Raw genomic sequence first — 70,349 nt, forward strand, 5'->3', positions numbered from 1 at the left:
GGCCAGTGGTGGGACTAGTTGGACCACTGAGGGGGAGGAGGAAGGGTTTGGGTGGAGATGAGTGTGGTTCCCATGCCCTGGAGGCCTCTGGGGAGTTGTGGTGGCAGATGTGACGTCTGGGCTGGGCCTCCCTATGTCCCTTCATCTTTGCTCCACTTCCCTTCCTCCCTAGTCTCATGTTGTCCTCTCTGTGTCCTGGCCTGTCTACTGACTCTTTTCCATCACTCTGCTTTCCTCTCTCCTAGAATACAAACATGACAGTTCCTCAACTGACTCTCATTGGACAGAAAAAAGAAGCTGTTTCTCTCTGAGTCCAATCACAAGAATGTTATCTCCTTGTATCTAAGGAAATTTGATGCAAGTGTCAGACAGTATTTGACATTTTGGGATAAATTAAAAGAAGTCTACACTCTGACAACTCTAATGTGTTACTAATATGTTGATTGAAGCCTTTGGATTTTAGGTTTTGGTCCTGCTTCATACAAAAAAACCCTCTTTAGGCCATTAACAGTTTAAAATTAGGTGATTTAGTAAAACTTACTCAGAATATTTTTTGTTTATGAATGAAATATTCATTAACAAAAAATATTCTGTCTGCACTATCAAATATTAAAGTAAAGTTTGGCATGTTTGACATGTTTTGAAAGGGTCAGGCTGCAAAGTGTTTAGTAAGTCTCATATCTTAGAAAAACCTGAAAACTGTCTGAGGCTTTACCGTGAGGTACACAGTGTGATGAACCATGAGGAGACCTTATCATTACAATGCGAAGAGAGATTTGTGGGTAAAAAGAAGGCCAAGCTCAAGGGTTTGAAGGAGGGTGTGAGGCTCTGAAGACAGAAACCTGTGGAGGAGATACAGGAAAGGATCCTCCCAGATCCACCCCGAGCCAGTTTTTTCAAGAGTCTGTCAGCGTGAGGCAGCTGTGAGGAGAGGCCTTTATCTCTCTAATGCTCTGTTTTACAGCAGGCCTCTCAGAGAAAAAGCCCCATCTCTGTGCGGTGGGATGAAAAAGATCCGGATTGGATCCCTCCTCCACTGAACAGATTAGGACCCTGTGAGCAGTCACACATCTTCAGCTGCTGCTTTACTCTTTGAAGCCCTGCAAGTGGCTGTCGACGCCATCTAACTTGGTTACATGAGCGCAGCCTTTGACGCCGCACCGAGGGACCGAATCTGGGGGTTTGAAGAGCAGCAGGCGGCTCTTTTCTAGGCCTCTTCTCAAGCTCCCTGATGATCTGTAATAAACATGCTAAAAGGCCCCGACTGATAAGTGCCTGTTCGCTTTTCTGTGGGAATTAAGCACAAGAAGAGAGGAGGTGATGGAGGCATAACAAATTAAGAAAGGGTTTCCTGGATGGTTGGACACAGCTGCTTAGGCATGCAGGACGATAGCATCGGGGATAACAAACAGGAAGTGACCTCAGATCCTCTTCGAAAAAAGCCAGACAAGTTTCTACACAACAGACACGTCCTGAGAAAAAATCCTCCTTGGATAGCGTATGGATGTATTTTAGGGCATTTTTTTCTATTCCTAGTTCAATAACAGGATATATAGGACACTTTAGACACCCCTTTTTCCCCCCTGATAATTACATTGTTATTGTTGTTATAAAAGGCTGAGACTTCAACAAAAGAACAAGGACTTTAGTGTTTCAAAAAAGTAGGGATAATAGATTCAATTACAACTATTATCAGAGCATTGAAAGAGACTGAGGAGTGTCAGTAGTAATTGATTGCTTTTGCATTGACTGTTCATGATATTTAAAAAAAATGTGACCTTAAATCGTAAAGTGACAAAGAACAGATTAAAAAAAAGTAACTCAAGTGGACTCAAGGTTTTAAAATGTCACATGCTAATATCATTGATTAATCTGTTGGTTGTTATATTTATGTTCATTTACAGTTTCCAGAACCAAATGTGTTTTCTTAAAAGTCCTTTTTTCATCAAAGCAGTGGTAGACACCCTAAAGGTATTCATTTTATTATAACGGCAAAACAGGTGCATTTGATGGCCAGGGTTGGGATTGCTTTTTTTTATAACCAAGTTTCTGATCCTGTCAGCTGTCAATACATTTTTATTACAAGAACTTTAAGAAAATCGGCACCTGCTCAATAAACTCAATAACTACCGGTACTTTGAAAATGTTGGCAACTCATTTCCTGCGCAGTGACCTATCCATTGATTTAACAGTTTGTAAAGATTAACACGCACACTTGACATTACTGTGCGTGTTTACAGAAAAAGTTTTCACACATTAGAAACGGATACAGACTACCCACAGTGCGTCTCTACTTGCAACACACCCGGGAGCCATTCACAGACAATAATTCTTTTTTTGTCCCTATACCACCTGACTGCTCACCTTGTGGTTTCACAAAGCCGGTTTTCACAAGGGTGTAAACTGTTCATCAAATAGAACTCGTCCATATTGATCCTTGGGGAAGCCCCTTTCCTGGCAGCACCTGTTTCACTTTACTTCACCCACCATCCCAATGACCTGGACATAACAATACAGAAAACCTACACTTCTCTCTCACACAAAACACATAGTCTTAAATATAGATCTCTGAACACTTGTCCCTGTGGAGTGCTCATCTGATACCATTGTCCTTTTGTACATTATCACCCGAACTCACACAAAGCTGAAACTTTAAATGGTGTGAGGAAGAGTATCTGCCTACAAGGCAGGGCTTCCCTGTCACTGAAACTCTGATATTAGAGCGGAGTGAAAGAAAGTGGTCTCTCTGATCATTTTGGAGACAAAGGGTCGGAGTTTGACTTCCTTCAGGATTTGTTTCACATGTTGGGTTTTGTGCATAAGTGCTGGAGAGTAGAGATGGAGAATCACTTTTTTTTGGATCAACGACCATTGGGATACAAGGGGAAATTGTAGCATCACTGCCCCCTTCTGGCATTGACAGATATTGACTTAACCAGGATTGAAACAGCTCCTTCTCCTTCTTGAAAACTTGAATGCATTAAATTATATAACCTGCTGCAATAGAAGATTTTGGGTTTTTTTACAAAAGAAATGCTAAAATGTAAAATAGACGAAAAGAAATAAGTCTCATGAATTTAAAAATATAAGTACCTATGTGTCCAATTTCTAGGAATGTTAATTTCACTCTGACATGATATGAATATATGTATGCAAAATTCTCAGAACACACCGCTTAAAACAGAGCTTGTTTACTTTAATTTACTTTTGTAAGATACACATTTAAGAATTCTCTCATCCTGCTTTTTACAGTATTTCTATATGTTACCCTTTGAGACCCCCCATTTCACTTCTCTGGTAGAAGAACAAGTCTCAGTCTGCTTTTACACACTAGTGAGAGATAGAGAGTCTTTCCAATCTTTGTGTGTTTTTGTGAAGCTGCTGGGCTGGGAGACAGCAGCGAGGAACATCCTGAACCTGTTAGCTTAGAGCCAGGCTGCAGCTGTGTCAACAAGTTGAACCACGCCACAGGACCTGGGTACTGATAATCTGTTAGTGTGTTACTGATGGCAAAGACAGATAACACGGTGGCCACAAACATTTACCAAAAACTGTTTATCGTCAGCAGAGGATAAACAGGATAAACTAACTGTTCTGCTGAGGTCATTAATGATATAGGTTCAAAACTAAGGTCAGAGGTTTTTGCATGTTTTCTACAGTGATTTGTTCTTTTATGATATAAAGCTAGCTTTAGGATTACTTTTTTGACTGTCTTTTGTTCATTCCTTAAAAACTTGACTTCAATCAAAGGACGACTTTGTCTATACTACTGTGTTAACACATTCTATTGAAAGTATCAAATTGAATATGTTTTCATATGTCAATGATCCAACAGTTACTTTATCAATGTAATAGCCAAACCTGACTTGCCATTACAATGTCAACATCAGACCCTCTATTGTTGACCTGAGAAAGTTCATGGACATGTGTGACTGCACACAGCGGAGCACAATAGACCTGACTTGATCTGATTACAACCACTTCCACTCTTTTTTACAACTTCCTGGGTATCTGATTTTATAAGTTGTATTAAATCTAATCTTTGTTTCTTTCCTAGGGCTTCCAACTGCAACAAACATGAGGAAGAAGTCAGTGAAAACAACTACACAGAGCCGGAGCTCAACATTCCTCTCAAAGAGCTGGTTATTATTAAAAAGGGCTGGAAACGGACAAAGAGATTATTCAGTGAAAGACAGGTAGTAGCAGGAAGGATATGACTTTACTGTTTTTGAAGTTCTGAGTCTGGGTTTAAGTGGTGTGGTACAAGTGGTATGAAATTTTAGAAGATATATTTATTTCTATAATTATTTCAAAGTACATTAGTCAAGCACTGTGCTTGCAAAGTTTAAGTCGAAGCTATATAGGTGAAAGAGCACAAAACGAATATTGACACTAGTGGCAAATATGATCATATGATCATTACAGATATTAGAAAATGACTTTGAACAAATGCACTAATGATGCAATACGGTCCGGTTAAGGAAAGTTGAACAAATTAACCTAGAGTGAAAGTTGATTCTCACATTACAGGTCTTTAGGTTGCGTTAGCTTTTTACTTAACGACTCCATGGGAGAATAATCTGTAAGAAGACTGTTTTTCTATCAAACACACTCCTGTGGTTTAAATAATATTATTAAGGAATCTCCAATTGAACTTCATTAAAGCAAGTTTAACATGTTCCTGAAGTGTTCATAATTTTGCTTTACAGATAATTTACTTGTGAATGAGGGCCATATTGCATGATGAACATAAAGCGTGATTAAAAAACTTTTGATAAAAAAACTATCAGAAAGAAATTTGTAGTGACGTATTTTTAAATCAATGAATGCTAAACTTTCAAGCAATCTTAAGTTAAGTCTGATTTTTTTATTTTTTAAATAAATATAGTACTACATTTTCCTTAAGAGGCTCTTTATTCTCAACAGCAAACACATTCTTCTAACTTTAAACCATTATGGAAAATTTGTTTATTCTATTTGTATATTTTATGAACATTCAGTTATTTAAATATGTGATCATAAGAATTGGATCCAACTTCATCTAAACAGGTGTGGACAGATGTACGTCTACCATTTGTGTTTACATTCTCTCTTTAACTGTTCTGTTTGTATTTTTACTGATGTCATGGTCGACTTCAGCCATTCAGTCAGTCTGCTGATGGAGCGCCTCAGGCTTGTAACGTGTGTCTGCTGTCTGTTGCTGCAGATGCAATGAGATTAGTGCAGCATGTTTGTTAGCACATACCTCTCTCTTTCTGTCTGCAGTTACACTTCTCACAGCTGCGAGCAGCCCCGAGGAGAGAACTCACCTGCACCTGCCTCTGTTTCTGCCTAATGTAAACACAGCAGAAAAAAAATCTGCATCTGTGTTTGAGCAGGAGAAAAGAGTGGGATGTTAATGGAGTAATTGGCATGGGTGAGATCAAGTTGTCAAGAAGCGTTAGGGACGTCAAAACTGAGGAGAAAATTATTCTGCTCTTATTAGACATGTAGGATCAGGGGGTGATGCGGATGGGACCCTGAGGATCTCTGATGCAAATGTGTGTGAAATGAGGCAGGACATTGTTGGGGATTACACACAGCATGTCCAAGCAAAATGTCTCCTCTGGGGAGGATTCAGCACCTGTGACTCACTGCTTTGCTCATTCAACTGATAAACTGTTGGCAAACATTTGTGCAGGTGTAAATGATTTGGTCAGCAGCACTGGAGCATTTTACATTGTTGTTAAATTAAATCGCTGGTTCTCTATCTTTGTTGTGTTTTTCACCTTGCCTATGTCTACATAAACTAAAATGTCTCAAAACAATAGCCTACTTAAGGTTTCATAATTAGGCTTTATGTATATGAATTTAGCTAATTGCTAGCTCTCTAAGGCTTTACTTAGGCACAGTGCATTGATGAAGATGCTAACGATAATGATTATTTTTAGCAGATGAAGGTGTTAAGTTTACTCTGCCTTACTCTTGAAATCTCCCTCAAATCTTGATCTCTACATCCTTATACAGCTTCAAAAAGTTCCTTCAAATTTTACAGGAGGATTCAGCAAACTTCTTTCACAAAAGTAACCTTACCTGTTTTGGTCAAGCAAACACTAATTCACTTTTTAAAACAAGAACATGCCATGGGGGCTCCATTTGGGAGATCATTAAAAAAAATTTCATCTTGAGATTTGCTCTTGGTATGTGATTTTCTAGGTCTCCCCTTGCCGAGATCAGGGAGGAAAAATGGAAACCTGCCAAAAAGGGAGCTCTGATTTTCAGAATCCTGCCTCAGGTTAAAAGACAATGAACTACAGCTGGCTTTGATCTGTGTTCATATCCAGGCAGAATAACGATAGCTTCTTTGACTGCAGCTAATGATGTCTGTGGAGTGTTAGCATATTGCAAGGGGGGGGATTTGTAACCACATGGGTACCTTTAATGAGTTTTATTTGTATCGTTTTATCCCCTCCACCTCCTGCTCACCTCGGTACACAGAGCAATGAAAAGGGGGTATAGTGGGTCAGCATCAGCCTCTTCCAAACCTACATGAAGCTAATTATCCGACCCTCATAAGGATGATCAGGAGTCAGCGTTAACGAGAAGAGATTCCCCCCTCTAAGAAAACACCTCTTTCTACCCGAGGTTTGGTAGTGATGGGGTTAATTGGACTTAAGATTTTTTTTTCTTACTTTCCAGAGGCTGAATATCAACTGCATGATGCAAAATAAACACCTGACAGAGTAGGTACACTTAGGCTGGTTTCAAAACAGATTTGCCAGGTTTACCCTTGTTACATCTTACTATGTCCAAACTATCACCTGTAGTCTTCAGCTCACCCAAACTTCTCACAGACATTTTCCAAAGAGCTTGTCTGAAAAAAATCTGCATAAAAAGTCTGCATGAACATATTTAGCCTTTTTCTTCCAAACATTGTCCAACACCCAGACAACCTTAAGCTCTCTACAGGAGTGCATTGCATGTGGGACTTGAGCTGCTGGTTTTTTACTGGGAACGACAACAAGAAGAGAAAAATGTCTCTGTTTCAAGGAGAATCAAAAACGCTCTTAAGCTGTTAAGTCATGCAGTTTGAAAATAATATCATGTATGTGCCTTTAAAGGAGCCCTGTGCATGTATCTTGTGGTATGTATTTTAATTATAGCCAAAGGGCACCCAAAGTAAAGAGAAAAAAAGTTACAAAAAAGTATTTCACACCCTTAAGAAGTATTCTGGGACAGTTTGAGACTGACAGGTCATCTTTTGTAGCCATGTCTCAAAACATATAGTAATATGACAAGTATATTGTGGAGTTATCTCTGGAAAAAAACAAGGATAAAATGTGTGAAACCTGAATCCTTTTTTTTTTAACTTGGGTAAAACTTTCTGAACTTTTATGTTAATGCTGCACTAAACTCAACCGCAGACTCTCCAGGGTTCAGAATTAAACTTTAATCCATCTGTCCCACTTCAGAGTAATTTTCACTCTCTCAGAAGTCATAATCACCGACACAGACGTTGACTGAGAAGCGTGTCCTTTAACAGTATCGGTCACAGGACTCCCAATACACCCCCTATCTCTGTGTTGGACACCAGGTCCCAGTTCTTCTCTGCCTCATTAGGCATATGTCTCATTTTCCATTTAAGACAGGAGATAGCATAAAAGTGCACACAAAAGCACTATTTTTCCGGCCCTTCCACTGAGCTCGTCTGAAAGTCTAATGAGAGCGGATCAAATATAACTGACACAGAGGGGAGACAAAGGGAGATGTAGCTCAGGGTGAGAGATGAGGCGAAGCAGAACAATGGACCTGAATGTGCCGTCAATGCGGCGGTATGGAGCAGGACCAGTGAATGCAGATGATTCTGTAATGAGGGATTAAGTGGTGGATTAAGGGTCTTTATTAAGATGTTTCTGATCCTCATTAGGCTGAATCTCGTATCAGGGCATCGATTCCCCACTCACTCACTGGATTGGACTATCTCTTGAGGAAGAGGAAAAAAGAAGAAAGAAAGAAAGAGTGAAAAAGAAGATAGACAGACATGTGCCTACATAATCCCCCTTTGGAGATATAACAAAAATAAACTAGGCTATATGAATAATTACAGTATATATCTTGTTTGAAACAGCAGTGATTTCACAGTAAAATATCATGTCAATGTGTCTAGTTTTTTATGGGTTTTATTTCCCTTTACACTTATACACAAATGTTACTGTTTTAATAACAGTAAACTACTGGCAGAGTTGCCAGCTTGGAACTATTCTACAGTGTACCTACTGTAATCTACAACTACAGTTTATTACTGTATAACTATAACAGTACTGTGCTGTTTGGGGAAAAAAACATTACAGGATTATACTGTCAGCTTTTTGGTTGCCATTATAGTGTTATTTTACAGCTCCGACAGTGCATAAACAATTTGTTACTGTAAAATAATGTTAAATACTGTAGAATGTGATCTTGATATGAAGTTTTACATTTAAAAATGAAAACCCCTAAAAATTGCTAGCACAAAAGTTGCTCCGACAAAAGATGATCTTCAACAGGAGGCATTTATCATAGCTAAAACATTTTCGGTAAAAAAGCAAGATTGGCCAATTGAGGATTCAGCGTTGTTGCCTTTTTGTGGACCAGCTTCCCTGTCTTCTTTGAAACCCCCTTCCCCTGGCTAGTCTTCCTTCCCCTCCCAGGATTAATGCCAATGAAGCATCTTAAATGTAAGAACAGAGCAAGTATATAAGATAGCAGGTGTGGTAAGTAAAGATCATTTGCATTGAAAATGGACCCTATCACATTAATCCAAAAAGAAATAACAAAGTAATGTTTTTTTGTCATGGTAATTACCACTGTCTCATAATTATGAGAGAATGATCTCCTTATGAGAAGTAAAACATTCATGATTCAGGTTTGCAACAGATCTGTTGTTGCTGTTATTACAGTGGTATACTCATGTTCATGATATACTGTAGATACCAGTACATGCTAATTGCTCATGTGGAAAAAAATCAAACCAATGTTTTACCAACAGTCATATTTTGTGCAACTTGATATACAGTATTTGTGTGGCATTAGATTTTTTTGTTTAAGTGGTGTTGTAGCTTACAGTCTATGGTTTACACGCATTGAACGAAGAGTGCTAAGAGGACACCTGGACAGAATGAAGTATTCATTTCTGTGAATTTTGCAGAATAACACAGTTAAGAAATAACATTACGTCATCTATTTATTATGTTGAAAATTATTACTTTCCACAACTTGAGATGGCAAAAACAATGATGAGAGAACTACATCCATGAGAGACCACAGATACAGAAAGAGAAATTAGACAGACAAGAGACACAGAAGGACAGATTGACTTTGTTCTTTACTCTATGCCATGCTTTATTTGAGAGGACAAGAATGCCACTTAAAAGTTGAAAGTTTGTAAAACTCCAAAAGCAATCTGGCAAAACATAGTTGAAATTTAAATGTAAGTGTATTTGTTTACATTCTCCTCTGCCACTATTGTGACAGTTATTAAAAAAGGAAAATTGTAATTGTTTGATTTAAAAAAAATAAATGAACCATGTATATTTGTCTCCCGACACAAGTCGCCATGATCTCATGTGAGTCCTGACTTTGTCCCCCATGTCTGTCGGACAGCAGGGAGGGATGACGCGAGAGGATGTTATTATCATTGCTATAACAAGTAAAAAAGTACAGTAGCTTAGAGTGTCAGCACCTTATGCGATTGGACTTAAAGCTGTTCGTTTGCACTTACTGACATTGTTTTCTCTTCTAGATCCTTGCTTGTTTTGTCCTTACTCTCTGACGCACGTCGCTTTGGACAAAAGCGCCTGCTAAATGAATTTTAGGGTCAGGCAGCAAAGTTTTGGGATACATGACCAATGCAAACTCCTGCACCACATGATATTGCAATCAATCCAAATGGTCAAATTTTGTGCAATTAATATTGTTACAGCACTTGTGGAATAAATGATTTCAGAAAGAAATATCAGAAGACTGCTTGTGTACTTGTGACTTCTCTGCTAATGTGATGCTGGTAAAATCCTTAACCTGCAGAAAACATGAGTGAAAGAAAAAACATCCTGACAAGCAGAAATAAACCTAGATATTCAAAAACCAATATTTTTCTGACAACTTTAAAAGAGGCCAAGGCAAATCTGTCAATTGAAGAACCTCTGTTATTCCAGTATTTGTGTGACTATATCTGCATTTATTATGCTAGACTCTCGATACAACTGTAAGCATTTCTTACTGAATTTGACTAAACGTCCTGCCTTTCTAACGCATAGCAACAGTTGGAAATCAGTTTTTTTCATGTTTAAGCACTTGAAAGTACTTGATTAAAAAAAAAAAATACACTTGTTTTTTTCGGTTTACTTGTCGTAAGTACTTGAATACAATGTTAATTAGTTGGTCCAAATTTAGAGCTTGACAGTAATGTTTGCTGAAGTTGTGTTTGGTATAAAACTGTGCAACAAGTTTTAAGAAAAACTTTCTGTTTTACCAGTTCTGTTCAGGATGGACAAACTGTTTGTCAGTAGGCAGGAATGTATTCTGGTTTACCCAACTTTTTTAATTTAACTTTAAGTACTATTTGAGCTTGATTCTGTGTTCCAGTGGGAGCTCAGTCAACAGCTGATTAGCCTAGCATAGCTCAAGAGCTAAAACAAAATATTTAGTATTTAGTCATTTAGGAAGCAAGTTGATCTAAAGATGTGTATGGAAAATACAAATAAGAATCAAAGATGCAAATGAACACAGGGAATGTTATCCTCTTTGTCTTCAACCCAAGCAAGAACTCATTTGACAGACCAGTAGTTCAGATTTTGACAGTTTTATTCAGTGTAAAGTTTAATAGCAGGAGTCGCTGATGCGCCTGATGCTCATGAACCTCATGCTGTTGCTGCCCATCTGTGAGAAGTTCCTGTACTCGCCAGGCCTCATGTAGATCATTCTGCCTCTGTAGTGGGCCTGCTCGTACATCAGCCAGTGGCCCTCCATCACGTTGCAGGACATGCAGTAGGGCATGCGGTAACGGTCCATGACGTTGTCGCAGTCATCCATCACATCGTGCATCTGACCGCCGAAGTTCTCCCTCTCATAGATCTTCATCCTGAAGGATCCCCTGTGCTGTTTTTACAGAGAAGAAGTGTGTTTAAATCATTGTATTTAACATTGTCATCAATGGTTTTGTGTGAAATTAGTATGTGTTTTGCTTTTGTAAATACAATCAGCCACATGTGAGATCTCACCATCGGGATCATACGGCAGGACCTGATGCAGTCGCTCATGCCCATCATGCTCATGTAGTCAGCATACTCGCCCCTCCTCATGAAGTACTGGTTGCCCATGTAGTTGGTGCGGTCGTACACAACGAAGCAGCCTCTCTCCACCCTGCAGGAATGGCACCTGTTCAGGTAGGAGGACATGTCAGGGCAGTCGCTCATGCACTCATAGGAGCGACCCTGGAAGTTCCTCTCCTCGTAGAAGGTGATCTGAGGGAGAGAGAGGAAAGGTCTCGATTAGCATGTTGTTTCTTGAAGATGCATGGGATTATGTTTTATCAGAGTAAAATAGAACAACAAACAACCAACAGTTTCACAGCTTGTGTAATAGGGGAACAGCTTGTTGGTCAACACTAAGTTGACCAACAAGCGGCTTTAAACCTACAACAAGAGGTTGTTTGGCTTTTAAATATTTAAACATGGAAAGAAAGAGCTTACCCTGCTCATCATGTTCATTCCAGTGGAAGTCATCTTTTTGGTCAGTGAGCTGTTGCTGCTGTTGCTGCTGCTGCTGGTCTTTCACAAAACTGTGCCGTTCCTGGTTTAACCCTTTCCTTTTATACCTGCCCCAAAGACTGGCTCTTTTGTCTAAACCTCCTGAGCCAGCAACAGCGTCATAGAAACGCACCAGAATATGGAAGGATTGTCCACTTTTCCAGGGGCCAGCAGAGCTTCTTTCACTCACACATGGAGGTCACATAGTTGTTGAAAGGGTTAACATATAGAGTTCACACTTTTTTCAGTGTTGTGTACACAAACAAAAAACTGTTGTTTTGTTGTACGTATCCCAGGTTATGTTATTTGAAAAGCCACTTTAGCATATATCAGCATCTAACATTATGACTTAAGAACACATTTTTCAGTTTATTGTCTCTTTGTGTGAATGAGTTTTCCTGATTTATGATAAGCGTCCTTTGTTATAAGCCCTTAAGCATCACACATTCCAAGTATTTGATTGTATTGTGAGATATTTAAAAATCTTTTTTTAGGATTCATTTTTATAAAATGACAACATATTTGTAACCGTTGTGTAGAGATATAAATCTTATTTTATAATAGTAATTTTAAACTATAGCTAATTTCTGTTTCAGATAGTAGCCTATAGTATAAACAGTATATGGGTAAGTTACATAGGTGTTTGCCTGTTGAAAGAATAAAAAACATTTAAGATGTCATGTTTTTATTGTCTCTTTATGTCTTTTTAGTTTGAAGAATTGAATGTACATTTTTACAACCTTTACATTTTCACTTCACTGTTGTTAACATTATTAACCTCTTTGTTACCAAATGTTTTAGAACAGTGACATATACAATAAAAAAACAGTTAGACATTGTGAATGGCTTGTGTGGAATACCGTTTATCTTATATACTATATTTTACTGAAGAGTCCTGTATATAAAAAAGTAAAATAAATCAATTTGGCTGTTTGGTTTTTTTGGGAGGGTTTTTTCCCCATGATTTTATTGAACACAGCCTTTTACTGCAAATCCGAATTTACATTGTGGTGAAACAAATTAATCAATACATCAATTAATTCATCAGTCGATTCATTCGTCTATCATTTTGACTTGTATGAATTGAATGCTATTAAATATATATTTTCTATAAATGAAATGATGTATCTATTTCAAAAACCCTTTAAAAGTCATTTAAAATCAAAGTAGCTTTTAAGTCAGATAAGTGTAACACACATTAAAAAGGCATATTAAACAAAAGAGTAGACAAATACCAACATTAACATAATAACAAAATGTTTTACAGAGGAAACACAAGACAGTTCAAAGCATAGGTACAGAATAATGTGTTTAAGACTTGACATCCTATGGTAGGCTGCATTAACGCAGATACAGTGTAAAGGTGTGAACAGATGGGGGCGCTGTGACGCACGCCCTGCGCTCTGCGGTGACTCTCTTGTCTTAGTAACAGAGAGTGTTGTCAAACGTTGCTAAGGAAGTAGTCGAGCTAACGGTGCTTGTAAATTAGCCGGTCAGACATCAAAACAACAGTAAACGAGAGGTAACATTACAAGTAAAAATCAGTGCGACATTCTCATAAATCGGACACTATCAATATCAACAGTTTATTAATTACATCCTCTAAACGATTGCTTTCGTCGTTAGCTCAGCTAGCTTGTGTATCGCTAACTGTTTGGTAATGTAATATGAATGGTAGATCGTCTGTTAATGTTAGGAACGTGTTCAAATAGTTAACAGAAATCAAAGCTCCGTTAGTAAGCGACTTTTAAAACAAAACTACTGAGATTAAGAAGATTTCAACTTCACCATTAATTAGCCTCTGCTGCTCGGGTTATCATGCTTTCCGAGTAAGTTTAAAATCACTATGTCATTATGCACGTCTAAATATTGTGCCTTTGACTAACCCGTTTAAATGACCAGTGTTTCAATCATTCGTCTGTCATGTATGTTTAGGTAAATGTTTGACAATAATGACAAAGTCCCATCCACCTGACCACAGCTGCTCACATGGCTGGACATGAGAGGATGGATGACAATGGAGGGGACACTGAGGCTCCTGGTCAAGGAGACTCAGTTGACGTTGACAGCCGAGCCCTCAAGACCCCCTTAGTAACCGCCAAGTTCAGCAGGGAACACAAGGATGCCCTTAAACTCAGTGCCAAAAACACAGAGGGAGCCATCAGTCCGTACCAGCCTCGACCACCCTCACAACCCCGGCTGTCTCGCAAAAGCTGCTCTGTGGAGGAGAACCTTATCACCAGGAGGCTGAAAAATAGCCAGGAGAGTCTGAGCGACCCGACTGAAACTGGCTCCTCGACAGACTCGCTCAAAGAGGACCAAACAGTTCCTGGTACATTGGTTCCCAGAGTTGCTGCCACCATCAGGAATAACAAAGACTCCAATGTGAGACCTGTCTCTGCTATAACGAGAGGATCACCGGTCTTCCGAGACAGAGGAAGAAGTCTCTCTGAGTGTGAAAGGAGGCCCACCAGCCAGCAGAGCAACCCTGCAGACCATCTAGCGAGGTCCGCCAAGGTGCGTCTAACGCCTGTGCAGCCCACGGGGACGCTGCCTGCTCTCGAGAAGAGCTTTGCCACTTTAAGGGCGGCTAATAGGATTGACAGGGATTGTTTGGATTATGCCGTGTTGGCCAGAGAGAAGCATGGGGAGAGACTCCACAGGAACCTGAGCGACAGTCGGCTCCTGGAGAACATGGGCTCGGATAGCACCTCTGTCAACTCAATGAGGTCCACTTACAGCGTGCTGAGCCCCATCAGACCCCAGGATGTGAGGAACAGGTACAGCAGGAAAAGCAGACAAATACACAAACATAGCAGCACATAAATAACGAGTCTTAACTGTACATATCCTTCGACTCCTTTGTGAGGTGTAACATCTATTACTGGTGTCAGAAGTCTATTAATGGACCTGAGCTCTTAATGTGGATGTGGTCGTCAAATTAAACAATCTAAATGAATGTAAATATGTGTTTGCTGTGCAGCAATGTGACAGTCTTTTTAGTAAAGTTCTAGCTTTTGTGTGACATCAGTATGAACCGTTGAGTTCATTTATTCTCATACTAAAAGAAAATGGCTCAACAGAATGTTACTTTGCGGTGACATCGCACAAGAATGAGGTAAAGTATGTAATAGCCACTACAAGGTATTTTCAAATAATTGTCCGTCTGCTTGGAGCTGATTAGATGAACCCATCTGGAGTAGAGATTAGTGTTTTAGAAGCACCAACAGATGAAATCAGTATTGACACATTATCAGAGGGATGTTTGTGTAAAACAGCTTTTGGCAGAAGGAATTCCAAAAAAAAAAAAAGGTTTCTCATTGTGTTCGTACACAGTTGAAGCCCAGCAGGAAAACACGATATGATATACAATATTTATCCTTCAATTTGTCTGTTCTTATTTATACAGCAACCAATCAGAAGAGATGTTGCCTCGTCAAAAGCAGGATCTACTATTAGCTCTGTGTTTGAGCTCATGTGAGGTCTTTGAGATATGAATGGGTTTGACAGTTAAGGGTTATGTAGATGGAAAAAAAAGAAAGAAAAGAAACATAATGACGTAACTTTTTAGACAACAGCCCTGCTTGTTCCTACACTGAACTTAGATTCCAAGGCAAGCTGGGTGCCAGAAGGGATGCTAATTTCCCGTGCGTTTGTGTGATATGTTTTTTTTTTTCTTCAGGAGCTTCCTGGAGGGAAGTGTGCTGGGAAGTGGAGCTCTGCTGGGGGCCGAGGAGCTGGACCGCTACTTTCCAGACAGGAGACTGGGCATCTTCATTGCAACATGGAACATGCAGGGGGAGAAGGTAGGAGGAAACCCCTGTCGTGTCTCATAGGCCAAAGAAGACTTACAAGCCATTTTCCTATATGCACCTCTAGGAAATTCTAAAGAAGCAAAGCATCTGAGGCCACTATATAAAACTGTAATGAGAATATTTGCCTTCACATTTATGCTATGTGTAGTTTGACAGAAGAACATCATGACGAACAGAAGGTGTGATGCAGCAGTTTAGTCACACGCACCGAGGTCCCCATGCTCACCTGCAGGCAGTCCACGGTCATGCACTGACAGGAGAAAGTCTTTTAGCGTTCACACATGCAGCTCACCCTGAAAGACCCTTCAGGATGTTTGTGTGAACAAGGCTTACTCAAGGTATATTACACAATACTGCCTGCATAAGTCAGGGTCATACTAAGTCAAAGTCTCTGTCTTTTTCAGGGGCTTCCATCCAACTTAGACGACCTCCTCCTTCCAACTGACTCCGAATTTGCACAAGACTTTTACATCATCGGCGTCCAGGAGGGATGTCCTGACAGGTACGTATGTGTGGTTCTAGTGTGGCTCATTAAATACAAGGTAGAAATGATGGCTGCCTAACACTGCTGCACGTGTGACACCTGTGTGCAGGAGGGAGTGGGAGACCCGTCTTCAGGAGACTCTGGGACCTTACTATGTCATGCTGTATGCAGCATCGCATGGTGTTTTGTATCTAAGCGTGTTTGTCAGAAGAGACCTCATCTGGTTCTGCTCAGGTCAGTGTCCAAATCACACAAGGCAGACATCGGTTTGAGAGGCGATCAACTCTTCCTATATCTCTGATTTCACTTTTGTAGTGAAGGTTTATCGAAGAATATGCAAATAATTGCGTGTGGCACATTGATCTTAAAAACAAACGTCACACCAGAAACTCCTTCGTTCCTTTTAGCCAAAGTCATTTTTTTCCCCTGTACTCTACAGATGCATATTTGATTGTTTTTCTTCATTATTTGAGTACAGTTGGTGAGTTACACTAATCTAATGGCGCTCACAGTAACCAAAACATCTGCTCTGTCGGCCCGCACAGAGGTAGAGCACGCCACGGTAACAACCAGGATCATCTCCCAGATCAAAACCAAAGGCGCTGTGGGACTGGCTTTTACGTTTTTCGGGACTTCTTTCCTTTTCATCACATCCCATTTTACCTGTGAGTAAGAGGTTTTTCCCAAAGTCTGGAACTGAAGCAGGGATTGATCATTGCGGAAGTGTGGATGTAGATGGGACTGATTAGGAATTTGTACTACAACTATGATGAGAAATTTACTGTACATCTTCATAGCCTAGAAAATAAAACATTAATTGAATAAGACACAAATGTTGTGAAATATACCAAACAGCTTTAAATCTGCTCTTAGTATTAGATACATACATTTACATTTATACATTTCCATTTTGAGTGCTAGTGTGTTTCTTTTGTGTTGTCCTGTTTTTCTTTCAGCTGGAGATGCCAAAGTTTACGAGAGAATACTGGACTACAACAAGATCGTCGAGGCTCTAGCTCTTCCAAAAGGCCTTCCAGACACTAACCCATACCGCTCCACCCCATGTGAGATGATTAAGTGATTTTAGAGTGGACAAATCAAACCCATTAGAACTGTGGCGTTTTTGTTCCAAAAAAAAAAAAGCGATGCACTCAAGCCTTCAGGATGAAACACCTGCAGTTAGCGTCATGTTCTGTGTCTTTTCCAGACACATAACAACATGTCAGTGGGGGGAAAGAAATCACATTTCTTGTGTTTAAAAACAAAAGATGAATCCATTGAAGATGTAAACTGAAGCTCCACCCTGTTAGCACATTTCCCACTATTTGTTCATAGATTAAAACTGCTCAAAGGAGAGTCATTTCGGCACATTAGGTTTAAACAAAACGCTTAATTCTAAAAAGATCTCTTGTGATTTAAATAAATGTAATTATAATCATTCTGGGATTAAAGCTTTAAAAAAAAAAATGTCTTCAATAACGAAAGGTTTTTTTCAATCGTAGCTGACGTCACAACAAGATTTGACCAGGTCTTCTGGTTTGGAGATTTCAACTTCCGAATCAGTAAAGCTCGCGTGGACGTGGAAAGCATCATAAACCGCACAGTAGGGGAGAATATGGGCCCTCTGTTGGAGCACGACCAGCTGTCCAAGGAAATTAAAGAGGGTATGCTTGATTGTAGGAGGATACTTCTTATAGAAAAAAATCTCAACATATAGAGAACTTCTCATAGGAGTAGACGGGTTTTATTCCATTGATTGTCAACCTGCAAACGCTTCCCCCCTCAAGGTTCAATCTTTAAAGGCTTCCAAGAGCCCCCGATACACTTTCGCCCTACATACAAGTTTGACGTGGGCTGCGATATCTACGACACTACTTCTAAACAGAGAACGCCTTCATACACAGTAAGAAGAAGACAAGATTTACATAGCTGTAGAAAAAAACATAAATAATATAAAAAAAAATAAAGTCAGTTCATAATGTTGTGTATCCCTTGGAGGGTAAAATATATGTTTTCATGTTCACAGGACAGGATCTTGTTCAGAAACAGGCAGGCAGATGATATAAAAGTGGTCAAGTACACCAGCTGCTCCAGCATCAAGACCTCAGACCATCGGCCCGTCATCGGTGTCTTCCAGGTCAAACTAAGACCAGGCAGAGACAAGTAAGTCCCTTCAAGTGACGGGCCGTGGGGTTTATCGGGATGCATTTACAGACATTTAATAACATACTCATAAACATGTTTTTATTTGTTTGTAACAACTGAGAAGAAAGCAACCATTGTGTTTTGGTTTCCTCGCTACACACAGGCAGAGATGAAAGATAAAAGAATAGCTCGAGTGAAGATCCTTCGCTTCTTTTTTGTCTTGACAGCCACAGCTTCTGCAGGTTCTCTGCGGTGCCTCAAACAGGAGGCTGAAAGGTGTGATTGTGAGTTGGTTGTAACTCACATGCACACCTCTAGATGTCGCTCAATCTTACACACTTTAAAATACGTGCAGCTTTAATGACGCGGTCAATTATTTGAGTTTAATCAATCAATGCATAATATTGTATTCTTACAAGACGACCATTATCCTTTTCTTATTTTAATTTATCCAAACAAAAGAAAAAATCTGCAAACATGTTGACTGTAGAAATCAAACCCTTTTCACTGGATTTTCTGTGCCTTTTATTTAAACTCTGAGTTATCTCTGCTTTCTTCATTAAGGCCCGTCTCACGTCTGATGGGCTGCATTTTTGTGTCTGTGTATTCTCAGTATTCCTCTCGGCGCAGGCCAGTTTGACCGAGGCTTGTACTTGGAGGGCATCAGGAGGAGGATCACCAGAGAGTTGAAGAGGAGGGAGGCCTTGAAGAACCAAGGTAGCAGCACGATCTGCACCATCTCCTGAAACTCTTCAGATTCTCTCAGCAGTCCAGACTGGATTGTATCCAAACGGTGTCAGAAACTGGAAAGTGAAACCAGTCGGGGAACCAATTGTCTTTGATGACAGTTGGCGTAACCTGATACAGGATGGCATTGGCTGAGCAGAGTGTGCCCTCTGTTGGGTGTAATTGGGAACATTGTATGAGCGTGATTGTCCTGTTGGAGGGAGCTGGCCGTACTTGAGGGCAGGGACCTTGAGGTCAGACGGACTAAAGCTTTGCAGACACAGCAGTCTGGTCTTTATTTATTCTGCCCCCCTAACTCAAACAGGAGTGGGAGGGGGGGGGGGGGCTGCCGCTGTGGCTTACTCTTCAGTTACATGCTCCAGTGTGAACTGGTCTTACCTTAAAGGTCTCTGAGTAGCTGCATTCATTCACTCATTCTTCACAAGTGTTTTAAGAGCATCATGAACTACAAGGTAACATTTTTTTAGAGCTGCATCAGTGTTCACACGCCTTGATATTTGTCATCAAGCAGCTGACTAAACATTCAGTTTCACTTTGTAAAGTCATTCAGGTTTCTGCCATTCGTTGTTTTGAACTTGAATTTCAGCCCCAAGCTAAATGTTTCTTTGGAGAGATAATGTATAACTAATGAAGGGAGCTTTCGATCAAACGTTAAATCAGGAGCACAGCAGTGAAAAACACTAGTCGGGAGATTTTACTACTCATGTTACTGTTGGATTTCAGGGGAAAATGTATAAAAGCACTAACTTTACTATTAAAAACAAGTTTTACTCTTAACACAATGTTTTTCTAATGAGGCAGTGATTCCTTACAACTGTAACACAGTGCCTTACCTCGCTCATTTCATAATAACTGTGCACCATGTACTGTATGTACCACATTCATTGTGGACTTACCAGCATGAACAGTCTGCTTCAGAAAAAGTGCCTGTTGGTCTTCATTTCTTCTTCAGGGCCTCTAATCTTTCACTTTTTTTATGTCCACTAAGATCCTGTAATAAATGTTTTTAAACACACTAGTATGTTTGTGAATTCTGTTCATAACACTCAAAGAACAAGAAGCAAGAAGCTTAAAATATATACTTTTATTGATGGAAGTCATTACATGTACCCGTTGCGTCAGGAGCCACATTCACTGCTGTACAAACACACACGGGCTCATTTGTAAGGAAGCCTTCAGCGGACATTCATACATACATTTGATTCCACTTCCCTGCGATAAGTGAATCACTTTTTTTTTTTTTCTTAACATTTTTCTCTTGGGACAACAAAGCTTTTTTTTTTTTTTCCTGTGATGAGTCATTTCTTGAGACAGTAAACTTCACACATTCGCTCATTATCACATTTAGACCGGCGGAGTTATCCCGAGATGACATGGTTATGAAGTCGAGACAGAAAGACAACAGAATCTACTCGTCATCATGGAAAAATTAAATGTATGGATCTATGTCCGCTTAAGGCTTCCATATATTTGGGTGTTGAACTAAAAGTGTTATTTATCTTATGGGGAAAGTACATGAACTTGAATTCAAAAAAAAAAAAAAAATTCAATTGTTTGAGGTTTAATTTATCCAGAGCTGTATTTTTTTATGTTGCCTTGTATAGTGTTGTGTTTTACTGCCTATGACTGAATTGTACAGAGGAGTATCAGGACCAGGCATATTACCTTCAACGACTTCAATTTATTCTTTTGATGAAGTTGGAATATAAAGAATTAAGTCAAACCATGCCTGCCAAGTGACCTTACCTTACTCTCAAGTTCTACATGTTCACCATGTAAACTGAACTGTCATTATTTCTCACGTTTGCATTTTAAACTAAAATCTTGACTATAAACTATACAACTCAAAATGACCCCAACAAACATAAGTCATCCACTCGTCGTTTCTTGGTGGCCCACACACTCTTCTGTTGAACTGAGCTAATGAAGAGCTTTTGAATAAATAGATTTTCATCTTCTTTTGATTCCATCCACTGTGCAGGAATGACCAGGTTGGAGGTGGGGATGTTAGCCTTGTCTTGACTATATGGTGAGGATGACTCTTCAATAAAATGCAGTACATGATTACACGTTAAACGAACAGGTCGGGGAAGGTGGTTTAATTTAGTTTCCTTTTCTGGGAGAATTGTCCATTTTACACCAAAACTCCTGCAAACCACCCAAGTAAATGATGACATATGGCTTTGTGCTCGCTCACAATAAATACAGAAGCTCTCACTGTATGAAGACTACGGTACTGAAGAGTAAAATGTAGCTTGTCTTTAAAATCCCCACTGTGGCAGGATCAGTGGAGAGCCTGGGTATTAGTCCCCACTCCCAGAGAGAGCTAGCTTGGGTTCTGTGTTCGTCGGAGGGAATGCTAGTATGATCTTTCATTCCAGCTTATTTACACTGACGTTTGCTTGTGATGACCAGCTCCATGGTCGTGTGGATCTATCGGAAGAGGCGATACATGCGGGGCAGACGTCCGTCCTTGCTGGACAAGGCGGCCTGGATGTGTTCATATGAGGGCAGCTCCGTCAAATCTCCCAGAGCAGCAACTGCAGGCTTGCTGCGCAGCATCTTGGTGGTCACTCTCTTAATGTCACTGGCTGACACGTTGCCTTGAAAATAATTGTGGAAAAAGAAAAAGAAAAAAAAAAAAAATCAGAAAAAAATAAAGATATAGTTGAACTCAATTAGCTTAAGCAAGTATTTTTTTTTTTTCTCTCCTAAGTTAGGATGACATTTTTCTCACAGTTTTTGTAGGACACTTTTAAAGTTCCCATGACTTATGATGAAATACTTCATGATGTTTTTGTTCAATACTCACTAATTAGATCACAGAGTTCGTGTGGCAGCTTTCTCTTTCCCGTGGAGAGAACCTGGCGACCCACATCTTCAAAAATGACCGGCCGTGACTCAAGGTTCATCATCAACATGGACTTCAGCTGAGTCTTTGCTCTCTCTAGCTCCATCTGGATAAACAAGATACGAACAACATGAGGTTTGGTTCCATACATCAAATCTTGCTTCAGTAGTGGTCGGCTGCCTCGGTTGAGCTTCAGTGAGTTACCTCTCCTGCATTGCCAGCCATCTGAATGAACTCTCTGGTTATTATTTCCACCATTTCTCGCACCTAGATATGAATTTAACAACAACATTCACATAGATTAATGGATTAAATGGTCCAATTAGACATCTGAACTTTGTTGTTTTTAACCTGCACCAACCTGTCTGGGGTCTGAACTGGCATGGATGCACAGCAGACCACTATCCTCGTAGCTGTGGTGGTATGAGGTGGCATTATACATCCAATGATGTCTTGAACAGACAAGGAAACCAATGTGAAAATTAATAAAGTGCTTGTAAACACAGCCGACTTCTGATCAGCTTTAAACACTGCGGTACAGAGACACTCACCTGTTGAGCACATTGAGATACAGACGGGTGAACATGCCTTTTCCCGGTCCGCCTGCAGAAAACGAGCCACCGCCGCCCATCATCATGTTGAGAACTGCGAATGGGATAAAATCGTCCTCCTGTGAAGAGACATCATACTTTTTATTATGCTGCTGGTTGTTAACATGCGTCAGCCTCATGACTGATGGGACTGAAACCCCTCACCAGGAAGGAGCAGCTCTCCAGGCCGATCATGATGTGGGTGAGCTCTGGGATCGGGGTGGGGCCAAGGCTCACGTCTGACATGTCCTTCTCCATCTGACGGATTAAGAGTAGACTTTATCATCATCATTTTGTAACTGACTGCAAAATCATTTAATCATGTCTCATTCTCTAATCTAAAAAAATATTCTAGTATCACTCCACAAGAGAATTAAAACACGTATTGCAAATTTTTTTTTACTAGTGTAAGTGTACAAGCTGCTGGAAATGTTTTCTTTAGAGGAATTTCACAAATGAAAAATCTGCCAGATAAGTTCTATTCCAAGAAGCTTCTGGGGCCCAAAAGTTGACTTGTAAAAAATAAAAACCATAAATCACCTTCACAATGCCTCCAGTGTACTGTGCAACAGAGAGGTCCACATTTGCCACTGAGCTACTCCCCCACACGGGTGTCACATCCAGCAGGTATTTCCTGGCACATTCAACCAGCTGCTCGTGCTCGATGCCCACTCCAGCTAGCACCATCCGCTCGGGGCTGTAGTAGTTACGCAGGTAGCCGTGGAGCACTTTCTTGTCAATCTTGTCCACGTTATAGATGGGACAAAAACGAGGCAATCCCACTGTGTTGTTCTGATATGCAGCCTGGAAACACACACAATCATGTCCATATTAGAGCTATGTTATACAGCAGACATGATTACAACAGATTTGTTTTCCCCCCCCCCATTATTTTGAACAAGCCTGTTTCCATAGTCAGGAATAAACCTGCAAGCTCCACACACCAGAACTGAGTGATCCACAGTTCTGCCCCGAGATAACAAACTAAACCGCTCGGACTACAGTGTTTAATGCATGAAGGATACATTCAGAATGTTTCCCTTCATTCATAAAGTATAAAAGCTCTAAGTCATAGTAGTCATGATAAAAACATGGATGGACCTCATACTGCAGCTCTTATTGACCAAGGATAACACTGTCATACATTTCACACTACAACTAGCTAACTGGAGCACGTTTAAATCACCCACAGTCTTTGTGTTTATTAATAACAGTCTAGCTGTTTTAAGGTTCAGGAATAACTTAGTAACATTCACCTGGCTCCATTGCCATAGTAACATAATCTAAACTCTGACCATGATCTGTACCGGGTGTTGTTCAAAGTAATGACTTTACATTAGCTGTAAGGTTAACTTAATGTTGAATCACAACTTTACAGTTCAGCAGATCCTCCCTGTGGTGGTCCTGTTAATTCAGTTCATTCATGCTGACTTTACAGCGAAAACAAGTCATTATCTTGAAAGGTATTCATCACGTATTCAATCTCATCAGTAAATTCATTTGTATTCAAGTTGGAAAAACTCTGGAGTTACTGTTACAGGAGATGTATACGGCCTTCATTCACTTCCTGACTATACTGCTGAGTTCACGTGTATCGTTGTTAAAGTTAAAGAGATGTGTGTTACTCTTTTATTATAAATAAATGGGGACAATGACTGTAATATAAACAAATTAATTAACATACAAGGTAAAACTATCATTGATTGGCAGCATCCCTCTCCTACCGTGATACCCAATATCTATGACTGCAGGTTCAGCTTTTGAGCCAGCCAGCTGGCTGTGTTGAACAAGAACCTGTGGTGTACCGCTGTGTGGTCTAAGGTTGTAAACAAAGGATGCGACTCACAGCATGGATCATCTCAGTGAGTAAGGGTTCAGGATCGGGCCTCATGTTCAGATCTTCTAACTCGAAGCGCACCGCCATTCTGCTCATTTCGATCTCTTCATCTGCACAACAACACCAGAAGAAAACATGTAGACGGAGCAGCGGTTGACTTGTCGTGCGACGTGCAAAAACTCACCGAGCAGACGAGGCTGCAGAACAGCGTCAGAGAGAAGACTGACCACCGTGTCCAGTCCCTTCACCTCAGCAGACACGGCATACATGGTAGTGTCTCTGCAAAGCGTCACAGCCACATACACAATCACAGTTAGAGGTATACTCGTCAGTGGAAAAGCTGTGCTCACAGATGGAAGTTGTGAGCCTGAGGCGTGCTCTATGCTGAGAGATGGCATACCTGGATGTTTGGCAGTCACATATCCCTCCATGTTTTTCCAACGTGAGGAGAATTTCATCTCTGCTCCCATACTGAGCTGTGGACTGAAGATTTAAAATAAATAAATAAATTCACTGCGGTCATGATAACATCACACCCCACATCATTCTTCAACTTTAATTTGAAGTTCCTACTTACAGAAAAGGCGAGTTTCTCTACGAAATGTGCTATTCCACTCGGGTACTTGGCTTCATGTCTGGATCCAGAGTTTATTAAGACTGAAAGAAAAAGAAAAAAACATCTCATCCACTTCAGCGAGACTCTGAAGACTAGTGGTTATTATAGTTTGCATATCAAAGCCGACACTTACTCCCAACGGTGCAGAATTGACCAAACTTGTTTTGAGAAGCAACTTTGAGGCCATTTTCTAGTGTAGTGATCCTGGTCTCGTATTTTTCTTGACCATCCACTGACGCAAACACCGGCTTGGGGATCCCGGGAAGTGGCGACGACAGCGAGATATTAGGGTATCTGCTGCCACTGCTGTACTTCCTGTAAGCTGCAATCCCAAATCTTAAAGAACAGGAAAGTTATGAGCAGGATGAAGCCTGTTTGTAAAAATCTGATTTAATTTGAGCAAATTAGCCGAAGCACAAAGTGAGGCTGCTTTTACCAGGAACATGTTTTTTAGTTTAGTTGCTCAGCCACCGTGAGCCACACACTTCTAATGATCAGTGCAGCTAGTAGGGCTCTTTACATGATGATACTATATTATACAGATGACATATTATTATACGACAAGTCTGAAATGATATCATTAACAAATCAATGATGTTGCCACAGTCTGATTACATTTATATCTCCACCTAATACATGACTTGAAGATGGTATTACTGGAGTCATTTTGTAAACAGGCACTCTGAGCTGTACTGAGTTTTCGGAGCATTTTATCTCTTCACAGCGTCGTAGTTCAAGTTGTCCCTTTCTAACTTTCTAATCGATCATCATGGCGTCACATTTTAAAATGCAGCGGTAATACAGCAGTTGCTCTGAAAATGTTTAGCGGATCCTTTAGAGAGTTATTCAGATCTGACATTTTGAAGAAAATACATTAATTCAACACAAGCTTTAAAGCTATTTAACATCCATGAGCTGATACTGAGAGATATCCCCTCAAACGAATGACTCTCAATCATAGCACGAAATCCTGCCATAGTAAAATGCTGGATTAGCATCAGTTCTATTTATTAAAATCAGTCAGAGGCCATTTTAATGTGTCTTTATCGATTTACATTTTTTAACACAGCTCTTTTTTAAACATTTATTTTAAGGCTTATTGGCCATCATTAGAGAGAAAAAAGGAGAGACTCAAAAATCAGGGAAAATAATTCATTAATGTACTTAATATTGTATATACTGTAATTTATCTACATTCTACCTCATAGTGAAATACTCACAAGTGCCCTTGTCTGTCGATTGTCTGTTGTTCGTTATTTGTTGTCCATATGTCTTTAGTTAAGTTATTTGTTGTATAGTATTGCTAGTTTTTTAGTGCTTTTTTTATGTACTGCAGGTTTGCACTGGGGGTTGGGGGGATTGCAATTTCATCTGTGCTGTATGTTTAACATGGAGCATATTTGACAATAAAGAACCTTGAACCTTAATAATCTTATTTAATCATGCCTAACTTACCTATAACTAACATGTTTGTTTAACCTCACTTTGTGGCACTTCTTACATGTATTTTGGATAGTGAGGAGTCTGAAGCCACAAAATACCAAACACACCTGGGAATAGTGAATGAACAATTTGATCAAACTTTGTAACACCATAAATATCTTTATAGATTTAGGTATATAAATGTAAATATTCAGATTTATATTTGCACAAATAAATCATCAGTGTAGCTCCCACAGAGTCCTAAAGTCCCCACATCAAACCTCAAAGTTCTCTTAACAGTATTTACACTGTAGGTTATCTTTAACTATAATATCATGTATTGGATTACACTTTGTCTGAAGTCTAACAGTTAGCATCGTGCTACCTGAGTAAGCTAATCTTGACAGATGAAGATGAAGAAAGTGAAGAAGCTGCAGATGACATGCTGCTGCATGACACGGAGATTATTTAATACACTATTTGTGATGTTCATTATGTATTTAATGAGAGCCAAGCGGCAGAATAATAGCGTCAGATGCAAAATAAGCTCTACCTTTGAACACGACTCCAGCTTCTGCACCTCGACATGTGAGTCGCCATCTTGGATCCTTCTGAGAGCACAACTCAACCCGGAACCTGATGAAATGTTCCAGAAGCTCTTCCGCTAAAGAAACACACCCACCCAGGTCATAAAAATTAAAATAAACACATGAATTTATAAATAAATAATAACACATATAGAAAACAGACGTAAAAAAATACGAGTCTGTACAATAATGTTTATGATGCTACAACAATAGTATTTTTTTTTAGTTTGACTTATTCTACTTTTAATTTACATAAACACATTTATATAAGTATTAAAGTTACTCAAGGATTCGTGCCCGATTAAAATAACTTTAAAAACACCTTTCAATCATCTAACAACTAAATAATGGAGAAGTGCCTTAGAGTCTCTGAAATACTATAAAAGTAATATAATATTTTTGAATGAAACCCCCTTAAACTCAAGTTTATGCAAGGTTTTGGTCTTTAACTTTTGTTTTATATGAGCAGTGTTTTTGTTTTGTTGCCAAACTGAATCTTATCTATTGTCCCTATCGACATATATACATATATACTGTAATTACTAGTAAATATTGTTGTTTTGCATCAATCATATCAATACTGGCCCTAGAGCTCAGTTTGCTCATTCAGCACTGTTTTCTTTACAAGGATGCAGGTTTGTTTTTTTGTTTTTTTTAACTGCACAATAACTCTATATTTGTCTGTTTAATTTGGGCTCTGGTATCCAAACACACAGACAATTGATCCTCCAGAGTGGTCTGCTGGCCAAAACCATTTAGAAACACTATCAGCCAATCAATTTGAACACAGAAGTAGGCCAGCTCTTAAATAACGTTTCCAACTCTACATGTACCTGAGTTAGACATATGCTGGTGCTGCAGAAGGATTTAACAGGACAGTGACAAAATCAAACCAAAATGTTTTCCAGCTTGCAAGTCACAACAGTCTTAGTTTTGATTTCTCTGCCTTCAGACAGCAGCTCGGCCTACGAGCTCCATGACACGATCCACACTTTAAAAGAAGAAAACCTCCACCTGCAGCACCGACTGGAGAATCTTGCTCGAGCTTTCAGAGATTTGAAACACCTGCTGATAGAGCACTCTAAAGGTAAAATTATTAGTTATATGAAATATGCTTATTACATGTTCTGAATGGGAGTTCTAATGTCATGTATTACTCATTTGACACAGTTTCTGGGATGGAACATGAAACAGAATTTCTAAATGCCTGGAAGGAATGGTCTCAACATGGTAACGTCTCCCACTGAAGTTTGATATGATGAAACCGATTCTGTCAGATTCTGACGTCAGTCCATGACTTGTGTTTTGCAGGCATAAGTGCTGAGACTCACCAAATGTTGCAGCAAGCTCTCTGTTTGACAGAGCTCCATGCAGCTTCCCAGTCGAGCTTCATCAAGACAGGCAACCCTCTCCTCTTCGTCTGTACTCTCATTTCCATGATACAACTGCTGCTGATGTGACTCAACAACAAACATCCATCATTGTAAAGCTTAGAGAGATTGACAGACCGACCGACAGACCGACAGACAGACCGACCGACAGACAGACAGACAGACAGACAGAATAGTAGATAGACAGATAGATATTTTTCGGAAATACTATCACTTAATGATCTTTGTCTTTGGGTCTCAGTCGCAAAGAAACCCATCGGTCTATTTATATCAAACTCTGCTTTCACACAGGGGTGCTGCATGTCCTTTGGTGGATTTATGTGTTTGATGTTTTTCTGAATCCCGCAGTGTTACATTCTGCCGTCTTTGTCTGCTTAATTAAAATGACCCTTCCTGCATAGATTATAAATTGTTGCATTTGTACTTTAATTTCCATTTGATTATGCTGAATGGATAGCCAATTTACATTTGCAAGGACTTCATCTGGCCCTAGTAGACATGTGGAGAGACTGCAGTACTTTAGCTGCAGATTATAATGTAGAAAAGTGTGAGAAAAGCCACTGCATAGACACTGCAAACAAGCCTAAGAGTCAGCAGACCTGCATCTCTTAAAGTACTTGATTGCAGAGTTGTGTCCAGTGTTTTTTTTGTGTTTTTTTTGTTGCTTTTAGCTAAATTCTAATTTCGGCATGGCAGCACACTGGGCTCTTTGCGTGCTAACATCTGGTACTTACAGTAGTTGTAATCACAATGTAGCTATAGCCTTCTTCAATGAGAACATTATTACTTTAACAAGAAAAATAATCAAACCACTTATTCTGAATTAAATATTTAACCTGGACCTTAATGACAAGTCAGAGGACCACCAATAGGATGAAGTCAGAATCTAAATGAATTGAATTTCCCTCGGGATCAATAAAGTATCTATCTATCTATCTATCTAAATGTTTAAACACGCTTGTGGACCTTCGGCTTTTATTGTCTTCTTGAGGTCTTACGAGGTTTGTTAACAAAAAAAATCCTTCAATTAAATTATCTTAGGGTAACATTGTTAATAATCATTGGCCTATTTTACCATGTTGAAATCTTTAGAATCATGCTAAAAACCACAAACAACACTTAATGATTGACCTTAAAAGCTTCTCAAAGATTGACTGAGCGCTTGTGCAGTAGTCATTACTGTTCCCTATTAACCCACAGAGGTAGCACTTCAACCTGCTGCACTTATCCATTAAATTGCTAAATTCAGCAAAAGTCTTGATCACTGTGCGCTGACATGTTGTAATCAATCATAAACATAGGAAGTGTTGGAAAGTGGTCTGTTAACCAACCTATAGAGGGAACGTTTGGTTTATGGATTTAAACCATCTGCTGCTACTGAAGAGCAAAAGTATGGTAACATTAGAAGAACAAGGTAGAAATTGTATATCTAAAAGCCAATCATTTACATTGAAATTACATTTGCACATTTTGTTGCAGATTGGTGTGGCGATGTTGACCATTTTATATTACCATCTTTAGATACCCATGTCTCCTCTGTAGATGATGATTTCTGCATTCCCTGGTTTTCCTCTGATGGAGTGAAAACAGCAGACTCGTCCTCTGAATCCTCCTCATCATAGGAAAATTGAAAGTCTGGATCATCAATAACATTGTCCTAAGTTTCTGAAATATCTTCCTCTGCATCACTATCCCTGTTCAAAATCTGTGATAAAGCTTCTTCAGCTGTATACCTCTATAGAGCTCATTTTTGGTGTCTTTGTCAAAGAGTTGACATGAGAAAAGTGACAAGGACAAGTGCGAGAAAGATCCTATCCTACACACACCTGAGTCTGAATGGCCATAAATAAAAAATAATTGGGCAATCAAAAATAAAGTACATCAAAAAGGGACGTGTTTATTGTGGACCTGAAAAGCTACTTACTCATATTAAAGTGTCTGGGTCAAAATGACCCACAACGTCATCTTTGTATATAAACTCTGCACAGAAAATTCAGTACACATCAAAGAGTCCAGATGTCACACACAAGTTCATGACCCCAGGTGAGGAAAAGTCACAAACTTTCATGAAGAAAAAGAAATGATAACTAGAAATGTAAGCAACACAAAAACTGAAATGGGTCAAATTGACCTTTAACATAATAAAAGGGTTAAACTGACAAAGAACTCTAAAGGACTGTAAGGAAGAATCACTTTTTTTTTACAGTGTTTAAAACATAGACATATACTCAACAAAAATATAAACGCAACACTTTTGTTTTTGCTCCCATTTGTCATGAGATGGACTCAAAGATCTAAAATTCATTCCAGATACACAATATTACCATTTCTCTCAAACATTGTTCACAAATCTGTCTAAATGTGTGATAGTGAGCACTTTTGCTTTGCTGAGATAATCCATCCCACCTCACAGGTGTGCCACATCAAGATGCTCATCAGACACCATGATTAGTGCACAGGTGTACCTTATACTGCCCACAATAAAAGGCCACTCTGAAATGTGCAGTTTTGTCTCACAGCAAAATGCCACAGATGGCGCAAGCATTGAGGGAGCGTGCAATTGGCATGCTGACAGCAGGAATGTCAACCAGATCTGTTGCTCGGGCATTGAATGTTCATTTCTCCACCATAAGCCGTCTCCAAAGGCGTTTCAGAGAATATGGCAGTACATCCAACCGGCCTCACAACCGCAGACCACGTGTAACCACACCAGCCCAGGACCTCCACATCCAGCAGGTTCACCTCCAAGATCGTCTGAGACCAGCTACTCAGACAGCTGCTGAAACAATTGGTTTGCATAACCAAAGAATTTCTGCACAAACTGTCAGAAACCGTCTCAGGGAAGCTCAACTGCATGCTCGTCGTCCTCATCGGGGTCTTAACCTGACTCCAGATCGTCGCCGTAACAGACTTGAGTGGGCAAATGCTCACATTCGATGGCGTCTGGCACGTTGGAGAGGTGTTCTCTTCACGGATGAATCTCGGTTTACATTGTTCAGGGCAGATGGCAGACAGCGTGTGTGGCGTCGTGTGGGTGAGCGCTTTGCTGATGTCAATGTTGTGGATCGAGTGGCCCATGGTGGTGGTGGGGTTATGGTATGGGCAGGCATCTGTTATGGACGAAGAACACAGGTGCATTTTATTGATGGCATTTTGAATGCACAGAGATACCGTGATGAGATCCTGAGGCCCATTGTTGTGCCATACATCCATGAACATCACCTCATGTTTCAGCAAGATAATGCACGGCCCCATGTTGCAAGGATCTGTACACAATTCTTGGAAGCTGAAAATGTCCCAGTTCTTGCATGGCCAGCATACTCACCGGACATGTCACCCATTGAGCATGTTTGGGATGTGCTTGACCGGCGTATACGACAGCGCGTACCAGTTCCCACTAATATCCAGCAACTTCGCACAGCCATTGAAGAGGAGTGGACCAACATTCCACAGGCCACAATTGACAATCTGATAAACTCTATGCGAAGAAGATGTGTTGCACTGCATGAGGCAAATGGTGGTCACACCAGATACTGACTGGTTCTGAGTCCCCAGACCCTCAATAAAGCAAAAACTGCACATTTCAGGGTGGCCTTTTATTGTGGACAGTCTAAGGTACACCTATGCACTAATCATGGTGTCTGATGAGCATCTTGATGTGGCACACCTGTGAGGTGGGATGGATTATCTCAGCAAAGCAAAAGTGCTCACTATCACACATTTAGACAGATTTGTGAACAATGTTTGAGAGAAATGGTAATATTGTGTATCTGGAATGAATTTTAGATCTTTGAGTCCATCTCATGACAAATGGGAGCAAAAACAAAAGTGTTGCGTTTATATTTTTGTTGAGTGTATGTAGTGGTCTTGGTGATGAAAGATGAGCTATTGATGTCAAATTTTATTGGTATTATTTTTATAAAGGACCTAATGATTCCTTGGATTATGCAGAAGCCTCGGAGTGGACACTTGTGGAAGGTGTTTTAACCTCCATTTGCTCCTCTATCTCTATTTTTTTCAACACCGGAGATTGCCTTTTGGTATTATGCCCCAAAACTGTGCCCTGGCAAATATACTCAACATATGATATGGGTGTAATCTTCTTTGTTCACAGAAAATGATTTTCTTCATTGACTACAATCAGCAGACACTTGGCTTCATATTTCAAATGTATTGTTTTCTGAGGAGAGTGTAGTCTGTAATCAATTTTGCATTTGTTTAGTGTCCAAATAAAAGGAACACAATTAAGGGTTTTGTGTTTCACAGCATTACAGCTGTTGGCTTTGAATGAAAATGTTCAATGTGAATGTGTGTGTTTGTGTGTACAAGGGAGGGGTGGAGGAAATCTAGCACATGCGTGTGTCTGTTGCTTGTTCCCTCGCAGCTGGATTCTCAGTGAATGCATCAGAAGAACAGAGATTCTGCTCTGACTGACACACATTGGCTTGAAGACAAATGGGCTGATTGCAGAACCGACAAAAAAAAAAAAACTGCCTTTGGACAGTTGCAAGGTAAAACCTAAACTTTCAATGCTCTTTCAATGTTGCTGGAATTGGGTAAAAGTGAATTTATTCTGAAATATTGAGTTCATAATGCAGATATCTTGTATTTTTGAAAAGTCTGACATACATTTTTAAATCTAGTTCTACCATTAGCTTTAGTAACATTTACTAAACTCAGCGTTTAGTGGTCAGCTTTATTTTAATTGCTTTATGTAATATGTCTGCTGAACAACAGAGGATGAAAAAAAGACCATTTGAAAAAACTGGATGCTGAAATGATTTTTTTTTTAAACTTAGAAATAAATTAAGAAATTAAGTTTGTCAAAACATTTGATACTTTTCAATACCATGTTTTTTTTGTTTTTTTTTAAGGTTAATCTCTGTTATTTTAATGATTGATAGTTTAAAAAAGTAAAGAAACTTTAAAAAAAAATTCAGTTATATTTTTGGCCCAATTGAAGAAACTTGAGGACTGTTAATGAAATGCTAAACAGTATAAGTGATGTGACTCACACAAATTCACACCCACAGCCTCTCAGCATTTTAGGAGTATAACCAGCCACAAGCTAATCAAGCAATTCATTGACTCATTTAATCTCATTACTGATGTTCTCTCCTCTGAAATCAAGGGTTTGGGTTTACTTTGTTTCTTTATTGGTTTTGAGCAGCACAATACAGGGTTTGGTTTTACTTATTCCATATTGTTAAGAGTTAGTTCATTCCCTGATTGATACCATGCATGTTTACTAAAAACGTCTATATATTTTTTTGCATTTTAATTTTGGGAGATGATGGTGTCTACCCTTTTTCAAATAATTTTTAAAAAATTAAGAATTTAGACATTTAAGGTTTATTGAATTTCCAGAATAAGGGCTTTTCCAGGCTCCTCATGTTGTCGTATTTTTTTTTTTTTTGCAAAACAACAACAACAACAACAACAACAAAGTGAATCTAAGGAGGTACACTATGCAACAAATATTGCATTGTATTCCATAACCATTCACCATCAAGGCACTTCATCAAATAAAACCACTGCAGGCCTGTCACCTTTTTTGACTAATTAAGTTTTGGTTTGTGCTCTGGTTGGATCATCTTGTTGTGCCCTTAACTTTTAATTAAATGGTACAACACCATCTGTCCTTTTTGTGCATAAAACAAACAAACAAACCTACATCTGTAAATGTTGTTGAGCTTTTGTTGCATTTGGAAGAAATATGACCAATATCTGCTTACGATTTAAACCTGTCAAGCCAATTGGTTTCATTATAGACATCTTTTCACTTGCACTTCACTCCCAACGTTCACATTCTTGCAAAGCAAAGCGAAGCCTTTCACCTTTGTCTTTCCTCATTCAGTTAAAACCCTTTAATCATAAATAAGCCTCTGAACTATATCTTTGGCATGTGTCACTTCAACATGACCTAATTTGTTTTAATTCAGCATTGCATAAGCAGAATTTGTGGCACATTAAAACAATAAAGGATCAGGCCTTATATGGAAATATTGAGGATCATGAAAGCCTGTGTGATCAGACAGGCAGCTTTCCTTGCAGAGGACCAATAACTGATCTTCATAGTACAAAGCTCCGCAGCCTCTTTTCATGTCACTTTCATTGAGTGGAGGGCCACAGTGCGAGGCTCTGTAAAGTGGTTGAGCCCATTCAAGGGACTAAAAAGGACAAAGCAGACCTCGCTGCCACAGATTCACAACCAAAATAGGAATAAAGCAACACAGAAAAGGGAGTGGAGGGCATCCAGAGACAGAATGAGAGACAGTTATTTCAAATAAACAGCAGAAAACATTTGTTCGAAACTGAAATATATAAGTTCAGCGCTTTGCTAAAGGGACAGATGTTCTTCTGTTATGGGGCAGTGTATGAAAAAAAAAATAACAATAATAAAATGAAATGAATTTTGTTCTGAACACTGTAGATTATTTATCTTGACCCAGTTTGACTGGATTATTTACAAAAATTAGGAATGCATTGTTTACATACTGCAAACTGTCCCTACTCATTCATTTTACGTCACCTTTAGTTACTCATCTTAATTGATGTGAATCCTCTTCAGTTTTGGATGCAATTTTCATATTCTATGTTTTCATTGCATTCTCCTGATTACCAGTTATGTACTTTAACTTAAAGCTGCTATTGGAAATGTTATGTTAAGGTTTCTATTTTGGCGCCCCCCTCTGGACATTTTTTAATATTGTTTTATCTCGACGCCTTTATCCTCGACAAATGCTCACTGGTCAATACTTAATGCAGGTATGATATAGTTATGCGTGCATGCTTTAGAGGTTGGTTTAACGGTGTCAGCTTGACACAATAAAACATAATTACTGTGTATAGTAGTTTGTAAAGTTAAATGAAACAGTATCTAAGACTTTTAATGCTCCTATATCAAATTAAAATTCATCTCTTGTGCTATCTGTGCTTACTTTTCCAGCTGACACCATAGATGAAGCTGTATGGAGAAGTCCTCTCTTCAGTAGGATGCATGCTTGAATCTGGATTCTCACACAGATGACTTCCCTCCTCTGCTTTATCATCCTGTTGAGTCTGGCAGCCTCATCCCAAATAGGTGAGTATATGTAACCTTGATTGGAAGGTAGTCAGACTTTCTGTTTTCTGTAAACATCAGGGTTGTTTCAAGGTTGCAATATTTTTACCATGTGAACCAGGTTTGGAGGAGGTTTTCTTCAGTCCTGAGGACCAGACAGCCAGAGAGGGAGAGGGAGTTTTCTTCCAGTGTGTGTCGGGGGAAAGTTCAGCTCCTGCAAGCATCACTTGGCTCAAAGATGAGAGGCCGGTCATAAGAGGACGGCAGATTCAGGTGAACACTGGCTGAGCTTTAGACTCATCCATTAAATTAGCTTAAGCTGCATACTACAAAGGCAAACCAAAGCAGCTTTGTGATTGCATGCTTTATATTTGTTTTAGGTTAACTTGGAAATCTCTGTTGTATTTGTTGTGTTTTACATCTATATCTTGCTGTTAAGTTGATCTGGGACAGAAAATCTGTCCATTTGCTTTTATTTTGTCAATGTGCTCAAGTGTCCGTGCTTTGAGCCTTCTTGGCAGGTGTACTAACTATTCAGCATCCAATACAGACACAAATGTGAACTTGGGAGCTAAATCTCCTGGAGGACCGTTTTGACTTTCAACTGGTATTTTGTCATAGGTCCAGTCTTGGCCAAGAACCTCTGTATGTGTTCCACATTTAAGGACACCAGCTTCCAATCTGTTCCCAAAATGTTTCATGAATTTCTTGAATGGCATATACAATGAGTTATGATTTTGATTTACATTTTTGGGGTCTCAAACTTCGCAAACATTTTAAATCAAAACACTACATCATTGTATGTATGTCATTCAAGAGTTGTTATGAGACTAAAATTTTTGTATTTTTATAGTCTGGAATAGAGAAGGTAATTTATGCAGCTTGCCTGCTGTTGCCTGAGCATTATCATTGTTGCAAATGAAATGTCTCTCAAGCCTACAGTATAACCAATAAGTCCATACAAACTATACTAGCAGTAAAGATAGACTAAGTAGCACGCTCCAATATCCTTTAACATGGCTTTATTTAAATCCAGGGTGAATATGGAGGAGGTAACCAGAAGAAGACTACGGGTACTCTGCATCTCTTCAACATAACATTAGAGGATGATGGAATATACATTTGTGTTACTCACAATCCTTCACTACACATCAGCAAGAAGAGCAGGCCTGCTAAGCTAACAGTGCTTGGTGAGTTTGTGAACATTATTATATTATATATATATGTCACTTAGTTCAAGTGACTAGTAATGCAACATTTTTTAATTAGTTTGGGAACTTTTGTTCCTTTATTGGAGAAATGGGAAAGAAAAGTAGGAGGTAAGGAGCCACATGTCAGATTCAAACCTGGGCCATTAGCTTCAAGGACACCAGCCTGTGTAAATGGGGGCATGTAAACTAACCACACCAAAACTATTATTTTTTTATGAAATCTTGTTACATCTTGAACTGATATTTCCCTCTCCTCAATTTCAGTCATATTTGTAAATAGAGTATTTACCTAATTGATAGTATCACATGAATGTTGCTACATTAAACCCCAGCTGGAGCAAGACTGACTATCTATCCCCTTTAAAAAGAGTGCTATTCTTCACATTTTTAGGTAGAGCACAGTAGTTCTTTAAAAAAACAAAAACACACACGTGCATTTTTGTAGTGGAGCTTACGTCTCACAGTGTCAGCACTCTTCCTACCAGGGATCCTTCGACAGCTCCAAATTATCCAGGGCCCTGAAAACATCACTGTTGCTATGGGGACAGAGGTGTTGATGCACTGCACTGTTCATGGCTTCCCTGTTCCCATGGTGCAATGGTTCAAAGACGGCTTCCTCCTGACCAACTGCTCATCCTCGTTCAACCTCCAAAACAATGGACAGCTGCTCACATTCAGGTGCAACACGCCATGTGAAAAAAAAAAAAAAAAAAAAGAATATTAATTCTTTATTGTTTTCATTTTTTGACCAGATGTTAATGATAAACAAGAACTATGCATCATAAAAATGTTTCTCTTTTTTCTTAAATTCCAAAATCTGTTTGATATTCACAGTGTAGTTTGATTAGGTTACTATCGACAATGTAGGAGGTTAAAAAAAGGGATTTAGAGTATTTCATGGCAGAGTTAAAAGTCTCACTTTGTGCTGTGTTTTCAGAAATGTGACCAAAGAGGACGAGGGCTTGTATTACTGTGAAGCATCAAATGGGAAAGAGTCAATCAGGTCACAGACAGCCTTTCTACTCCCAGCAGGTAATGTGTGCTAACATTTGCAGCAAACCAAGCTTGTTAAATAAAGCATTCCAATATAACAAAAAATATTTTTGAAGATAGAGAAACTACCAACTGAATTCATAAGACAATGGCCATTTTTAGTTGTAGTTTAAACTAACTGTTGTGTTGAAAAACATGAAATAAATGTCAACTTTTTGATTCTGTCTCAAAAAATACAATCGCTAGATGCAAAAGTACAAACGACAAAAACACTTTAAACAAAAAAACTATTAATGTTGGTTGAACATTGTGTGTCATTCAGACAACGTGACTTTTGCTGCTCAGTGGGAATCTCTAAAAACAGGAACATGAACAGGACAACACACAAACTCTCACTCACATTTTGTACATCGTGTTCCCAGAGATGGACTGGAGTTTTGTCCAGCAGCCAAAAAACCTGACTGTAAAGAGAGGAGAAAATGTTACGGTCCCCTGCAGGCCACCGTACAGCAGACCTACAGCTCAGGTGTCTTGGTTCAAAAACAACAAACTTTTCACTCCAATACGCCATGTAACCGTGCTGCCCAGTGGAGACCTCTTCTTCCACAGGTGTGTGTATATGTGCGTGTGTGTAAGGCATGCTGTATGCTGTGTTTAGAATTCAATTGGAAGACTAAGTTTTGTAAATCTGTGTATCCTTACAAACAAGATAATTTAAGAGTTACAAAGTATGGTTCTAATAATATTCTTGCATATATCAACAATGGTTCATATAAAAATAAGAGACTAAGGCATAAATCAAGTGTTAATAAGGATGTATTTTATTTCTTCTCTGCAGGATATAATTTGCAGAATTTTATTTACACCTATGTTTAAAGTACATCGTGTTTAGTGTTTTAATCAGGGTTCAAATCTAAACATTAAACTACATGCATGGCTCTAGTGTTCTGTAAATCCTTTGTTATCTTAATTTTGTTAACCTGCATACAAAATACAAGTTCTTCTACATCTGGGTGTGTCTTATCATCTCCTTCAGTGTCGAAGAGTACGACAGTGGGAGCTACTTCTGCAGGGCCTCAAACATTCACCTTCAAAGATTTCTCACCTCCAGAAGAGCAACATTAACTGTGCTGAGTACGACTCTCCACGAGACATACGGTATAATTCACTTTTGTTCCTATTGTCTCTGAAAGTGTTGCTTTATCGTTTGTTTTTTGCGTTGTTATGTCTCGTCTTTTCCCGGCAGCCCCTCCATCAGTGAAAGTGTGGCCTCAGGTACTGTCGGTGCCCGTGGGTGCTCGGGTGGTGCTGGAGTGTCAGGTGTCGGGTCACCCTCTCCCCTCCATCAGCTGGGTGAAGAGAGGTCGCTCCAAAGAGACTGGGGGTAGGATTTATTCAGGGTAAGTTAATTTGTGTTAAATTTCATTGATAAGAAAACATGTTTGACATCATTTTATTCCTTTCGACCCCTTCATTTATATAATTTACATGTTTCTCACACAGGCTGAGAAATGCCACTCTCTACATCCAGTCTGCACGGAGCTATGACGAGGGAGTGTATGTGTGTGAGGCCTCCAATTCACTGGGCCGAATCAGCAGCACATCAACACTGAGAGTCGCTGGTAATATTTAAATGAATGCAACACAAATCAGTCATCATGAGTTAAAGGTTCAGGTCAAGTCCAAACTATGGCCATGCTTTGATACCATTTTGACGCTGTGCTGTTTGAGAGGTGAAAAAATAAGTTTTTTGTATGAATTTTGGATTCAGGCAGCACATGTTTCAAACATGGGTATTATGTAAAAGAGGAAGAACAACAGTTAGAAAAAAAACAGAGTTAAGTCTACATTGCAACCAGGTAGTTAATCAGATGAAAAGTCTGAACACAGTTATATTGGCTTCAATTTGTAAATCACCTCATAAAGCTGCATCATGATATAATCTTAGGGGCAGAAAGAACTGCACAGCAATCCACTATTGCATCATCAATAGTGAGTAATCATATACTTAAATATAACACACGATGATTATGAGTTGACAAGAAATGTAAATTGGGAACTTTGTGCCAAAAATGAGGACGTTTTGAAATATAAAGCAGGTTTGAGTACTTTACTAGAGAAGATAAAACATCTTGTCTTCCTCTGCAATTTACAACACAAGCTTTTGGACTTTAAAAACCTTTTTGTGCGCTCTGAACAACAAAGTGCATTCTCCTGTCTGAAAAGCTTCCTGTATGTAACTTAATTATTCTATTCCTACAAATTGGTACTTAATACATTGTTTTTATAAGTTTAAGTGTCTTTTATGCCTTTAATGCAGTCAGAGTTTGACTGCACTTTCCTCCTCCCAGTGAGTCCCATCATAGTGACCTTTGCAGCTCAGGTGAGCAGCAGGGTCGGTGCAGCAGCGGTTCTGCCCTGCAGTGCCATAGGGATTCAGCCAATAAAGTATACATGGACAAGGGGGGCAGCCGAGAGACATTTACCCATCAGCCCCACTGAAGACAAACACATTGATGGTGAGTCCGAAGCCTGGTTGAAGGAAATGTAATCAATCTTATCACCAGGTTCTTATTGTAAATTGATGATTAACGAATCTTCCAACAAAACCTGATTTAGTTTTTTGACAAAAAAAAGGTGTGAGTGAAAATAAGCTTTGAGTTGTTATCTTTTGTCCCGTGTAGAAGATGGTGCTCTGCATGTTTCCAATGTGCAGTATTCTGATGCAGGGGAATATTACTGTACTGCTGAGAATCGAGCAGGACGACATCAGAGACGCATTGTTCTTAGTGTCACAGGTACTTTAACATCTACGAATTAGTTCTTTCAGTATAATGCGTGTGGTCATGGGCTGTTATGTTTTGGGGTATTTCACACGTGTTAACCTTAAGTGTTTAAAGATACATAGCACAATGAATAATATGCACGCGTTTCATTTCAAGCTGACCCTTTGTCATACTGTTCTCTGTCCAAAGCTGAACATCATCCAGCTGATAGAAGCAAGCAGACAACACTGGTTTTGTCTGCTGTGAGTAATGAAGTTATGAGGTCTCTGCTCTGAGTTTGAGTTTTCTGTGGTGACCAATCAGTGTGCAGATTGTATATATGTATTGTTTTTGAGTGTGAATTCTGTTGGGTTATTGTGAATTTGTTTGAATGTCTGTTTGCAACTTTATGTGGTAACATTTCATTGTCAATGGGTAACACTGCTCTGATACTGTGGCCCATTTCCTACACTTTGCTTTATCTGTGGCATGTTAAGTTTTTTGTCCCTGTCTTCAAACTAAGAGTTTATCGTTTCTACTTTTAGAACACCAACGCTAGCACCGAGACACTGGTCTCTTTTTCCAGGGATTCTGTGGCTGGACAGCACCTCAAGACAACAAATCCACATGTACAGATACACCTTGAAGAGGCCACATGTAAGTGTTTAACAAAGTACTGTACTTTATTATAGGTTTGGCCTTGAATTATGTGTTTTAAAAGTATAGAAATGCTTGTCACTAACTGTCTGTTTTATGTCAATAATAGCCAGCTATAAATCTAAAGGTCTAATGCAGCAATGATTACTATTGCCTGAATTCTGTACACTGACAGCAGCACAGTTTCCTCGTAGACTTGTCACTCTTGTAGTGAGACGTTAATTTGGTTAAAAATCTGCCTGATCAATGCTTACTGCAGTTATGATGAATACTGGGAGCTGATGTTAAAATGTATGCAGCTGATGGTTGGACCAAGTAAACTCAAGACGTTAAAATAATATTTAAAAAACACTTTGAATTGTGTTATTTAAAAAAAACAAAGCAGGTTTTAACTACTTGTTGTTGTTTGTTTTCACTTTTTCCAGGCTCCTCTTCAGATTGTGGTGCGACAACAAATAAAGCTATGACATTCTTAAGGGGAGCAGTTGCAGAGCTAAAAATGTCACCAGAGTCACTTGGTCATCTTTTACAGTACCAACGGATTCAGCCAACAACCCTGCCGACTCAGCCATTAGTCACTCAAATGCAGCCACCAATGTTACCTCCTCCACCCCATCCAAAGTTTCAGTCAGTGGACCTTCTCTCCCATCAGCTCGTAACTAACAATCCTCTTTTAATTCCAAATAGTGAACCACCGATAACACACAGCTTGACATCAGTAGACACCATGGAAGTTTTGGATACTACCCTTCAGCATGTACACAGTGACAGTCAATCCCATGAGACATCAAATGTACAGTTTCAGAATCAAGTCAGTGATGAATTGTTAGTGGAGTCTGTTTCTAAGAGGATGGATATCCATGTTGTTGGTCTATCCAGTCAAATCACAAGGCCCTTCACTGAGACCTCCACTTCTCACCTTCCATCAAAGCTTTCCATCAGTGGACCCTTTGGCTTTCTGAATTCAAAGTTGATTTCATATTCACCATCTCCAAAACAGAGTCTTGTGACACAATCCAGGATGACCCACTTCAGCTCAGTCACATCGTCTCCTGCTTTAAATGCTGAATCAGATCAATCTTTAACTCAACCAAACCGGGTGGTTCCCGAATCAATTCAGCATTCTCTACCTTTCACACAAACTCCTCTTTCTCCAGTCACAAAGCCTCAACTATCTCAAATCCATCGCAAATCATTGTCCGTATTTCTTAAACCAACTTCAACAATATCTACACCTTCTCAAACCCAATATCAATCATCTCAAACACAAAATTCACTGCTCCACTCGCAAGCTCCTCAATCGCAGACAGAAAATTCTCCTGTCCAACATAAAAACCCTTTCATAATCCAGCACTCTATCCCAGCCACACATCCTACTGATCAGACTTTCAATCCTTCAGCATTAGACTCTGAGATTCCTCCTCTCCATCAGGTCAATAAGTCTGATCAGATGTATCTAAATACGAGCATGCAAGGTGAACCAGATCAGTCAGCTAAATCAGAAAATGAGACCAAGCTGACAGAGTGGCTCAAAAGAAATACCTCCCAATCACCAATGACCAGCAATGATCCAAGGTAGGTAGCATAGAAAGAAGGTGGAGAGACATTGTGTATAGAATATTGTAAATTTACCCTGTTCTGTTTCACCACAAGAGCAACCCAGCAGTCTCCATCATGGCTACCTGTGCTGGAGAAACATGACATCCCTATCGTGGTGGGAGTGGGTGTCTCTTTGGCCTTCATCTTCATCACCGTTACCTTCTATTCAGTGGCCCAGAAGAATGAACCAGCACCAACATGTCGAGCAGGTCAGAGAGCCTCGGTCACATCAAATGTCCACAAAATTGTTTTACATTCCGAGAACTTTGGGAAATAAACATAGTTGTGATTGTTCAGAGTTTGATGGAAGAGAATTGAGACCACTCTCATGTCTGTTTGTTAAAGGGGAACACAATTCAGATTGGGCCATTTGGTAATAATAACATATGCGAAACAGAATATATTAAAGCCCTTGTACGATGGTTCTGAAAAAGACTGAAATGAATAAAGATGTCTCTTTAAGACCTAAAAATCATAAACAACAACCATCCATGACAAGAATGACTATTACATATTGTGGTTGCCTGTAATGGCTGCCACAGGGTAGGTGTGACAAGATGATTTCAAGAAAGCTGCTAAAATTGTTTCTTTTTACACTTTACATAGCAAACTCACAGAAAAGTTTAAACAAGAACATGTAAAAAATAAAGTCAGCAGCTTGTCGGGGGTGATGACGTGGCTGTCTAAAAGAAACAAAAGCCGTCTAAACAAGCCTAAAGCTCACAAGAGTGGTATCAATCTTCTGTCCAACTCAATGTGAATAAAGAATGTTTACTAAAATGTAAAACTATTCCTTTAGAACCAACTAATGTGTCGTTGACAGCTCAGAGGAATCTAGGCGTCCCCATAAGACACGCTGAACGTCGAGCTGCAGGACGAACTTACGAAAACAGGTAATAACACTTCGAAGACATTTGAAAGAGACAAGTTATATTTTCACCTCCCTGTCAAAGATGTGGAAAAAAACCACTGTGTGTGTTTTTTTTCTTTTTCAGAGCTTTTGAAGATGATGACTGTGTGGCTGTGATTGAGCAGAGCCCCAACACATCAGACACACAAGCCCGACCTCAAGGACCCAGCCTGGTCACAGTGCGAATGGAGCCCACATTTGAAGATATTCGAGAGGACACACCACCCATTCTGGACAACCACTCAGTCTGTGTAGAGACTTATCCTGAACCTATTCTTGGCACAAAGGTTTGATAATACAGAAACACATGAATATGATAGGAGAAAAAAATTAAAGCCATAAGTTGGAATTCACAGCTGCTTTCCTCTCCGTGCTAGATTGATCCCTCCCTGGAGGAGGAGAAAGGCTGCAGTATGTCCCATCCCAGCATTCAGCTGCAGTGTGCAGAGGACTGGACCAGTAACAGAGGAGACAACCACAGCCCATGTCAGGATGCTTTACCTCCTCCATCGTCCTTACCGTCTCGCTCAGCTTCCCCCTCTCCACCGTCCAGACCTGTGGCAGGTCTGCGCTCCTCATTAACCCTGCAAAGCTTGGAGTCATGTGGAGCACCCATCCACCACAGCCTCAGCATCTCACATGGGAACCCTCCGCTGCTCCTCTCTCACCACGTCTCCTTGGGCCTCACTACAGTTGCAGTGGATGTCCATTTTTACCCAGCAGCCACTGCTTCAATGGCAGTAGGCACTAGCACACATGTCAATTCAGTGTCTAATTCGACTTCAGTGACTGCACCTCTGTTTGGTCCAACATTAGAATGACCAATCAACTGTCTGATTTTGTCAAAGTAAGTAGCTACCGATAAAGGCATCGAGTGTGTTAAACATCAAACCATCTCCCTCTGTAACTGTATAGCTGTAGCCATGTTAAGGACAATGTGCATCCTAGTATGCAGAAGCATCTATTAATGAAGCATCCTATAATTTAGGAATTGCACTTATTGAATCAGAAATCCAATTTTCGTATTTGACTGGATCACCCCCAAAGCACTCTGTAGTGACAAAGTGGTGTACAACCAAAAAGATTAGTAAGAATTACGTCATAAATTGACCACATCTTGAAAATCATTGAAACACGAGCGCAGTTCAGCCAGCAGAGACCACACCATTAATATTTTTATTGCTCTGCTAAACATGTGATCCACAAGCTAAAAATATGAGCTCATGATAAGTCAATCTACAAGAAGTGAATAGTAAAATGTGTTTTTTAATGACATGGGGAATGTTTTTTTATATTCATTAAAAGTAAGAGATATGTAGAAGTATATACTTTCATTGTGTTTTCTATTACACTGTGTTTTCAAAAATGGTGGCTGTGACTAAAGGCAGTTAGCTTAGCGTGGAAGGGGAAAAGAGATGGCCTTATATAAGTATAAGTATACCTATCAACAACACCTATGATTTATCATCCTGTGAAATCTGAACAAAAACAGAAATGTAGAAATGTTGTTTGTGGTTTCATAAGGAATGACTCTGTAAAATCTTTTCTACAGCAAATTTCTCTTTTCTGATCACATAGCGTTTTTACTGTTCATGTCTTTTCATCAAGATATTTAATCAATTTGCAAAACACTCACTGGTTTTGCAGATTGAACAAACAAAGGCCTTTTATATTCGGAGTTTAGGATGTCCGGGTGAGATCCCTTTTTTTACTTTGAACACAGATAGGCTTGTTGTCTTCATCTGCATTCAGTCTTTCTGTTAAGCTAGGATAATCACCTCCTGGTTTAAGACATGACCGGTTGAGCTGAACCTCTAAAAAAGAAAGCAAATAAAAGTGCAGTGAGCTGTTAATTTCAGTCCACATATTTTTTCAATGTATTTCATAGCTTTAGCAGAGCACTTTTTGTGTTACCTTCTGTGAGTACATTCACTGTTACCTTACATATGAACTGTACAAAGCTTTAAGTCTTGGTTTCTACATGTTGTATTTTTTACGTTTCTTTATTTTGATACTTAAATAGAAACAATCGATGTCATTCTGATTTATATCCTGTTATTGATTATGGGTTAGTACATTAATACTATTCTATGTTGGTTTATATTCTTTAGTGAAACAGCCAAGGATATTTTACTGTTACAAACGTTTTTATTTTGTGTGTGTTAAGGTGACTGCTCATTGTTTTTTATCAAGCTACCTGACTGTTACACATTTTTTGATACCAAAGGAGGCAAAGAGGGGCTGTATCAATAAACAATATGACAATAAAGCTGAAGTCAAAAGTGATTTGTTTATTTATTTTGTTTATTTTTGTCAGTTGACATTTTATTTAACATTTAATTTAGGATGAGAAGAAGCCAAATACCTGAAAGCTAAAATTGCTAAATGGAATTCAACCTTCAGTAATTTTATAATTTGATCATAGCGCATGCTGAAAGTGTTTTTATGGCCATTTATCAGTTAAATTGTTAATAACCTCAAAGTGACCGAGTCATTGCTCATTGAATAGATAAAGCAACAACACCAGCAGACATTCAAAATCTTACAAATGTAACCAAAAGAGGTCAGTACAACTATGCTTTTCCTTCTTTTAAGTTTTTATTCACAGCTAAACAACTGGCAGCTAACACTGGATTACCCCACAAACATCTTCGCCATCTTTGCAAACACAAAGTTACAGATGTTAATGTAAGTTAAAGTATTATACATATTGAGGTTGTCTTTTTTGCTCCCTTTGAACCAAAGTAAAATCATGTTGAACACCAGAGTCACATGCTTGGCTTTAACTTTTTTTTTTTTTGCACATTTTACCATTATCACAAACGGTAAAATGTAGTACAATGAATTACTGTAGCATGAGGACAAGAGCATTTTGGGGTCATGCACATTTTAGTAAAGCTTTGGTTTTCACTTCTAAATGTACACAGACTTAAAAAAACAGAAGTTACTTTATTCTGAGAAACCACTGTAGAGTGTGAACACTTTTTCTCACATATACAAAGTGGTGTACCAACTTCTGCATCCTGTTCTTTCCTCAGCTAGAACTCTGGAGAAAAACACGTAGACGTGCTTTTGCTCATGATGTTTCAACTTTAATTTTGCTGCCTTTGTGCAGGATTTTTTTTATTTTGGATTTCAATTGTGCTCTATAAATAATTATTATGTGCACTGCTACAGGAAATGCTAACGTCAACGTACCCCCTTTGTGCTGATGCTGAGAAGAAATACAACACTTTGCATGTAAGCTTTCTAAAATTGGTGTACTGATATTAAACAGTAGATTCCTATGATACTGGTGGTGTTTGTTTTCAGTAGATTGTAGGTTGTTCGGCAGAAATCTCACCAGGCAACAAGTGTCCATGTTAGTGTCCAAATATGTAATTAATTCTCTTGCTTCCATCTCTCTTACTGCTTGTATCTTCTTATTGCTGGTATCTTTTTATTTGCTTCTAGTTCATTTAGTTTCTTAATCCTTTTAATCTTCTTTCCTCTTGGTCTTAGCTTGTGTTGTTGGGTTCTTGTTTTGCCTGGATTCTTATGATGGTGCTTGTAATGGTCAGGTTGGGTCGGTTGGGTTTTAGTTTTTCGCATTTTTCATGTTCCTGCTGTTGTTTATGTTTTTGTGTTTGTTTTATTTTTGTTTTTGATTATTGTAATGCACGTTGTAAACCCGTGTTTTTAACGGTGTTATGTACAGTCGATAAAGTTATTATCATTATTATTATTTAGAATTTTTTTTAATTTCATACCAATATCCAGGTCATAATAATCAGTAAATTCACAGTGGAAACTTTGACCCATTGGGGAGTTACTAATAAAAATGCATTAAATAAAATGATCAAATACAATTATTTTTTGGAAGCATGAATATGTAATTACATTTTATTAGACAATTATAAAAAATGTAATGACAAATTTCAGTGCTGTTCAAAGTAGTTGGCAATGATACTAGCAGAGCGAAAGAAAACTACCGGTAAGCATTTTTAAACCAAGTAACCCCAGTAATACTGACAATTATGTAATACTATCTAATATAAAGCTTGAAACGTTTAATACCAATTTCCAGGTTTCCTTTGATACATCTTGTTAAGAATGTGTACCAATTCTAAAAAGAAAAGTAAAAAAAACACAAACACAAGTTTAAGATGATTTATTGGCATGAATGGTAACAACTGTTATTTCCAAATATAAAATTATTAGAACAAAAAAAGAACAAATTAATCCCAGTAAGCTCTCAAAAATGTTCCTGCTGAATACTTTTATTACAGTTTTATCACAGTATGCTTTTTGTCAGTGGTATTTTTAGTAGGTAGACCTTCAGGCTTTATAATTTTTAACTGCTCATAAAGGGATACATCATTAAAGTTCAACAGATGGTTTTCTTGGTTTTGCCTCCTCCTCATTTCTTGGCACATGGAAGTCCACGTACGGACACCACTTGGTATTGAGGCACACAAGTTTCTTCAAAGTAGCCTTCTTGACGATATTGAAGCCCGTCTGTCCTCCAAATGTGCTGGGCTTCCAGTACTCAGGGGAGCAGATTGGATTTCCCATCAGGCCCTTCATAGAGAAGGGAGAACCCATCTCTACCATACTCTCACCAAATATGCCGTCAGGACGAGTTTTCTCCAGCAGGACGCCAGTGTATAGCTCCAAAGCATCTATGTCACCGTACAATTCCTCCAATTCTCTGGCCATTTCTGTCTCACCTGCAGGGAAAGAATGGATGGAAATTATTCATTGCTAACTTGTTATGTGTCACTACCAACTGAAGTTACTCACAGTCATTATTCATATACTGTACAGGTCTAATGACACAAGCTGATGGGTTTCCTTTACCAATTCTTATATCACAGTTGGCTAAATAACTTCATATACCTGTTATAGGTTTGATTATCACTCGCACAACTTCAACTTCAACTTCAACGACTGGATGGGTTGCCCCACAATGTTGTATCAATGATAATGATACCCAGAGGATGGTCCCATCTTACTTTGGTGAACCTTGACTTTTTTGTAACCAATATGTAAAAGGACGGCATGTGTATTTGGCCTCACCCATATTAAGTATGAGAGTTAATTACCAAATGTTGGCACATCAAAAGCAGTAACACTTGATCAATCAATGTACAAATTATGAGGAACAACAAGCTAAATAAACATACACTAACTATATATTATGGCATACATGCTGAGCACTGAAACGTTACCATACATGGTAGCATGTCAGCAAGAGGTTACAACCTCACCGAGCTACAACTGCTTCTGTAAAATCAGGATTTGTACATAATATGAAACATTTGCTACAATGAACTGCAAACCACAATAGCATCAGTTCCCCTTGGAAGTGGTTTAATTAATTTTTTATACAATAGGAAAATGAAAAGAGTAGAAATATAGGGAGCGATTTAGGAATGACATGCAGGAAAGGAGCCTGGCCTTATAAATGTGTAAACCTGGGCTGTTTGTTGGAGGACTACAGTCTCCATACACAACCTGTGACCTAACAGCTCGGCCATCTGCATGCCGTGGTTAGCTTTTATTAGGAAGTAGTTAAAAAGAGACTTATGCAACCTTATTGAGCAGCTACAATGACCCGGGCAGAAATGGATGCAATGATGAACCAATATGAGAAAAAATATGAATAGTGACTTTTTAATGTTCAAATAAAAGTTATAAACAATTCAATATATTGCTATGAAATGATGTATGTTGTTTAATCTTGTTATTAACAGATAACTTTTTTTGCAGTCTTTAATTCTAACATATAGCTCAGTTATTGAACCTTTTCAATGATGTGAAGGAACTAAGGCTGGTGTAATGAAAGTGAACAAGACCAATAGTCTTCCCTGTCCAAAATAATGTTTTTGTGTTATTGTTCTAGATTTCACTTTACACACAACCTATGGAAACAAAAACAATTCAAAATGCTGATGGAGAAAATACAATTTATGACATTAATCCAGTTTAAAATAATTTAAAGTCAAAATGAAGGAGTTGAAGGTGTCAATAAAGGCATAGTTACATAATAAGATAGAAAATATCAGGCTTACCAGTAAGTTCATAAAAAGAGGTGTATGGCTTTAAGTTAAACTTTTTCCTGTATTCATTAAAGGGCCGCACGCGGGCTTCTCTGGACTCTCTGATGACCATTTCTGCCACTTTGAGAACAACTTCATGAGAGTTTTGTCCTCCACCGATCTGAAACACACACACACGCACACGACAAAGCAGTGTATGTAATGACAAGTAATTGTTCTGGTCTCTGTAATAGGATGTGATGGTGGATGATGTCAAATGCAGCACTAAGATCTCACAGGACAAGCACAAAGAGAAGTCCCGTGGTCTAAAGCTGGAAGTCGATCATTTGTAACTTCAATTAGTGCAGTCTCAGTGCTATGGTGAACTCGAAATACTGACTCAGAAACTGTTTAGAAATACTTTCTCCCAGGCATGGCAAGTAACCACACGACCACACTCAGTGATCAGCATCTTTTGTCTTGATTGCAAATAAAGCTGCAGAACACGAGTGACAATGTCATCTCTCGTTTGATTCGAGGAAGAGAATGTGAAAGGAAGTCTGCTTTAACATAGATGACGTGCAGTGTTTTGGTGGTTTTAAATGCGTGACTAGTCAAACATTGCAACATCACTGTGGTCTATTTGAGAGATCTTTCTACAAAAGATTGATCTGTCAGATACCAAGAGCGTTGGGGATGAATGACATCTCTGCAAAGTAACTACTCTCCAGCTACGTTTGTATGTCTTTACTGTGATAAAAGTACGTCTAAGAGGTCGGAACAATTTTATCATCTGTTTCATCATTATAGCACATGATTCATGTTTCTGAATGTGTGTGAATTTTAAGGTTTCTGAACCATATCAAACTGTTTATTTTTTTCAGTTCTAGAAAAAACAATAGGTTCTTTAAAATCACAAAAAGAAACTAGGACGTACTATGAATTCTTTATGGGTCATTTGGATAACTTATATTATCCTGTATAGTATACCTGTCCTGCAGGCTGACGAGAGAAAGAATCCACCAGTTTCTCAACCCCGTAGTGCATGAGGATGGAGGTGTTGTAAATAAAACGGGAGTATGGGATTTCATCTCCGTCAATGATGAAGCTGTCAGGCATTAGCGGGTGCCAGTGGTAGAGGTGACAGAACTCTAAAGCGATGCGGTTGCTGTACTGGAACTGTGCGTTGAAGAGCAGGGTGGGGTCAAACTTCATCTTCAGCAGGTAACCGCTCAGCTGCTGAACATACTCCTCGATTATGATGTTTATTATCTCTCCTGTAATAAAAAAAAATGATTCACTCAGCATCCTATGTTTGAGGCTTTGTCATTTGCCATTAGTGTCCCAAACACAAGCAGCAGGTGCTGTAGATTAAATATGATCTTTTCCTTCTCTTTCCTGAGACTCTTTTTTTGTGTCTTTTTAGGTAACTTGCGGCATCTGTTCATTTTTCTGTTGTAACTCAGGGTTGGATCTGTTATTAGGTACCCATAAGCATTTAGTTTGTGCCTTTTTAATCATTTGTATAAAAGCACCCTACTGTACAGTATTTTTATAAAACCCTGAATTTTGAATAGGGATTAAACCAAAGACTCCTATTGTTCTACATTATTTATTCCTCCCATTGCCTCTCACCACCAAAGCTTTAGTTGGTTGAAATGTTGCTCATCAGAGCTGAGGATCGAACCCTAAACCTTCTGATTAAGGGATAACGACTGTACCAAATGAGCAACTGCCGTCTCTGGTATTGGCATTGTTATTGGACTTTTAACAAGAGCATAATGCCTTCTGATGCACTCACCAATGATGATGAGTCTGGTGGTCTGGAAGAGCTGCTCATCGTCCCACGTAGGATGCTCTGCCTTCAGGATGTCACAGACTCTGTTATGCTCCCTCAGCCATATTGTAGCATACATGGTGAGGCCTGGCAGGATGCCAAACACCTCCTGACCAATGGCAAGACGCTGCTCAGGAGGGAAAACTTTAGGATACACCATGTGCACAGGGACCTCAGAGACTGTAGGGGGGTACATCTCACCTTTCACTAACTGTGAACAAAAAAAAACAGAAAACGTCATCTACAGGCAAGGGATGTATTTTTTTATTATTGGCATTACTATATGTCAAGCTGTTGCCTTTATTTGGAGATAGGAAAGCTAGAGAGACAGGAAATGAGGAGAGAGGGAGAGACTTAGGGATGACGTGAACCAAACAGTATCAGTATCAATCAGTATCAGGAATTAAAAACTGTGAGGATTAACTCTGTACATGGGCTGCCTGCCCAACTGAGCAAAAAAAAAACCAGCACTCCAAAAGAATCATATTTGTTTTACTCTTTTCAAATCAACTTAAATCTGGCTTAGTTGTGCTCGTATCTTGTGAGTACTACACTCAATGTAAAAATCTAACAGATTAATCGGTTAATCTTTAATAGAGTTCTTGTTAATCTAAAAACATCCTGTACAACTCTAACTTCTCGGAAACGTGCGGTCTATGTTTTCAGATAACAGTGACAGAGATTAAACGGAGCTGTTATCCAGCAGTTGTCATACTTATTAGGGAGGTTCAGTTTGCTCTGATTAAAAGGCACTTTGCTTGAGGATGATCTAAAGAAATTTACTGACCTGATGTGTAATCTTTAAAAAAAAAGAGCATATCTGCTTTCAATTTCACATTTATTTGCTTTAATGTATTTAGTTTATAAATATAACATGACACTGTTTCACTTCCAAATGTCACTACCAAATCTACACAGTGCACCTTTAAAATATCAAAAGGAAAAGGCTCTAGCTACATTTTTACAATGGAGACATGAGTGATATTGATCATCTCCTTATGCTCTAGTAAAAGACCCTTCCTTCCATCACACTAAGCTCTTACTCCATTACCTGATATTTAAGCTTTCCATCTTTATGAACGCGGAGTTGAAGCTGTCGCTCGAGGTTGTCGCCATAAATATTACCGGCATCTACCTGGATGAGTTAGAGAAAATACAAAGTCAAAATCAAGTCAACCCCAAATTCCAGACATGCTTTATTGTTGTCCTGTCTTTTGTCATTGTTTAATAATCTTTCCTGTAGTAGCTGAATGCTGTCTCACCCCATGTCCGAGAGCTTTGGTGAAGCCCCCAGGAACATCTTGATTTGTCTTGAAAAATTGGTGGGTGAAATGTTGGGCCATGAAGGCAAACATCAGGTTTGTCCCCTGAGGGTCTGGCCTAAATTTCTTTCTCCTAAAAAACCTCTCAGCCAAAACTTTGGTATCAGGAAGAACAGATTTACCTGGAAAGAAAGATACAAGTCAAGACACATTCCCTGAGGAGCACAGCTGTGAGCAGCTGTTTACATGTGGGTCTCACCTTTAGTACCCATTGGTAGAGGGCAGTCTTCAGGTACAGGTGGGAGCAGCCGGGTGTAGTACGAGATGTTGTAGTAGGACTCCCAGCTGAGGTATCCATACTTCGTATTGTAGGTCGGAGGGCTTGGGATAAGGTTGCTTCTAACTATGGAAGAACATATTACAATTTAAATACACATTTATATTTCACAAACTGAGGATTATTTTTTTAAACTAGCAAAGACAATGTTAACATGTATTCAGTTCGAGTAACTTGCTATATATATTTCATTCACGGATATTGACTTTGGTAGTCTCTGATCTGATCATGCACAGTCTTAAAAGTTATTTGCATTAATGTATGTTCATCTGAACAGGCAAAAAAAAAAAAACTCACTTGTCAGCACTAATCTCATCAATGTGTCTCTCAAAAAAGAATTGTTGATGATGTCCCAGATCCACGAGAAGTGTGTGAGGATAAAGTGAAGGACCCCAGGACTGGGCTTCAGTAAGAGATGAACTCTGGTCCAGAACTCAGCTACACAAGAGGTTAAAGATTAAATTATTTTTGGAAAATATGATCCTTTGGAACAAATGTGTATCAATGCCTATTTCTCATCTGTAAACTGATAATATGAAAAAAGAAACCTTGTATATAGTATGTATACTTCTCCAAATAACACTTTTTTTGTCTTAAGGGTTAGAGCCCACAAATGGATCATTTAACTTTTGACTTTCTGAAAAGAAAAATACATCTCACAAACTAACGATTAGCTAACAAATAACGGTAGTGGCTATATGGATTACTAACGCTTCTGCAGCATAGATGCTTGTGCACATGCCTCATGTACAGAGGCTATAGTTCTCCAAGCAGGCAGACTGGGCTCAAATCTGACCTGTGGCTCATTTCCCACGTCATTCCTCTCTCTCTCACTCCCCGATTTCTGACTCTATCCACTGTCCCGTCTCTAAATAAAAGCCCAAAAGAAAATAAAAGAAAATAATCGTAATAATAATAAAAATAATGATCATACTTACGGTCAGTGCAGTTTTCTCCATGGAAGCCAGTGAGAGTGCAGTCACATTCAAAGCCGTCTGTACCAAATCTCACACAAACTCCTGAGTTCTGACACGGGTAGTAACAACAAGGATTCACTGCAACAATGACAACAATCATCATCACTTGTATGGTCGAAGGATTATTACAATCTATACCCTAGTAGATCCTATGGCTGACGTCACAGTTGGAGTAATGACTTGTCCTCATTCATTTGAACTTGACACTTAAAACCATACAATGTACATGTTTTTATTGTGCATTTTTCCAGAGATAAATGTATGCAACTGTATGAGAGTGAGAAGTGGATCAAAAAGAAAAAACAAGTTCAGTATCTTTACAGCAACTGCTCAATTAAATGTATTTATTCAGAGTACATTTATTTGGGGAAAACGTTGCTGCTACCTCACACAAACCCCACCCACCACCTCATATCTACAACCCTCTAACACCCTCTACCACGGCTTCCTGTCCCCTCCGTCTTTGTGCAGAAGTTCACTGAGATAATGACACACTGCAGCTTATTCTTTCTCAAAAGCTGTAAACAAGAGCATAGATAAGCATGTACAAGGTATAAGTATAACTTTATGTAATAAACAAGGTTGCATGCATGTTTATTGAAACACTACTGATGTGTTATTATCAAGTCTTACTCAAGCACGGAGCAGAGGCTTGGACAGACTGGGACTCAGGGAAAGTCAATATGTTTGATTATGTTACTTATTGTTTGAACAACTTTATACTAGTTTTCACTCTGCAGTGGGTAAGACTCCACCTGCTCAAAGCTGAGGCCTTTCTGTTCCTGGAAATGTAACAGTCACTTAGGTAAGCATCTTTTCATATCTTTCTTTATCTTCTGGAACATTTTTACTTGATTTACAAAGTTTGAGAAACTTCAGATTAGAATTGGTTGTGAGTAGGTGCCCTTCAGCTTTCAAATGCAATTCTACGTCTTGCCAACAATTAAAAGCTTCTCCATGATTTACTCTTGTCCTGCCTCTTACATGGTCGCTCATTTTTCTCCTCTTAGCTTGCTAAATGAACGTTTTTTTTGTTATTTCCACTTCTGCCATGTTAAATATACTGAGAAATAGAAAAAGACCTTTGCACAACCATTTCACAAGATACATGCGTAGAAGTACATTTATTTGCAGCGTTTCAGTACTCGACCTACATCAGGCAAACCTGAATACACTGAGATGACATTTCTGAGATTGATATAAAAACCAATACAAAAGAACTCACAACAGTCTTTTCTGCTGATGAAACCATTAATATGATTATGCAGCAGTGAAAGAGCAATAATCTTCTTCACAGCAAACACCAAATAGAGTCAAGGCAACAAGACTATCATCTATAAGACTAGAAGTGCTATTTCTTATAATATATTGCATTATTGCCATACTAAGTTTTAAAACATATACTTTACATATCAGAATTCACATTTATTACAGCAGTGCTATCACATTAGTTCATACAAAAAACCTAGTGTTTAAGTCATTTTACTGCTGTGATATATGTTTATGTGTAGTGAAATACTGTGAATTACATTAAATGTAAAAGTTACAACTTTTTTAAACATACAGCTGTTCTATTATTATCAACACAACTTTATTTAAAGATGTGGAATAATCTATCAATGCAAATCAATTGCTGGATAAAGTAGTTTAATCTTTAAAGAGAGAAAGTGAACTTAGAGTGAATGACCATAAAGTATGCTGTCATTTGACTCAGTACTAATCAAAAAGATCTCAGTGCATCAGTTAGCACTTAGACCATTCTTACCAACACTTGGCTCACTCGCACAGGGGGAGCTTTGCAGAAGCAACAGGTGGATGAACAGCCATATAGAAAAGAGGCCAAACTCTATAAAAAATAAATATATATAAACAATAATTAGAAAACAAATTAAATTCTGCCCTAAAAACATCAGATATAGTCAAAAAGTGTGAATAGTGTTAGGACTCACCTGTCATGATTCCACGATGCATATCGTAAGACAGCTTTTGAACACTCTCTCCTTAAAAATAACTAAGCCGTCTTATATGGTCCGTCTATTTATCATCAGGCAGCTGAGTTGAACGGGCGGTCACACAGTTTCCTCTACTTCCTCTATTTGGATTCTTAAAGGAGGCCTAATGCATTTTGCACTAAATAACTCTGATCACATTGTTAAACACATAACTTTCGTGGAATTCTCCCTCAGAAAAATATTCAAATTAATTTATTAATCTGCATGTTTATTTTAATCAAACAGTTGCTCCAAGTATAACTATTGTTGTTAGTGTGAGTAAAAGGATGACAGTGAATGGAAACACAGGAAACAGGGTGATGCTCAAGGAGAATTTCAAATTGCTTTATCGCCATCTGCTGGTAAATGAATGTAAAATCCTCACTTTGTTGCAATAATTAACTACAGTAATATGTTTTATTCAATTGACACACACTTATTCAAAAAAAAAAATTTTGAAATTGATTGATGATTCCTTGTTTGTTTTTTAGGTCAATTTAAAAGCTTGACTATTTGCATTTATGTTTACATGTCTGTTTCATATTTTTTGACCCAACTCAATAAAAACAAGCACTTATAATATCTGAACTAAGAGTGGAACCTCACTGCAATATGTTGTTGTCCTCTTTCTATTAATATTTAAGTAAAAATATGGTGCTCTCATTTCCCTGCCAACCTGACTCAGTCACAGCATCACTGCTTCAAGAATCCTCACATCTGCACACATATTTATTAATCCCAGAGGGGGATATTCAGGTACGCACTCTGTTAGTTTAGAGACGTGCTTCTTACACATTCAAGCCTGAATCACACAAGCACAAGCAGGACTTGTGGACAAGCATTAATAGAGAGATGTCAGAGTGCTGTGGCTGCCCCCACTAGAAGTGCCCCCTGAGCTGGTGGGGGTTCGATGCCTTGCTCAAGGGCACCCCTTCAGCTACCAGACCAACTTCCATATTTTGGTATGCATCAAGACTAGAACCCAACCCAAGTCCCAACAGACAGAGCTACTGTTGCCTCAATGACATGACATGATAATCTTAACAGAAGTTAATTGTCAAATGAGGAAGTTGACAATGGGGTAAAGAAGAAAAAGATACTTTGGAATATTGCCGGACAGCAGCATAAATAAGATTATGAAACATGATTAGAGGTGAAATCAACATCGAATTAAATGAAATGAACACACCTTTATGCTTTAGTTAGGATCCTTATATTACTGTCTTACAATTAGGTTACAGATTAGCACAAACAGTTCTAGAAAGGTGCGATATATACAGAGGGTGTAGAAACTAAGGATAGAACCAAAAGGACATAAAAAATTTGATCTCGCAAAAAATGCAAATCCTGACAAACATAACACTTTCTGCTGTTGTTGTTTGCCATCTTGAATTTATTTTTGCACAATATACTTGAAAAGTAGAATTTTTATTTTTGTTGATGCTTATAGATAATCATGGGAATAATAATGTAAAGGGTTTCTCAATGTTTTGTATTTGTATGTGCATCATTTCTGTTTCTTTAAAAGTAATCAGAACATTTCTACTTCTTTTTATTATTCCGTTTTATTTATGGGAAACACAAGGCAATGGACATCAGTTCACAGTACAAGAAAAAGAGAGAGAGAATGTGGCGCTCCTATTTTATCTGATGATTTTTTAAAATCTGGCGAAAAAAACAAAGACAATTTCTATTTAAAAAAAAACAATGAATCTAAGTTGCCAAGTTCTCATCATTCATACCTTCCCTGGAGACATAATCTGAGTCGAAGCGGTGGGAGATTGTTGAGTGCTGAAGTAACGCCGCCTGTACTTTTCTGCAGACTGTAGCAATTTAAGAACCAAAGCTTGTCTGAAACGTCCACATGGAGATAAGTCAAATCTTGACTGAAACATGTTCAGATAATTTTCAGCAGCTGATGTATCTCAGCGAAACAAAAGACAAGACATCTGTTATTTTTCTTTCTCACAACCTGACAACTTCATGGAGGAAAAAGTCTGTGTGGTCATTTATATCAGTAGGAGATCAGCCCCCTGAAACCTTTAGGTACATATTGTACTGTCTGCCAAGTTTACATCAGTATGTTATTGTTTGTTTGTAGCTCTGAGGCTTAAGGACAAAAAAGACAGAGGCCAGCCAGCTAGTCCTTTATGCTGGAAAAACTCAACTGAACCTCTTTTAGGTTTCACCCATTTATAATCTGACACATGTGCACATAAAAAATTGAATATGTCGTCAAAGTTTGTTGTGTTGTTTAGTCTCGTAGAAATTACTAATATAATGTAAAAATGCCACCACAATATGTCATTAAATAATCTCAAGTATTTTTCCTCTGAATGAATGTTGAAATATGCTCATAACAATCAGTCATCAATGTGTTTTCCCCCTTTCCTTTTTAGCGCTTTGCATTTTTTTGTGTTTGGTTTTGGTGGTTGTTTAGATTTGCAGGCATCCATACATCTCCTCCTCTGCATACATACACCCTCTGTAGCTTCAAACAGCAAACTGTATTTGAACTGCACTCTGTTTCCTACAAATGATTGATATGAAAGAGAATGAGAAGCATCAGGAACTAATTATCAAATCATCGTTTCCCGCCTTACAAGTGCCTGAAAAGGACTCCTAGCTGCGATGCCATAGGGCTGTTAGCACGGGCTGCAGGCCGAACCTCACTGCTTCCTTTAGCATTCCTGGTAATTGAGATCAGATGCTGCATTGAGTGGAACCTGGACTGGGAGTAACCTGGAAGCATTTATTTTATGAAAAAGATGTTTAGTTAAGCCATGCTCCCGCTTTAAAAGAGCCTGCGCCTGAGTTTGTGATGAATATGATTGGTGAAAGCACTGAAGGCTTTTCCTGACTTCTTCCTTCCCCTGGATCAGGTTACAGATCAGCACACTTCCTGTCTAGTTGGGGAACAAGCCAATAACTGACGGAGCAGCAATGAGCCCTCGGACAAGGGACTACATGGGTGGGTTTCTAACAAAGCGGAAGGTCCTTATCATTTAAAAAACCTTTTAAAAGAAGCCGCTGATTGATAAGGAGGACTGAAGTACTCTGGTGTCAGCAGGTGGTTAACTCTTAGCTTAGCAACGTTTATTTTAATGTCCTTCCTGGCCATTGGTTATAGCTTTCTCTTTTAACTTACAGTATGGGTCACTCAGCATCAAGAAACAAAATGCCGAGCATTGTTAAATGATATGGCACAGTCACAGGATGGTCTCTATCTGTCTCTCTCTCGTATTCATATAAAGTTAAGGGTTTGAAGAAGGCTCAGTCAATCTTGAAAGACAAATACTCATCGTTACAAAGCCACAGTAAAACACCACAATCATTTACATCAAAAAAGCACATTCCTATAAACATTTGCTAACAGCTAGAAATGTTCCAGTGTTACTGCATGTTTTTCCTGTTCATGTTTGCCCCTTTTCCCCTTCTGTTGTCTCTCACTCTACCCTTGGGAATCTATTGTTATCAAACAGCAGCCTCTAGTATTGAACTAAAGTGTTGGTTCAAAGGTGTTTCTGTGGTTCATTTTGGGTCAGTTTGTGGGTAGCTGTTAGTCTCAAAGGGCAGTCTAATGATGGAGTGTAAAACCATCCATGGCCCCTTGCTAGCTTACCTCGTAGAGTTTGCAACAGTTTTTACAGATGTTCATCTAAGAAGCTACAGTTAGCTACAGAAGCTACTGTTAGCAACAGCTAAATAGCATCACAGAGACTGACTTTTAATATGAAAATTAAAAATCTTTTGTTTTACTCTGTATGACGAATGAGTCTGGATGTTTTTCAGAGAGGGAGACCATGCACGGAAAATTTTACTCAGGTTAAAAAAAACTCTGGATGACTAGCACAGAAGGAATCCAAACCTAAATGAAGGCAAACTATGTGGAACTAAAAACCAACAAGCAGCAGCCAAGGTATTTGACAGGCAACACGTGTCCTCGAGACTGTTGAATCAACTTCTTCAGACAATGTTACTTTTATGAGCACACTGGAGGCCTTTAGTTACTAACAAGACTGTGTCAGAAACCAGCTTTTTTTAAATTAAATATGTCCTGTTCAATTGAAATTAATATCCTATTTATTAGTCATCAACACCTAGATAATGATCATCATTCGATAGCACTTAAAAGTAACTTTGATAGCGGTTTTCTAGGAAAGAATAAAAACAAACTTCTCTCAGAAGTTGCTGGACAAAAACAGACAACTAAATAGGAAAATACAATTACTGTATTGTCTTCAAGATATGTAAAAAGAATGGTTACATGGAAACAACCAGTCGATGTAAGGTGGTAGTTGAATTTGTAAATATTGTTTTTACTCTTGTTCCACTGTAAGCTAGTGGCTAAAAAGGGTCACAAGCAATATGTTTAATAGTGACAATATTGCTTACTTTTTTTTTAGATCTGTTGATGCAAAGTACTTCCTTGTGCTGTTTAATTTGCAGGTGATGAAAAAGAGTCATTTTAATCACTATACAAAAACGTAGAAAAATTACCTTTATTTCATTAATTCCTTTCCTTAATTTTTTTTCTAAATGCGTCTGATGTTCTGCAAGGTTAATTTGTCAAAAAAAAAAATTGTGAGTCACTGGTTGAAATGAATGTTATATTACATTGGTTTAAAGTGTGTACTCTCCTCATAACTTTGCAGTAGATGACATGTTCCAAATGACCAGAATGTAATGTAATTTCAATCTAATCTGTGGGAGGAGTGAGACTTGAGCTCATTCATCAGCTGTCAGCGAGCTGGCACAGTTCAACATAGGAAAACTGAGACCCCATCGCTGTAATAAAGCCTATTACCCCACACATATGGCCTGCCCCCTATAATAAGGAATGCAGGCAAAACAAACACTAATAGTAATGTCAAAACTTGCAGTGTGCTAAAATTGTCAAATTCATAATGTGCCCCTTGGTTACCTGCTTTTTCTCTCCATACTCACCTGCAGAATAAATTAAGATTTCTAAATTTAAAAAAAAAAAAACAGCGAGCTAGTCGTGGTTGTGATCCAGGTTAAAGATCCTTTCCAGCTCTCATTGCTAAAACACCCCTCTATTTCCTGACCCACCTTCCACACTTTCGCCTGGCTGTTTAGAGTGTGAGCGTGCCTGGCATCATCCACCTCTACTTGACACAGCCCGACTCAATGGCTCTCCATCCAGAGCTGCCGGGATCATCAGAGCGGCAGGATATTGTAGTCGGCATCAAACTAAACACACAATGCTTCCTGCTCAAGTAATCTCCATGTTGAACATATTTGATGTGACAGTTTAAACACATGAACTCAGGGCTGGCCTGTTGAGGAAGGTTGGGTGGGCCACGATGGGGTGTGCTTGTACTGACCTCAAGTTTTTTTTCCGTGATTAGGAGCCCTGTTCACCTCTGATTGCTCCGGGTCAGTGCAGGTGAGCGCAAGTGGTCGGAAGGAGGTAATTTTCCTCCTGGAGTTGGTTACCTGATTAGGAAAGCTGAAATGCAGAGCTGGATTCTGATCAGAGGCAATAGAGCTCAATTACATCCCATAGATCTATAAAAATGTGTTCTTCTCATTAAAATGAACATTGTGTGTTTAACTTTCATACTTTACTGTTACATAGAGGGATGTTGATTACAAGAACTTCGCCTGATTGAACATTAATATTATTTTTAATCTTTTCCTCTGTTGTTGCCTATTAGTTTTACAACTGCTTAGCAATAAATGCAATAAACCTTTCTTTCAACTTGAAATATATTTACATTTCTTATTTACAATATGGCAACAAAGGATTCTCTTTGGATAAGTTCAGGGGTTAAATTCTTAGTAAGTAACAGGTCAGATTCATTGACTCTTACCCAAGCTGTAATATTTACCTCTCTTTCACCTTCAATCTGAATGTTGCTGGGGTTTAATGGGGAAATCTCTATACTGTCTTTTGAGGTAGTAAAAGAGGCATTACAGATGGGAGATGTTTTCAGCAGAGTCAGCGGGGGAGTGCCACAGTGTGTGTGTATGTGCGTTTATGTCTGACTGTGAGAGTAAGTGGAGCTCCAGCTGTGCTGTGCTTCTGCAATAAAACATAAAGAATGTAAAAGAGTGTAATGCAGGTAAATTGTATAACAATGCACTGTCTTTACATTAACTACAATGCTGACAAACTGAATCAGATTTAGAGAGGAGGATAAAGCAGAAGCATGGGTACAACATCTGCTGTGTCCGAAGGGTTTACTGTAAATGTCTCAACTCTATCAATTACCAATCGAAACCATTACAGCAAAGTGCATCATGTTAAATGATACACGTTCTGATTTACAGAACAAATCATCCTGTAAAAATAGTTGTTCACAATTAATTTGTAACAAATAATTCTTCACAAAAAGAAACTGTTAGCTTTAATGAAATGTTATGAATCCCTACTTTATGATGTGCTCATGGCAAATTGAAGCCAAAGTGAGTGTAGGTTTGGGATAATCTCATCAATACCTGGATGTGTTGTGTCTTTCCATGTGGTAATGTAAGATGAGTTTCACAGTAAACTAGCTATTTGGGGGTTTTTTTTACTTTCACCTTGCAGAAGAAAACACATCGGTTCTCTTTCTTCTCTTCTTCAGTGAACTTGATCAGCTGCTTCCTGGCTGTAAATAAAGAGGCATACTGTAATCCACTTGATAAATATCAAGCAGAATACTGCAATCAGCTGAAAGCAATTTGCATGTCTGTGCTGAAGCCAGCGGCTCGTGATTTTCTCTCCTGTCATCTATCATGGACCACATGCTTGGGCCAAAATACACAATACCCCCAAATTGCTGTCATATGGAGTGCAAGCCTTGAAAAAAGCCCTTCATTTTTCCTTGTCTGTACTTCAAATAAACTTGTATTTGTTAAATAACTGGAGAGCGTTTTTTTCTCTCTCTCTGGTGCAACTTTTAAAGAGAAAGGGATGGTGTAATGTGCCATTTCCTTTGTTTGTTGAAAGCTTGGCTGCAGGACTGTAATCTAGACTGGTTTGATGTCAGAGTGGAGGCAGCCTGTTGAATTTTGGACACTGCTGGATGGTGAGTCTTCAAACTGATCCAACAACAAGCTCCCGTGGGCAAACATTCACTGGCTGAAGCCTTTCTCAGGTTTTCATATGTTGTGCTTCTCTAATGCCTAAGAAGTGAATCTGTATAAGAAATCTTGTCTTTAATGCACACGTCTCAAAAAATGTGCGCAACAAATGTTAAGCAGACACTGCTATCCAAAGGGAAACTTCCATTTCAACCGTTTCTCATCTATTTTAAGCACATTTTTAGCATACCTTAACCATCGTTCAAACTGTAAATTTATAAATGCAATCAAAATACTTCTGTTTAATCAATATTTATCAGATTAAACATTTAGCTGTTTTTAGACCTGCATGCTGTTGCTCATTATTCCAACTTTTTACTCTATCTACACCAATGTTATCTATTACTTTTTCCAAAATATTTAAACTGCCTCAAAATTTTCTAACCACAATTCATGCTTCCTCTGTTAGGATTGGACTGGGAATGCTAAATTACAAAGGCAACAGCTCGTGAGAAAATTATCTCTAAACTCTGTTCTCACCTAAAGTGGCATTAGATCCAAGACCAACATCTAACAATATTCACAAACTAGACTACATTGGCAGAAGTGCTACAGAAACAAGATAAGACCTTGGTGTTGAGTTTAGGGCTTGTTCCACCCTTTCCCAAACGTTTTATTGAAGCCAACATGGCAATTAGAGTATTTTGTCATCACTGCAATGTGTTCTGGTTCTCTGGTAACATGCAACCAGTAAAATATATAAAAAGGAATCATAACCATTTGTCTGCCATAAAACCATAGTAACCCGGACATTATTGTCCATATTGAGATATGTTAACAACATATCCAAGATGGCAAACGAGTCCACACAACAGAATACGACACTATGAAGACAGCTTTTGCCTGTGTAACATTGCTATGTGCAATTGGAAGAAAGGAAAGGGCAGAAAAGAAACATGCTGGAAAGACTATTAAACCAGATCCAACCGGTCGCACAGTGGTCACACGAGATTAATGTTGCATTCACACATCTGCTTAGACAGACTTCTGGTGGAAATTACTAGGCAACTTGCATGAATATATCCTGATAAATTGGAGTAAACAGCTAAAGGCTAAAGGCCAAAATAAAACGTGTTCAATTATCAAATATGACTGCAGCACAGATGATAGTCGAACACCTTTTTGGCAAAGCAGAAGAGAGTGGATGAAGGTGATAAACTGTGGGACTGGGGTCCTTCTGTCTTTCAGCCAGCAATCACTGTGTGCAACAGTTGTAGTCTGACTGTGTTACCAGATTCTTTCTGCATTCACTGAAACAAACGGTTACAAAGAAATACAATTTAAAAGTGACGATCCAACTCAGGTAACACAATTAAAATACACAAGATGTGTGGGATGTAGGCTTATGATACCTCTGGTCACAACTTTGTCTAGAATGATGAAGGTGGATATATTTATAATGTTATAAAGCTCATCTGGGAACTCCTGAGCTGTCACAGGTCCTCGGCATTGTTAGTGCATGGCCTGCCTGAACCACTCAACATTATATGATACCCCAAAATAAAACTCTTTAAATCTTCTTACAGAGGTATTTCATAATACAGCTGTCCAAACGCCAACATGTTTCACTGGCATTGTTATTTATTAATGCAAAATAGACTCCACCTTGATGCTGGTTAAATAACCTTTTGCCCTCATGTGAACCTTTCCTGCATCTCCACAGTGAGCAGACGTCAGAAGTTGTTGACATACCAGCCATCAAACTGTCCACTGGGGCTAACTGGAGGAGTCTAATAGCTTTAACATGTGGCAAAGTACGTTTTTATTGTGGTGGTGCGCTGGTCGCTTATTGTTTGTGTGGACTACAAACAGCTGAAGGAAGGGCAGGGCAACAGTACAGAGCAGTCACACATCACACCCCCACGCACACACAGTCGCAGAGTAGCTGTGTCTTGACATTCACACGTCTGCGGAGCTGCACAGGATGCGACAGGTCCATCCATCCTCAGGTATTAACATTGTCAGGAGGCTGGCGTGCATCACACATTGACGTAGAGCCAGAACTTCAAAGAGGAAATTCTTTGTATGTGTGTGTATATGTGTCTGGGTGGGTGTGTTCCTTACACACCAGTAATACAAAAGTTATCAAAACTACACTAATTAAAATCAATATTCATTCATTTGTGTACTGCTAAACTGTCATGTCATTATTCTATGGAAATAGTCCAAGTGACTTCTGTCCTTTTTTTTATTTATTTTTTATTCTACCTCGAAAAAAATGATTTAAAACTCACAAAGCACAAAACAACACCAACCTTCCACTGGTCAAAAAGCTTATAAATCTCCCCAAAACCATTTCTTTCCTGCACACATTTTCACCCTTTTTTTTTGTGCGTGATAATGATCACTTAAAGTAAGTGATAATGGGGGTGAAATAACACTCTCTCCACCTATACGTCCTCCTACTTCTTGACCAGCCCACTCACAGTTGACCCCTTTCCATTTGGTAATTACTCTTAATGCACAGAGCTGCTGAAGTGTGTTACAAACGCACAATACAAAGAGACTGAGACAATATCATCCTGCTGTTAGAGGTGCTTTTTAAGTGATCAATAAGGTTTGGAGTGTCATTGATTTAATTGAAAGCTTTACTTACAGTTATTTTGTTCGATCTCACTACGACTTAAGTAATTATCACGAATAATAGTAAAGCTACAGCTTCAGTGTTAGACTGTCTACACAAGGAAACAATTTAACTGTTTTTGTTCTCAAGAGTGTAACATGTATTATATTTTAATTTGTATTGCTCAGCAGCAGAGATTGGGATGGAAACAATTTGATAGAAATGAAAAAAGGACTGTAAAAAAAATCAAATGTTCATTCATTTGTTTCTCCGAAATTACTATTGATCTTTAAGTGGCCAATAACTTATAGTGAGGTGGAAATATGTTGTGTGCATGTGCGTATGCGTATGCGTGTGTGAATGTGAGTGTGTGTTTGTGTGATTGTCTACTGTTTGACAGATCACAGATATATTAACAATGTCTAAAAAAAAGGTATATATAATTTACAAATATTGTATCACATAATTTTTACTCCATATTGTGATGTTTTGAGTTAGTTACTTTTAATAAGTGTAATTCTTAATGGAAAACTGTAAGCATGACCTGTTAAAGGTTTAGATGAGCAATGGATCACTCAGCAGCAAACACCATAATCCACAGGAAGCCTGTTGAAGTAGTCGAGAGGTACAAATACCTGGGTACCATCTTTGACAGCCTGCTGAAATTCTCCTCCAACACACAGGAGATTCTCAGGAAATGGAAATACCTCCTTAGGAAACTCAATTCTTTTGGAATTAGCAAGAACATCCTCCTGACTTTCTACTGCGCCTTCATTGAAAGCATCATTAAATTCTCCATAACCTGCTGCTTCCACTCCACCTGCCTCCAGAACAGAAACCGCCTGCAGAGCACAGTCACAGTCTGTTCCAAGATCATTGAACTACCTGTAAGGATTCTGTCTACCGTCTACGAGCAGCAGACACTCAGGTTAGCAGGTCGAATCATGCCGGACCCCTCACACACTGTCAAGAGCGGCTCCCCTCAGGACGCTGGCTTCGCTGTCCCTGCTGGAGCAACCTTTGTCCCCAGGGCTGTCCTGCTCCTCAACTCCTGACTAGTCTTGTTCTACTATGTGCCATGCACCATTATTCACTTTATTATATATCTGCCTACTTGCAAATTGCTCTGTATTTATATTTCTTATTTACTGCACTATAGTTCTGTCTACATCTATTCACTACTGCATATGTATGTTTACATCTTTAGTCCAAATGCCGTCCACCTTCTTTTGTATCTAACTTTGTAATTTTTTTTATTTATTTATTTTTTTTATTTACATCTTGACACTTTATTCTTTTGTTGAAACTTTATTTTTGGTTAAACTTTAGAAGAGCTTCACTGTCGTTCATTTACTGCTCTATGTGCCTTTGAATTGCCCCAAATATATATATTTTTTGGTCTCTTATTGGTCTTAATGTCATTTAATTAATTCATTCATTAATTGAATTAGTTCTTTTGGACTGAATAAAGTCCATCAATTTGGGCTCCCATCATTTATTCTTTAGGACTGGATTTCTAATGGTCATCATTAACAGGAAAAACTAGATTATTAAGGGATGTCTTTTTGACTCAGCTGACTCTTAAATAATAAGAACTGAACAGGGAACACAGAGGCAAATGGTTAAAACTGAAAAAAAAAAAAAGCTGAGAAAGATTGAAATGCTTAAAATCATTTACTAATTGCACTGTATATATGGGTTAATTTTGGTCTTAAACAATGATCTATGTTTAGGAATAATAAGTGGTTTTAATTGATTGGGCAAACTATCAGTACCTCTGATCTAAAATCAACATTTGAATAATGAAGGGTTTCTCCAGACAACTTTTTTTTTTACCTCTTGATAATTGTATGAAACAAAATCGCACCTAAATAGCAGCGATCCCTCAAACAGTTGGTCAAGCTTGCAGCATCACATCCTGCCTGACTGAACTGGGTGTAACTGAATTGAGGCGGGGAGAAGAAACCACAGCAGCTCTGGAGAGTCCGTCTTGGAGATGCATGTTTGATCCCGCAAACTTAATGAAGCTGGATTACTGAGGACAGAAAAGACAAAATATTGTTTACAAAACTGTTTCAAACGTTTCGAAATATTTGGATATTTTTGCCGGTGATGTTCTGGAGAAACTTTTATTGGACGATGTGTTTGCTGCTCTGGGAGGTTCTCCCATGTATGAAGTATATGTTTTACATTCTTATAGGGAATATGGTCTTATTTCACTGCCTCCAATATTTATGCCGCTGCTGGTAATTAACACAATCTTGCATTCCTGTTAATTTCAACGATCTGAAGGACAACACGGACTCCGGATTGCCACCCAAACGCAGATTTTTTTTTGGCACTTTCTGAATGCAGCTGTAATCACACAGGGGAGCCTAAAGTGCTTAAATTGGTCCATCATGAGCACGAGACAATCAAGCTCCTTTATGCCTCGAGATCAGCTGCAGTTTCTGCACATTGTCTGTTGTGAATAGACCAAACTCCAATTGAGCCTCTTCACTTTGGAGATTTTTCGATTTTCGATTATACAGCTATTGAAATTAGGATGTGCTGCATTTTCTCTCTTAGCTTGGTGGCTCGATTGTGAGCTTTTTTTCTTTATTTTTTGATTGCCAGATGAAATTGACACTCGTGTTGCCACTTATCAAGCGAAGCATTTCAATCCAGCGCTAATTGCAGATATAGTTCCATCTTTTCTTTTCACCACGTTTGATTGCATGGGAATACTGCCTCCCATTGCGCACTGGGAGAATGATCGATCACATATAGGATTTTTTTTCTTCTAATTGCATCAAACTGTCTTTTGTTGCCAGGGTTTAAATGCAGGAGAAACTGTTCTTCGTTGTTTTGGACCGGATATAGTGTGGGTTGGGGCAGAGATGCGTAATGCGCAGCAAGATCTCCATCTTCTCTCCAAATAGGCAGCGTTAAAGACCCGAAATGGTGAGTCAAAAAACATCTGGACCAGTCTGCTTTGCAACATTTGATATCTTTGTTTTTAATCTGTTTTAGGTCTCGTCGATGCCTGTTATTGCTCTCTTTATAAACTTTGTGCACGAGTAGTAACCCTGGCAGGGCTCGTGTTTTGGCTCACGTTTAAAGGAGGCTGCAAGTCCAGGCTGTGCGCGTTTTATGATCGGCAATGTTGATAGAGTGAAACCATGAAACTCAATTCATCAGCCTCTAATATGCGGATTAGAGTTCATATAGCACAAGATTTCTGTGCAACAATGAGTCTTTGCTTCAAAAGAAAAAAAAGAAAAAAGTTATAAATGAAGGTGAGATTTAAAAAAAAAATCATGCCAGCAAATAAACGAGTCTTTGAGCAAAAACAGGTGATGCTACTATAGATAAATATGTTTGTATATATGCTTCTTATAAAAAAGCTTATAGGCAGAGTGTTGTTTTTCCCCAAAAAACGTTGTGTTTTTGCCCACAGGCCAGTTGATGTAAGGCGAATTCACGGACTATTATTTTCCGTAGGCCTACTTTAAGACCTAACATGTAGTCTACATTGAATACAGGCTGGTCTAATGTAAAAACAATCTATGAAAAAAGAAGAAAATTACTTTCAACTCTGATGTTAAACCGTCTTTTTTCTGGTGCAGTCAAAGCCGGAGGTGAAGAAGGAGTCCGGGGAGGGCAGTCTGTCAGAGACCGCCTGTCTCTGCTCTCCTACCGCGACCAAGAACCAGTGCACGAGCTGCGGCCTGGAGATCCACGACCGCTACCTGCTTAAGGTGAGACACAACGACAAATATGTTTCAGGAAGAAAAGAGCGAGTCCATGGAGCCTGCAATTATTTATTTGTTTATTATTATTCTTTAAATGTCTTTACACACAATAGATTTTTTTACAGGGGAAAAAGGAAAAAGCTAAATGGGCAGTCATCTTTTAGAGCATGCATTGCAGTTTCCTTGTATGTTATTAGCCTATACACGGGTATTTCTCTATTTATTAATTTTCTTTTCTTTTTTTCTTTTTTTAAAAAAAGGGCTTTGTTCTTTTTTAGAATTCTCTTCAATTAGGCTAAGATTTATGCAGGCAGTAGGTTACTGTTGAACATCTCGAGGATTGATTATCTGCGCGCGCTTCTTCTCTCTGCACAGGTGAACAACCTGAACTGGCACCTGGGCTGTTTGGAGTGTTCAGTGTGCAGAGCGTCACTGCGCCAACACAACAGCTGCTACGTCAAAAACAAAGAAATCTTCTGCAAACTGGATTATTTCAGGTAAACACACGTCAGTGTTGTTGTTTCAGAATTTAACTAAATATTTCAGGAGGCGAGCATTTGTGAACGTTTTTACAGTTTATTTCGTTGTTCATCGGTGCAGTTAGTTTCATCAAAGTGAAACTGCATGGAGCCTAAAGTACAATCTTACTTCAACGAATCGAATTTTTTGACAAAATACTCGGCTATATCTATCTAAAATAAAAGTATTCTTATTCCCCTTCGTAGGCTTGGTTTGAATAAGGTTCGCATGTGGGCCAGTTATTTCACATCGTTTTAATTGAGTCTAATACATCGAATACCAAATTATATAATCTATTTTATTAAAGTTAGTTCTTTTTTCTTCTTCTTTCTTTTTAATACGCGTTTAGAATATTTATTATAAATCTATTTTTTTGCCAGTCTTTGTTTCGACGCGTTGATAATTTATTCTGAAAAATAATACAGGCGAAGGTGTCCACACAATCAATCCTCAGTGTTGATTTTTTTTTTTTTTTAATTTCCTTGAACTGTAGATGTCATGCGTTAGACCATATCACAAGGACGGTTCAGTCATTCCCCGAACATCTTATTGATCCCTTCAGAATTGAG

General features: G+C 38.7%; 6 protein-coding genes across 9 annotated transcripts in view; 3 read left to right on the forward strand and 3 right to left on the reverse strand.

Annotated features, from left to right (window-relative positions):
* Window positions 1-10,836: 10,836 nt before the first annotated feature.
* Window positions 10,837-11,881, reverse strand: LOC306828135 (gamma-crystallin M2-like; the record flags this gene model as incomplete). Its single annotated transcript, XM_079350402.1, has 3 exons — window positions 11,709-11,881; window positions 11,238-11,480; window positions 10,837-11,115 (listed from the first exon to the last, which is right to left on the reverse strand). The coding sequence occupies exons 1-3, from the start codon at window positions 11,739-11,741 to the stop codon at window positions 10,837-10,839; spliced, it is 555 nt and encodes a 184-aa protein (XP_079206528.1). The 5' UTR covers window positions 11,742-11,881.
* Window positions 11,882-13,185: 1,304 nt separating this feature from the next.
* On the forward strand, window positions 13,186-19,971 carry inpp5e (inositol polyphosphate-5-phosphatase E). 2 transcript variants are annotated; one of them, XM_079365746.1, is made up of 11 exons: window positions 13,186-13,594; window positions 13,701-14,545; window positions 15,448-15,571; window positions 15,985-16,082; window positions 16,174-16,298; window positions 16,610-16,729; window positions 17,021-17,128; window positions 17,567-17,728; window positions 17,852-17,967; window positions 18,091-18,227; window positions 18,823-19,971. In XM_079365746.1, exons 2-11 carry the CDS (start codon window positions 13,755-13,757, stop codon window positions 18,953-18,955), a joined length of 1,914 nt encoding a protein of 637 aa, XP_079221872.1. In that variant the 5' UTR covers window positions 13,186-13,594; window positions 13,701-13,754; the 3' UTR covers window positions 18,956-19,971. The 2 variants fall into 2 exon arrangements, with proteins under 2 accessions (XP_079221872.1, XP_079221871.1); XM_079365745.1 differs by having other exon boundaries at window positions 13,191-13,287.
* Window positions 19,972-20,025: 54 nt separating this feature from the next.
* pmpca (peptidase, mitochondrial processing subunit alpha) lies at window positions 20,026-26,933 on the reverse strand. Of its 2 annotated transcripts, none has more exons than XM_079365766.1 (14): window positions 26,826-26,933; window positions 24,984-25,186; window positions 24,812-24,891; window positions 24,635-24,717; window positions 24,419-24,513; window positions 24,244-24,344; window positions 22,938-23,201; window positions 22,563-22,655; window positions 22,359-22,477; window positions 22,169-22,259; window positions 22,012-22,074; window positions 21,769-21,913; window positions 20,225-21,559; window positions 20,026-20,185 (listed from the first exon to the last, which is right to left on the reverse strand). In XM_079365766.1, the coding sequence occupies exons 1-13, from the start codon at window positions 26,870-26,872 to the stop codon at window positions 21,390-21,392; spliced, it is 1,554 nt and encodes a 517-aa protein (XP_079221892.1). In that variant the 5' UTR covers window positions 26,873-26,933; the 3' UTR covers window positions 20,026-20,185; window positions 20,225-21,389. The 2 variants fall into 2 exon arrangements, with proteins under 2 accessions (XP_079221892.1, XP_079221893.1); XM_079365767.1 differs by having other exon boundaries at window positions 20,222-21,559.
* Window positions 26,934-32,717: 5,784 nt separating this feature from the next.
* LOC306836319 (uncharacterized protein) lies at window positions 32,718-44,272 on the forward strand. Of its 2 annotated transcripts, XM_079363325.1 has the most exons (19): window positions 32,718-32,761; window positions 35,200-35,334; window positions 35,435-35,586; window positions 36,350-36,503; window positions 37,010-37,202; window positions 37,462-37,556; window positions 37,940-38,126; window positions 38,554-38,651; window positions 38,764-38,917; window positions 39,021-39,139; window positions 39,869-40,036; window positions 40,202-40,315; window positions 40,493-40,545; window positions 40,828-40,939; window positions 41,365-42,514; window positions 42,593-42,747; window positions 43,338-43,431; window positions 43,534-43,735; window positions 43,826-44,272. In XM_079363325.1, exons 2-19 carry the CDS (start codon window positions 35,277-35,279, stop codon window positions 44,267-44,269), a joined length of 3,702 nt encoding a protein of 1,233 aa, XP_079219451.1. In that variant the 5' UTR covers window positions 32,718-32,761; window positions 35,200-35,276; the 3' UTR covers window positions 44,270-44,272. The 2 variants fall into 2 exon arrangements, with proteins under 2 accessions (XP_079219451.1, XP_079219452.1); XM_079363326.1 differs by lacking the exon at window positions 32,718-32,761 and having other exon boundaries at window positions 35,129-35,334.
* Window positions 44,273-47,583: 3,311 nt separating this feature from the next.
* Window positions 47,584-56,128, reverse strand: ptgs1 (prostaglandin-endoperoxide synthase 1). The gene is made up of 11 exons (XM_079367350.1): window positions 55,831-56,128; window positions 55,647-55,727; window positions 53,843-53,959; window positions 53,202-53,342; window positions 52,827-52,970; window positions 52,568-52,749; window positions 52,357-52,440; window positions 51,270-51,516; window positions 50,459-50,745; window positions 49,502-49,649; window positions 47,584-48,157 (listed from the first exon to the last, which is right to left on the reverse strand). Exons 1-11 carry the CDS (start codon window positions 55,850-55,852, stop codon window positions 47,808-47,810), a joined length of 1,803 nt encoding a protein of 600 aa, XP_079223476.1. The 5' UTR covers window positions 55,853-56,128; the 3' UTR covers window positions 47,584-47,807.
* A 12,671-nt stretch (window positions 56,129-68,799) lies between these two features.
* lhx6b (LIM homeobox 6b) overlaps window positions 68,800-70,349 on the forward strand; it is a gene marked incomplete at its 5' end in the record, with an annotated part of 7,466 nt that continues 5,916 nt past the window's right edge. The window contains 3 exons of the mRNA XM_079337070.1: window positions 68,800-68,805; window positions 69,136-69,267; window positions 69,637-69,758. Coding sequence (XP_079193196.1) covers window positions 68,800-68,805; window positions 69,136-69,267; window positions 69,637-69,758 — 260 coding nt within the window. The remainder of the gene's footprint in view (window positions 68,806-69,135; window positions 69,268-69,636; window positions 69,759-70,349) is intronic.

Source organism: Symphodus melops (genome assembly GCF_947650265.1).
Source record: "Symphodus melops genome assembly, chromosome: 1".
In the NCBI taxonomy this organism is placed as follows: Eukaryota; Metazoa; Chordata; class Actinopteri; order Labriformes; family Labridae; genus Symphodus; species Symphodus melops.

What these genes read in the sequence shown, in the direction of transcription:
- inpp5e (XM_079365746.1), top strand. Translation starts at nt 13,755, where the DNA reads ATGGCTGGACATGAGAGGATGGATGACAATGGAGGGGACACTGAGGCT. An exon ending in CCTCATCTGGTTCTGCTCAG is followed by an intron (nt 16,299 to 16,609) that starts GTCAGTGTCCAA and finishes CGGCCCGCACAG; the next exon opens with AGGTAGAGCACGCCACGGTA. An exon ending in GTCCAAGGAAATTAAAGAGG is followed by an intron (nt 17,729 to 17,851) that starts GTATGCTTGATT and finishes TCCCCCCTCAAG; the next exon opens with GTTCAATCTTTAAAGGCTTC.
- pmpca (XM_079365766.1), bottom strand. Translation starts at nt 26,872, where the DNA reads ATGGCGACTCACATGTCGAGGTGCAGAAGCTGGAGTCGTGTTCAAAG. An exon ending in AGCTGGAGTCGTGTTCAAAG is followed by an intron (nt 25,187 to 26,825) that starts GTAGAGCTTATT and finishes CTGTTCTTTAAG; the next exon opens with ATTTGGGATTGCAGCTTACA. An exon ending in TATCTCAATGTGCTCAACAG is followed by an intron (nt 22,260 to 22,358) that starts GTGAGTGTCTCT and finishes TGTCTGTTCAAG; the next exon opens with ACATCATTGGATGTATAATG.
- LOC306836319 (XM_079363325.1), top strand. Translation starts at nt 35,277, where the DNA reads ATGACTTCCCTCCTCTGCTTTATCATCCTGTTGAGTCTGGCAGCCTCA. An exon ending in GGAGACCTCTTCTTCCACAG is followed by an intron (nt 38,127 to 38,553) that starts GTGTGTGTATAT and finishes CATCTCCTTCAG; the next exon opens with TGTCGAAGAGTACGACAGTG. An exon ending in AGCAACATTAACTGTGCTGA is followed by an intron (nt 38,652 to 38,763) that starts GTACGACTCTCC and finishes TTTTCCCGGCAG; the next exon opens with CCCCTCCATCAGTGAAAGTG.
- ptgs1 (XM_079367350.1), bottom strand. Translation starts at nt 55,852, where the DNA reads ATGCATCGTGGAATCATGACAG. An exon ending in CACCAGACTCATCATCATTG is followed by an intron (nt 50,746 to 51,269) that starts GTGAGTGCATCA and finishes TTTTTATTACAG; the next exon opens with GAGAGATAATAAACATCATA. An exon ending in CTCGTCAGCCTGCAGGACAG is followed by an intron (nt 49,650 to 50,458) that starts GTATACTATACA and finishes TGTGTGTTTCAG; the next exon opens with ATCGGTGGAGGACAAAACTC.